The sequence below is a fragment of the Pollicipes pollicipes genome, unplaced genomic scaffold, assembly GCF_011947565.3.
Source record: "Pollicipes pollicipes isolate AB1234 unplaced genomic scaffold, Ppol_2.1 Scaffold_4295;HRSCAF=5057_pilon_pilon_pilon, whole genome shotgun sequence".
Taxonomy (NCBI): domain Eukaryota; kingdom Metazoa; phylum Arthropoda; class Thecostraca; order Pollicipedomorpha; family Pollicipedidae; genus Pollicipes; species Pollicipes pollicipes.
This window is the reverse complement of record NW_023596461.1, coordinates 4637495-4708993: the sequence shown is the minus strand read 5'-3', so window position 1 is coordinate 4708993 and position 71499 is coordinate 4637495. Positions and strand designations below refer to the sequence as shown.

General features: G+C 48.5%; 5 protein-coding genes across 6 annotated transcripts; 2 read left to right on the top strand and 3 right to left on the bottom strand.

Annotated features, from left to right (window-relative positions):
- Window positions 1-3470: 3470 nt before the first annotated feature.
- Window positions 3471-8135, bottom strand: LOC119096795 (peptidyl-prolyl cis-trans isomerase NIMA-interacting 4). 2 transcript variants are annotated; one of them, XM_037219734.1, is made up of 3 exons: window positions 8073-8135; window positions 5397-5588; window positions 3471-3889 (listed from the first exon to the last, which is right to left on the bottom strand). In XM_037219734.1, exons 2-3 carry the CDS (start codon window positions 5532-5534, stop codon window positions 3611-3613), a joined length of 417 nt encoding a protein of 138 aa, XP_037075629.1. In that variant the 5' UTR covers window positions 5535-5588; window positions 8073-8135; the 3' UTR covers window positions 3471-3610. The 2 variants fall into 2 exon arrangements, with proteins under 2 accessions (XP_037075629.1, XP_037075630.1); XM_037219735.1 differs by having other exon boundaries at window positions 5397-5573; window positions 8073-8116.
- An 18105-nt stretch (window positions 8136-26240) lies between these two features.
- On the top strand, window positions 26241-28258 carry LOC119097037 (ribose-phosphate pyrophosphokinase 1-like). Its single transcript, XM_037220057.1, is given in 2 exon segments — window positions 26241-26491; window positions 26494-28258. Coding segments are annotated over 2 exon segments (954 nt in total). The 5' UTR covers window positions 26241-26439; the 3' UTR covers window positions 27396-28258.
- Window positions 28259-33216: 4958 nt separating this feature from the next.
- LOC119096561 (TATA-binding protein-associated factor 2N) lies at window positions 33217-36527 on the bottom strand. The gene is made up of 5 exons (XM_037219466.1): window positions 36511-36527; window positions 35216-35881; window positions 34461-34510; window positions 33945-34010; window positions 33217-33438 (listed from the first exon to the last, which is right to left on the bottom strand). Exons 1-5 carry the CDS (start codon window positions 36525-36527, stop codon window positions 33422-33424), a joined length of 816 nt encoding a protein of 271 aa, XP_037075361.1. The 3' UTR covers window positions 33217-33421.
- A 2686-nt stretch (window positions 36528-39213) lies between these two features.
- LOC119096924 (60S ribosomal protein L27) lies at window positions 39214-44633 on the top strand. Its single transcript, XM_037219929.1, has 4 exons — window positions 39214-39301; window positions 42231-42453; window positions 42988-43130; window positions 44545-44633. Exons 1-4 carry the CDS (start codon window positions 39231-39233, stop codon window positions 44591-44593), a joined length of 486 nt encoding a protein of 161 aa, XP_037075824.1. The 5' UTR covers window positions 39214-39230; the 3' UTR covers window positions 44594-44633.
- A 16211-nt stretch (window positions 44634-60844) lies between these two features.
- Window positions 60845-62081, bottom strand: LOC119096558 (cuticle protein CP14.6-like). Its single transcript, XM_037219462.1, has 4 exons — window positions 62059-62081; window positions 61722-61846; window positions 61050-61196; window positions 60845-60860 (listed from the first exon to the last, which is right to left on the bottom strand). The coding sequence occupies exons 1-4, from the start codon at window positions 62065-62067 to the stop codon at window positions 60845-60847; spliced, it is 297 nt and encodes a 98-aa protein (XP_037075357.1). The 5' UTR covers window positions 62068-62081.
- Window positions 62082-71499: the final 9418 nt, after the last annotated feature.

The following is a 71499-nucleotide window of genomic DNA, read 5'->3' as shown; positions in this document are numbered from 1 at the left end:
ATGGTATCACTCAATGCTGGCGTACCGGCTGGAGGAGTGATTTACACAGATACGGCGTCCAATTTCAGATGTTTCTACTTGTGCATGGTAGGTGCAGCCTTGCCATCAAATAATGTCTGACGATGTACCGGCTGGAGGAGTGATTTACACAGATACGGCGTCCAATTTCAGATGTTTCTGCTTGTGCGTGGTAGGTGCAGCCTTGCCATCAAATAATGTCTGCCGATGTAAGATCCACATTGCCGGCGGATAGTACTCCCACAATAAAATCGTTACGGCTAGATTGCACCTTCTGCGCAAAGATAAACAAAGTTCAAATTGGATGCCGCACCTATGTAAATAACCCCTCCAGCCGACGCGCGATCATTGGGTTATACGCTATCGGGTGATAGTAAAAAATCTCGAAAAAAAAATCGGACGAGTGTGTCGTGCTAGCAGCTCATAATCCTATCAAATGCTCCAGTCCTATCGAATGCACCAGTCCTATAGAATGCCCCAGTTCTATCAAATGCACCACTCCTATTGAATGCACCAAGTCGCAATCTTTCAGGGTATTCATAGTTGTTCTCACGGGCCACTCTATTTTTGACACCACCCTCAGTTCGGACAGGCCGACGTTAGCATTGCCCTGTCAAAGGGTGATTGGAACACAAATGGCCGTCACTGCCGTTGCGACATTTACATTGCCAACCGAGAGTGCTCCCACAATGAAATCGCATGGCAAGGTTGCACCTTCCGCACACAAGTAGAAGTACGTCAAACTGGACCCGTATCTTTGCAAATGACCTCTCAAGCCGACCCTGCAGCATTCAGTGATACGCTGTCGCGGGATCGACCAAAAACAACCGAAAGAAAACTCGGCGGAGTGTGTTGTACTGACAGCTACTAGGCCGATACATATCCTTTTCAATGCAACAAGTCGCAATTTTCGAGTGTTATAATAATAACTTTTCCGGGCCGCCATATTACGGCCATTACTACACGTGCAAGGGGCCGGCATTAGTACTGCACTTTCAGGGGGTCATTTGAACGAAAAAGGCCATACCTGCCGATGCGAGATTTACATCACCGGCCGGTACTTCTCCCACAATAACATCATAATCGCAGGGTTGCGTGCTCCGTTCTTCCGTACATACGCACCTGCAGCTGATACGCACCTGCAACTGATGAACCAGCAACCTCCTCGCGGGAGATTGGGGAAGGCTGCAGCCCATCGACGTCTTTGGTGCAAGGGCTGTGACACTAGGCCTAGACTTGTCCGACCTGTTCCGACCCCCGGCAGGGCTACTTCTATTAGCACGGCAGGTCAGTACTGGCCTTTCTGTACGAGTTTGACGCCAACAGCAACTCCTCCAATAGTGCGTGGCCTTGGGCATAGCGGCTTTGAACATTGTACTGCGTGAGTTACCATCTCTATGTAGTATGGACAAAAAACTGGCTGATGCACAACGGGGCAGCAGGCTTTGCGAAGCCAGAGCCTAGCTGACGCCCTGTCAGAACCCAGCCATTGCCGTGCCAGGTCCCAGCTAACGCTCTTGTCGAGCTCATCATGTACCCTGCTCTGCCGCGCAGGCTTCTTGCTGGGCCCATCCCTGGCAAGGACCTGTGCCCAGCTGGCGTGGAGTATTTCTACAAGATGGGACCAGGCAGGACCCATCTGGAACCCAGCGTCCGTCCAGGCCACGCCCATATGCTGATATTTGCCCAGCACGTGCCCGGCGGGTGTCCAGTTAGGCCGCAGGCAGGCAGCCTGGCCGTGGCCCGGTCGAGGCCCGTCAGAAAAAAAATGTTACAAGGGCCGTCTGGGGCCCGCTGAGCAGCCTGCCACCGTCCTCTCAGTCTGCCCACCTAGGGCCCGGCCAGGGCCACGATAAAATACTGACTTGGAAATGAGCATGACGCTAAAAATAGTTTGTTTAGTCACCTAGTGTACCAGAAGTTCAAAGCAATTTGCTGTATTACATCGGCTCATCGTTTTTTTTTTTTTTGCTCACTGCATTCGGGGCGGGTGGCTCAGAAAATGAATGGGGGAATGAGAATGAGAGAAACGAAGAATGAGAAGTCAGCATTAGAGCACTCAGGCTACCCAAAGCTTATAAAGCCCTGCTCTTGCTTGTCTGAGCAACAGGAACAGAGAACACCATTGAACGGACAGCCGCCACCTGGACCGCCCAAAAGTGCAGCGTCGGTGAGCCACCTCTGGCTCTGCGCTCTGAGCGGATGAATGTGCTGACTGTGAGTACTGGACCAAATGTCAGCGGCCGCTAAACACTTGCGTAGTGTCACAGTCCTTGCACCACAGACGTCGATGGGCTGCAGCCCTCCCCAATCTCCCGCGAGGAGGTTGCTGGTTCATCACCAGACAAATGTTGATTTTCCAATTTTCCGCTCACTGCGGCCGAAAAGCCGCGTGCTTCCGTTAACGTACTCCATGTTCTGGACGCGGGTGAACGGCAGCCTTACCCAAGGCGGGCACATATCCGACAACAGCGGCATATGGATGGTGCGCCGCGTGTACGGCCGCCATCAGAACAGCGAGGGCCGTGAACCAGTTCTTCCCGGCCTGCAGCGGTAGACCAATGAGCAGATGTTCTGGCCAAGCTTGCCCAGCGACTGATGCTTCGTCTACGCGGAAGAGTGGATCCGGCTTATGCTGCTCACCAACATCCACGCACCGTCGTTCCTCGGCATAGAACACGAAACATTTCGCCCGCGACTGACAGAGCCCGGTCGGCTCGCGCAGAAGTCGTGCCGACCACTGCGACGTGTGGTGAGAGGCCGCGGCACTGCCAGCCTCCAGGACGCCGGTAGGCCGGTAGAGGGCTCTCCACGGCCATTCACCTGTCCGGTAGAGCAAAGGTATAGGGTGGGCGCATGAAGAGCAATGGAAGATATTGTTGCGCGCCCGGGACAGGAGAAAGAAGCCGCTACAACCTGTGAAACTTCTCGTTCGCGTTCAAGCTCGCGTGCTTATCCGTCATTTTTATGGTCCGTTGGCCGGTGCACAAGCAGAACGTTAATTTTGTGTCGCAAATCAGCCATCGAACGCGTTGCTTTGTTTTCAGCGTGTTGACAATCTTGGCAGATGCGCTGTCGCGAGAACGGCCGAAAACCCGAGACCAAAAACCAAAAACAACTGCGCAAAATTTGGTTTAAGGCATACAGAGCGCAAGCTGGGATGGGTGTGCTGCTCCTCGCGCTACGTTGATCGTAAACGAGTTTTGTGGGGGTTCGAACTCGAATCAGCTGGGGGTAGAGGAAGACGCGGAAACGTGCAAACCGCGCAAACGTGATTATGGACGGCTCTCTGAGGGCAACGGAAGAAATACAGCAGCAGTAATGCCTCATCACCACGTGAGTCGTGGGAAACAACGTTAGGTCTCGCCACAACCGACTCACAGACCATTCAACATGTGAACAGAAAGCGCGCAGCGAACAAAGCGTGCAGCAGCAGGCGCGGACCAACAAAAGACTGTTTCGAAAACGTGTATTAAAATCAAACCCCCCTTCCCCAAAGCGAACCGGACAAACACTTAACAGGCAACACGCCGCTGCATCCACTGTCTGCGCCATCGGCGCCCCGACACAGCGCACAGCCGGCTGTCGGCCGTCACTTCTTGCCCTCGATCATGATGATGTGGTAGCCGAACTTGGTCTTGACGGGCGGGTCGGTGTAGCGCGGGCTGGCCGTGGTGGACGGCGTCAGCGCGAACGCCGCCTCCTGGAACGGGCCGACCATGGAGCCGCGCTGCATCCAGCCGAGGTCGCCGCCAGAGCGCGCCTTGTCCTCGCTGTACGTGGCGGCCACCTCGTTGAACTTGGCGCCGGCCCGCAGCTTCTCCAGCGCCTCCAGTGCCTTGGACTGCTTTTCGCAGAGGATATGCCGCACCTGGTGAATACGATACTGAAGTCGAGCAGCGATAACCAACGCGCAGCATACGGCATTGTACGGAAGGGATAAGTGCTCGGCTGACTTAACTTTTGGGCGAAAGTCCATAATTTCAGGTCTTAGAGCATTGGCGATCTAGCAATGTTTTTCATGCACGAAAAGTATAATTACATTTCATTTCCCGACTATTCAGAACAGATGCGTACTCATCACACCTAGGTTTCCAGTTCAAATATATATATATATATATATATATATATATATATATATATATATATATATATATCCGATTGACGAGTTTCCTTTCCGTTCTTTCTCTATCCCAAAATGTCGGTGTTTCCGTTTTCCACGATTTAGAGCTGGACTACATCTTTGACCATTACATACTGAACCTAGCTCATTCACTCTGAACATTCCTAGTTATCTTACTTGGAAGACATACTTTTTTACCTGCCTTCCTGCCTAGTTCAGCTGCATTTATCGGCAACGTAACGATGACTTATAAAACGTTTTAATTTCCTTCACGAAGCCTGATAGGTACCATTAACTTATCGATTTAATTCTACGGTTGTTTCTCGAAACACCATGTCCGGAACCCTGCACCAGCACCGGTTTGAAGTAAATGCATATCGCAAACAAAACACCCAATTCTAACAACCAATGTGCTGATTTCAGAGTACAAAATGCACTAAAAAAACATCACACGGTTCCAACCGAAGGGGGCAGCCCTACCGTGAAATGATAGCTATAAAAGGTACATGGATTATTTTGCTTTTAACGATACATATTTGAGCAGGAGATTTACATAACTGTTAATGTCAACAATTATAGCTGTCACCTGAAAACTAACAGAGTTTGACAGCATTGGAGGTGTTCGTAGAACCACGGAACACTGCCGTTTTAATGTCGCATGTGAATGAGACTGAAACAGGCTGAGGAAACTGATCGTTGCGCAGCTGTCTTGATTTTATTGCATGTACACTGATAGACTTGCGGAATAAAGTCACTTGTTTTCTTCTTCATTTACTTCTGTGTTGAATTTGTTAACGTAACTTACGAAGATCACGTTATTTTGAAAAGAATACAGCCATTCAAGTTGCCCAAATATAACTTACTTTTCACAACTTGGCTAAAAGCGTGTGAAACAGTGAGATGAGCATTTTTGTACGAGTTACACTGCAGCTTATTTGGCAAATGACAACGGCAATATAAACATTTACACTCTTCGTGACTCGAAAACTATTGAAATTGGCTGGCTCAGGTGATTTGCGCTTTAGGGATTTGACGAGACGATTGACAGGATTAACGACCGACGTCGTAGGACGATTTGTACCAACACCGACCATCCGCCATCGATCGGTCGTGAGTACAAATTTATTTCCAAACGACCAAAAGCCGTTTGAAACAGCGTAAAACGCTATCCGTTTGAGTTCTAGGAGTTTCCCACGCGCGATTCTGGAACCTGCGAGGCTATGCTATATACGCAGAATTTACATACAATACTCACTTTAACTTGAGATGTGCCTCCACCCTTTTTGTCTTTTGCTGACGACCCATCTGCACTGCTGTCGCCTCCAGCCTTGCCTTTGGCACCTTTACCGCCAGCAGCTCCTTTTCCTCCCGCCGCTGGCTTCTTCGGACCCATTTCTTCAGGCTTTGATAGCTTGATGTGCTAAATCATGACCTGTCAATACAACACCTGCATGGGGTTAAAAGTTGCATCAATTAGTATGCGATGTGTGACACAAATTGTTCTCATATCCTGTCTGAGCGTCTTGAGGAATGATCTTCCCACGATACACTCGTCAGACATGTGCTGGGTCTTGCTCAAGCTGGATTGGGCTCTTCCCTGACTCATGATACCATTGTTTGAATCTGACTGTGACTCTAAGGAACTCAACGTAATTTTCAGTCACATCTAATTCTACCTTAAGGACATAGTGAACTACAGATGCCAAATCATAACCATACTTAAGACAGGTCATAAATGTCTAAAAATATTGGCTATACATGTTGTCATATGTGTAATGGAATAATCCATTTATGGTATTCAGTAGCATCTATCCTCGCCAAGGTAAAATGTGATTGCTGATAATCCAGGCAACTAATTGAGCATAAATGAGGATGCGTGATGAGCATAGTTATGGTTCATTGAGCATTGGACGCTTGTTGAGGATGTTAACTGTCAATTCTTAACTCGATTGGTGTTCTGAATCACTTACATAACTATGCTATGTTTTGCTTTTCAAGGTGTCCATTTTGACATGGGAGGATCCTGAAAGGTGACCCCTCTGAATGGATCCATTTCTGGGATCAGAGCTCACATTAAGCAGTACTTGACCTGTCAGTCCTTACCCCTACCATCAATTGTAGGTTTGATGTTTACCAATGCCACATTTACCGCAGAAATTTGGGATGAAAGTTTCCTAATGTCCCACAATGCTCAGCACTGCCCATTTTGCCCTCTGACGTCACCTAACCTCTAGCATGGCTGCTGCCACTGGCCACAGGCCATACCTGTCAAAGCCTAATAATAGAGCACCAAAAGCAACTCAAACTCATCCCATAATAGGTGGATGGATCAGAAGGGATAAAAAATTGCGTTAACCAGCTGAGCCATCAGGATGGGATATCATAAGAAGCTTCTCTATATTCTTACACTGTCACAGCAGCACACAAACAGTTATCTTGCATATTGTGTGATAAGTGATGCAGGCAGATGTTGATGTAAAGATATTGTGTTTTGATTTTCTTGTCATACAGTATCATATCTAGCCAACCTAATCCTGACTGGTGGTCCAAATAAACTATGTGACTGCAATGCTATACCTTTTCATTCATATGCTACGATACAGGACGACCCAGAGATGCAGCTCAGAGGGCAGTAAAAGATCAAGAATATTTTGAATGTTCTTCCATAGTACACAAGCATACAATGAGCAATTACCAATGTTGTTCAAACTGGGACATGAGATCATAACCAGAGCATTACAGGTGAGGGGGACAGAAAAATACACAGGTTTTGTGAAGTGATTTTTACCCTGCACCGCCACAAAATTACAAATCTTTTATTTATCCATGACCTATCTCTAAAATCATTTTTGCAACATATTGCTCAACATATTGCTTTAACCTCTTTTTGTCCTGCCATACATGAAACACCAATCAGCTACTCATTCGGCCCAACATCTGCACCTTTTTTGCTGTTATTAGGGTTTGACAATGAAATCAGATGTTAAAGCTCTCTGGAGTCTCCTATCTCTCATCATGGAGGAAACACATCCACCACAGGGTGTCTAAAGCCTGCACATCTGGTTTCTCAGAAGTGCATCTTGACTCTCATCTGACTGACTCTCAGAAGTGCATCTTGACTATCATCATACTGGTATTTGTTGGTACCAGGGGCTTCTACTTTTATGTTCATGGTCCAGTTCCTGCATTAAAAATATTCAGAGAAAATTGCCCATTCTTCCATACCATTATATAGGTTAGTAACAAATCAGTAGGCTACGCTTGCTGTTTTGCTCCCTAGAACTCCTCCCAAGAAATTTGTTGATTTGATAGATGCTAGTGCACATCTGGTGCACACACTACTTAACTGCCAATGATATGCAAGTCAGCATATGTAGGCATCTCACTGAGAGGTCGTGTAGCTTAATGCAGCTGAATGTTTTCTTTAAAATTCAGGCAGAACATACAAAAAGGATGCTTACAATGATCCCACAGTTGTATGCCAAATGACATTTTTTCAGAAATGACTAACACAAAGTAAATGAGTGGGAGATCAGTGACTGCCTGACAGGCCCCACAAAGAATTTGACATGTCCTACAAAACCCTGTAAAATATACATAGACATGAGATCACACAAATATATTCCAGGAACTTCTGTGACTAGAAAAACATGCCTGTGTCAAAATGCGCACATATGCCACATATCCTCTAATGACATTTCTATCATATCCCCTTTGTACCAAAGACCGCTTTCATGCGGTGCCATTTGTCAGACTAGTGCCTGGAATCCCGGACCCCAAGAGCAGATCCATGGCTATCTATGAAGAGCCGATCCAGGATCACAAGGGTTCTATGGAGGATCCTTGGATTTTGGGCGGCTCCAGGCAACTGTCTGATTGCATTACGCATTGCGAGTTATTGAGTTTATTACGCGCATGCTAATTTCTTTACCTGTAACGGCAGAACGAACACACCGCTGCCAATCTTAACATTCCTCACGCTCACCAAACCGGTGGTGCTGCGAGAGGCTGATAACTGTATCGGTTGCGCTGGAATCGTCTCTTTGAGAAAATAAGCTCAAATTTGCTGTCACCTTTTTCATTTTACGTCACGGGCATCTTGGGGTATAGGAAGTGACAACTGACAGATCAGTACATATGATAAAACTGACAAGGATAATGGGGTCATCCAAACCAACAGATGGGCCATAACTTTTCACTGAGTTCAGGACCTTCACGAGGAAATACAAATTGGCATTGCTGGACAAAACCCTGTCGAGATGCCTGTGTAAAATAGTGTAAAGGTCTCACGTTGATGGCAAGCGCTTCGCGCCAGTCCTCACTGAGAAATACTAAATTGCACTTAGTGGCCACATCCACGCATCGTTGTTCAGTCCTACGCACACTTGCTCCGCCTGCCACGCAGTATGGATGTGCGGGCCCAGGACAGCTCGTTTAGCGTTCACGGCAGAGCAACGCCGGCACAGCGCACCAGGAACTGAAAAGATATGCTCACTGCCCATCTATATAATAATCACTAGCCAAACTCGGAAGATTATCAAACTCAACACGTTACTTTCGAATGTGAAGCGCTAATGCACGACAAAGAACTCGCCTGATTAATAATCCGGTATCAACACACACGCTTTTCTCAAATCCAATTCCAGTGTACAAAGTTTGACAACACATGAGGAATCCCCCCCCCCCCCAAAGACCGCAAAGTCCCACCCTCTTTGACCCGTCCCCAAGAACGTACCCCGAGTGGTCACGATGCCGAATGCCCCGAGCGGCTGAACTCCACGGGTTACGTAGGGTAGGCGCCACAGTGATACCAGCCTTTCCATTGCACAAGCGCATCACCTTGCTATAGCACCTGCAACATCCGATTCGGAGTTTTTCATCGCTTGGCGGCCGGCCTCGGTTTCCCGCGCCAGCGCGGCCGCCACCTGCCATCTAGCGAGAGTTCTTCGAACCAGCTGAACTTTGGTGCCGCTTACAGCCGGGGCCCGCGCCGTACGCAAAACGGTGCCCGTGTACCGTTCCGAGCGCCCGCACCATGTCGGCTGCGGAACGGTGACGTGACCGCCGCACCGCCACGGGTTAAAATATTTACAATAGCCAATAGACTTGATTCTTACGATAGCACTACAAGCGTGTTGCATTACCAGTGACCTTTCAGGAGTCATGACCTCTCCTTGCCAAAATCGTGCTGGTGAATTGGCACTACAAAACAGGGTCTTTTTGTGAAGAAACAATTGGGGGCGATATAGACTTTCGAATTGCGAGCATGCTAAAAATAAAATCTGCGTATTTTACCGACCTTGCTGTTCTGTTCGCAACTGCACATACTCTCGTTTTCGTTTGTTCGATTAAAAAGTAGCTCACCAAGAAACAGGTGGCATGTTCTTATATATTCGTGAATTAACGTTTCGAATCACGGGTGTCAATTTGTACCCTTTAGGATGATCTACTGCTCCCCCCCCCCCCGCCCGCACGCCTTGTTAAGACGAAGAACATTATGATGATACGATCCAGGCTAATTCAAGAAATATGATACGCCTTGCTCTGTTTTTAACGAGTCGGTGATCTGTGATCATTAGGTCCTAGGTCCATAGCTGGAGCGTGTGATGTGCTGTAGGTGAGTATGCCCACAACAGGACAGCGTACAAATGCTAACGGCGGTTATGACATGTACGCTGCCCAATTGCTGCTTTAACACGCGCTCGGGTGGGGCTGGGGGCTAAATTGATCCCCCCGAAGATTTTCCAGAATAGTTTCCGAGCGGCGCGGCGCAGCCGCGCCAAATTTTGCAGAGCTGTAGGCAATTGAATAGCAGATCGTTTGGTATCAAAAAATTTAGTTGTACATTGTAAGGTCACTGACCTACGGCAGGTCAAAGTGAGGCCATGGATTCTGCGAAGCCAATTTCTAGGGCATCGAGTAGTCTGCTGAAACAACGGAGTCTTAGACGAGACCGTACATCTCTACATCCGACCGTATATCGGAGATACTTTCTTAGGCAACGCAACAATTGAATGAAAGAATTCCATTGACCTAAGGTAGGTTTTGAAGGTCAGATCAAAAGTCAAATCCAATCTGTTTTACCACTCTAGGGATTGCTGTATGAGGTAGTTTCTGGTGCTCATTTCGAAAGTACTGATAAGAGAAACCGCATCATACAATTCACTGACCTAAAACGACCCAGGTCAACATTTCGGTTTTAGGAACATACTGCGTAGCGTCATCTTTGTTGCCGATTCAAATGCAAAACTCAAAGCACTGTAGTCTGATTTTGGTCACCATGACCTTCGAAAGGTCAAGCAAGGTCACTAGCCTTAAATGATCATGTGACCTTTTGCTTAGAACAGGCATCTAGGTTCCGGGGGAACTTTGGAGGCCAGCCTGGAGATTGACCTTGTTCGACATTTATTTGACCCGAAGGTCATAACCTAGGATCCTCAAGCTTTGCCCTGAGGGAGTTCAGGCACAAACCAACCCATCCTGTAAATTTGGTGTATCTAACTTTCTCATTTCCTGAGATTTCAGGGGGTCAACTGACCCCTGACCCCACCCGCGTTAAGGGTATCCAACCAGCCGCCCCGGTGCGTGTTAAAAAATAATAATCTTGTACCACGAGCGGCGCTGAAATGAGAATTGTTACAAAACGCTAAACGAGGTGGTCATGCGACGAAGTGGTCTCAGCTCTCAAAGTCCAAAATAATCAACCAATCTCGACAAGCACGGCACAAACGTAAACATTGACCCGCCATCCACGTAACCCAAGCCACGAAACAGGTTAATTGGTGTTGGACTTCTGGTTGGTGGTTTTTGATTGTCGGGTAAATACTTTCATAGCGCGGATTGTGAGGGCTTAGAAATCTATATTTTAAGAAGTATGAAAAATTATAATGCTTCATTTCAGACGCCGTAGCAATGAACATAGGCCATAGCTGTGTCTGTAACATTGCATCAATTATAAAATTACAATGACGTAGCATGTAGCATCGAAAAGAGTGTACAATCTGATCGCAAAGCGACGTAGAGTGACTTTTTGTGGATGGACTAAGCCCTTCAAAACGAACGTGCTCATCGGGTTTAAGTCCGCTGCTCCGGCCACTTCTACACTAAGACATGCTGCTGTGACCTAATCGTTAGGACTTTTTGTATGGCCAGCAAATTGGCGGGCGGATGGCGGGACGCCGAGCCTGCCACCTGGCGGTGTGCCACCTCCATCGTCCTTCCTCTTAGAGTCACTGGTTGTCGGCACGCGGCCGTTTGTGCCAAGCGCGCCTTAAGTGTTTTTTGGTGGGACGCTATGAGAGACGAGGACACAATTTTTTACCGTAATAACTCATGGTTGATATTTCGAACAATGTATCCCTATATAGGCAACGCCTTGTGGCGGTGCCAAGAGACAAAGAGAGGAGATAATTCCAATGAGTGAGCTGTAGTGGAGTCGGGGACCAGGTTGGCTGTCAAAGTGCGCGTGTGGCTCTGGCAGTTGCGCTACAGCTGCAGAGGCAGGTGCAGCCCGGGCTCGCAGCAGTGTTGCGTCCCGTTCCATGAGTCCCGGCCCGAGTGGCCTCGGCGGTCCGGCCAGCGTCCCCCGGCAGGGGCAGGGGATGCCGGCCGGGTCATCTCGGCGGCCCGGCCAGCGTCCCGCGGCAGGGGCAGGGGATGCCGGCCGGGTGGCCTCGGCGGCCCGGCCAGCGTCCCCCGGCAGGGGCAGGGGATGCCGGCCGGGTCATCTCGGCGGCCCGGCCAGCGTCCCGCGGCAGGGGCAGGGGATGCCGGCCGGGTGGCCTCGGCGGTCCGGCCAGCGTCCCCCGGCAGGGGCAGGGGATGCCGGCCGGGTGGCCTCGGCGGCCGGCCAGCGTCCCCCGGCAGGGGCAGGGGATGCCGGCCGGGTCATCTCGGCGGCCCGGCCAGCGTCCCGCGGCAGGGGCAACCGGAGCTCGCCTTCCGGTCTCAGTGGCCGCTCTGCAGCCGCGGCGCAGTATTTAGTTCGTATAGAGGACGAGGTCGGGGCTGTCCCCACGCGTGTCTCGCATCTCTCGTCAGATTGGGGCATGTGCTACGGCCAAACTGCTGTGTAACCACTCTCGATCAACTATCAGCGTTACTTAATGCGGTTGTGTTTTTTTCCGCTGGTTTAGGATGTGTCCTTTCCTATAGCTACCTCTTTGTTTTATTTTTGCAGGAATGGGTCCGGCAGCACCCGCATAAAGATACAACTTTTGCAAACAAATTGTTGTACAAGATCGCATCCCGCTCAGGCAGTCTGAAATGCTGAGGAAGTGAGTGGAGACTCACCACTCGAACCGTTCCAATGCGTAAAGGCGTACTCCCGATTAACTGATCTCGTGGTCCATCGCGGAAGGGGCATTCCATTGGAGCGAAGCGTATGCCTTCGGACTCTGTCTGGTCGTGTTCCCAACCACCGCAGCACATCACTCCGAAGGTCTGGGGTCCCTTGGCCTTTTTGGCTAAAAACATCTGGTATATGCAAACTGTCTGACTTACGCTGGGTATCTGTATAGTAGGCGATTGGTAATGGATTCCAGGATCGGCTTTCAGCCAGCCCGGCCACTGATTAAGCGGCGTGGCCGGCTGTGTCACGTCATTGACCGCGTGACGTGGCCGGGGTCGCTTGTGCGGGCCAAGGTGGCTTTAGACTGAAGGTAGGGACGGCCGGGTGAGGCAGGGAGTTCAGTTTGTCCAGGAGAGCAACTGTAATACAAGTGGCCAAGTGAACCAGGGTCTACATTTGAAATGTGGATGATACAGGATCTTTAACTCTATCTTTAACTCTAACCCAGCGCAGCTGAATGGGGGAGTACATCGGAACCGGGAGCTTCCGTCAGCGCTTTGTCACCTTTGCTTGACCACTGGAATATGCTGAAAGTTGTTTCGCTGCTGCAACGCGTGTTCGGCTGTCGCAAGGCTGCTGGCGTGGATGCTCGTGAATGGCCCGTTACGGCTGATGCTGCGACAGAAGCGTCTCATCTCGGGGTGCGGGGGGGGGGGGATGGACGAATGTGACGCCGAAACGGTGGCGGGCGCCCTCGTCGCTGACCGGCGCCGGTCATGCTCAGTAGATTGCCAGGCTGCTGTCGGCGGGTGGGCTGGCACTGTTAGCTCTATCGCTCAGAATGTTACAGCCATGCAGCAGGACACAGTAAATTCATTATGGTGTGCAGAGGATGGGGTCGTGCGCATTTCTTGGCACTGTTAGTATCGAGACTGGCATCGTTCGATGGTGCTCAGCCGTCGGACGATATTTGTACAGTACCACCCCTGACAGCGTATTGCGAATGTGGCCGGTCGAGCAACGCATGTCTAGGCGAAATTGGGCAGTTTTTTTAAAGAACAGTGTAAATTATCTGTCAAGATTGGGAGCAAGCGCTTAATATCACGCGTTGAGTGTTATCTATTTGCACACAAAATCGCCCTCGTCCGGCGGCACATGCTTTGGAGTGGTGAGATCCGGTGAGGGCGTATTGCTGAAAACAGACGGCTGGCCGGTGCATGGTGTATTCGGGGTCACATCGCGGCTGGACCACTCCAAACACAACGGCGAACTGCCGCACACAACGCTGACAGGGAGACTCCCCACCACAAGCGCCCGAGCGGCACCACTTATACTGCTTCCAAGGCTCATACCCGCAACACGATCTGCGAGCGACTGGCCGGCGCCACCGTGACGCACCGCCCCAAGCCGTGACTGTTCTCCTCAATCAGACATGAGCTAGCGCCCCACTCGCCTTACATGCTGACACACTGTCCCGGGGCATGGTCCACCGCTACACATGGCCAAACGAAACTATGGCAGCGATTGCAACTTTGTATTACCGTGTGCGAGGAGTCGGAACCATACGCGTTACATTGCAATGCCCTAGAGCCAAAAACTGCCATCCTAATTTGGTGCTTGGCCGGTCGCATCTCTCTGCTCGATATCATCATTTGAAGCACACTTCTAAATGCTGGTGGCTGGCCGAAGCGCTGAGACGAAAGAACGGAAGAGTTCAGAAATATAACCGCCGGCCGAGAATGGGATTGTACGCATTTCATAGCATTTTCTGAGGCTGGGGCGTTACCACGGGGTTTCGGTACGGAGGGGGATGGGCGGTGACACCGATTTGTGATAAGGGACGGGGACGAAGTCGTAAAACCATCACGACACTTGAACAATAAAAATGTGAGAAATGATGTGCGTAGTAGCTGGCGTTCTCGTATATAATTATTGGTATGCAAATTCTTCATGTGCATGGCACCACAACGCCGTAAAACGGTAGGTGTGTGAACCGGTACCTCGAAGCATTGAGCACCGTCAATTGTATCGTTGTCCAGCACTACAACGCCGTTTAACCAGTACCTCGTGGTGTATGGAGGGTGGCTAACTCAGTATAAGAGCTTTTAACTCGTACAGCTGTTGAAAGCTTTTCTTTTTTATAATAAGTAAAAGTCTGCTAATGGAAAAATAACATCACAGAATAAACCTACCCATTTATTTCGATAAAAGCACCTCAGCAATATTCTACTTGAGGATCGCAGGGTTCACATACCCCCTCCAAGTCTGCTCCACTACCGTTTGCCGTGGGGCCCTGAGCACAGCCGCACGTTCTCTAGGGTGTTGCGTTTAGGCTCGCAAAAGGGACTGTAGCTCGAGCGGGATCCGCTCGGTCCGGGCAAAGGCGAAGCACCTGGCACACTTCTGTTGCGTTGGTCCTGCCCTACGTCACCATTAAGCAAGGCAAGTTTTCAGTCCTTGTCGCGAGCTGAGGCTGCATCCAGCTGTGGCTGAGGTAACGGGCAGGGTCGTGAGCAGATGATCAGGGTCGGCGACTTCGGGTATGGGTTCCCGCACATTCTGCCTCACATAGCGGAGAACGGACGGTGGGGAGGGGGGGGGGGGGGAGGTGTGAATTTATTTGCAGCATTGAAAAATGGCAAGGGGGTGGTTTTCCCTTGCCCTTGTGACGCCGCTGCCCGTAGGCGCCTCCGTATGATTAGTATACGCAGCCCCTACACCACCCGGGATGAAATGTTGCAAGTTTGAAAATAGGAGAGAAATGAATAAAAAGGGTTTCTTTAGATGATATGAGCGGCATGTTGCAACGTATTGGAGTTATTAGCATTTTATTTTACATGCTTTCACGTGTAATATGGGTTAACTACGTGCCCAACTAGTGATGGGTGGGGGGGGGGGGGGGGAGGGAGGGAGCATTTGTGATGCCCCCTAACAATTTTCCAGGGCACCGTGAAAATGAAACGGCGTAGTGCCCATTACATTTTTATACCACTTCCTCATGCACCTAACCAAAATCTCTCTCGCGGGGTCAAATATCAAGTTTGCTTCGCAATCCTGCCAATTTTGACCTAACTCCTGCATAATCTCTCAGTCCCTAGTGCAAACTTTTTGGTTCGGGGTCCGCGTTGCCCTTGGAGCCAAGCTTGTGTTTACGTCTCAGAATTGCTCTCGATGTTTTTTCACGCTGTCGGCAATTTTAAACGTCATTGTAGATCTGTTTATTGACTTAGTGTAGGTTGTGCAATATAACTCATGAAACCGATTGCTTATTACTTTAATTTATTAAGTTATAACTTATATCTTACTTAGCTCCTCTTATTTTGCCTCTTAGATTTACTTCTGCTATGAAGTTTCGACACCCTTGATTCCATTCCGTTTTAAGTTTTAAGACCGTAGAAGATGAAACAAACTAGTAAATGCACATGCAGCACTTAACGGGAAGCTACTGCAATGCTCACGAAAACTGCCAAAAACCCTAACAAGTTATGAGGGTTTCAATTTTGAAATCTCGACCTCGGTCAGAGCAATGACCATCTTGGCACCTTAAAACTGCCCTTCAGATACACAACAGATACATAAATCTGGCAAAACTTCCGCGTCGCTCCGCTCTTCTGTTTTTGTTTTTATTTGTGTGCTACGCCCATGAAACATTAAGGCCTAGGCACGTAACACAATGAATGCGCTCGGCAGTCGGGATCGAGACACACCGTTGGATGGTCGGTTTAAAAAAAATTCCCTTATCGGACAGACACATCAACTAGCAACAGTTAGCCCTATACCAACGCTTTCGAAAGTGCTTGGTCACACTCGCCGTGCACGACTATGCATTCTGACTGTGCCGCCACACACTGGCCATCACGCTACAGACCGGCCGGCCGTAGTTAGCAAATCGATGTCAGGGTTGACTCAAACAAAAACCTTACTGTCGGCGTGTGAGCGATTTACAGTGCTGACCGATAGTGATTTCATGATGGCATTGCGTTCACATGGTCCCGCCCGCCGTGCACGAATAAAGGTGTTTAAATTGCATGACGTAATTTGGGATATCAACGCTGCGGCCGGTCCTCCGGCATTGGTTAGAACTCTGCCCAGCGTCGCCCCAATGAAATTAATGTTTCAGTTTGGCAAGTGTGTTTACTAGCAGCTAATATCTCTGTAACAGAGCTATGGAATGTACGCACTCGCACTTTTTCGGTAGAGATATCAGGAGTTTTCCCAGGCTGCTGTATGCTGCCAATCATGATAAAGGCAAGCCGGGCGTAGTTAGCAATGAGCCGTAAAGAGGTGACTTGAGCAAAGAGGGTATTGTTGACCAATGAGCTATTTACCTTGACGGCCGTTAGTGGTACCTCTATGACATCGTGTGAGCAGGGTCGTAACCGCTGCACACGAACACAAATATTCCAATACGACGATGCAGTCGCAGTAAGCCGCAGTTTCAGCTATCATACCAGCATTGAGTGAGACACTCGGGAAGCCGACCAAATGAAATGGGTTTCATAATCGGCAAGTTCTGTTGCACTGGGAAGTGATAGCCCTATACCAGCGCTTTCGAATGCATACAGTCAGACTCGTCGCATGTGAGCGGTATTTTGCCAGGCCTCCGTATGCTGGGCACCACGCTACGAGATAAATGGACGCAGTTAAAAGAACGTCTTCAAAGGGCATTTTGAACTAAGAAGGCCATACCGTCGATGAGGTATTTGCTTCCGCGACTTAAAATACTCCCATAGTGACATCGTGTGTAAAAAGACGCACCTGATTCCCACGTCAAATAATATTTCAAATTCGACGATGTAATTTTAGAAATAGCTGCCTCCGGGAGCCCGTCAGCATCGATTGAGACGAAATCGGGGAAAGGACAGAACAAAATGGATATCTTAATCAGACAAGTGTGCTGCGCAGACCACATATAGCCCTTTACCAGCACTACTAGCCCTATTTTTTCATTGTTATCCTTATCAAATCTCTATGCTAGCACGCTCCATGTTGGTGAGCGCACTGGCTATATCGCACATACGTTACTGCTGTTCGGCTTATGGAAATAACACTCATAGAAATATTTCTAGGATCCAAAAAGTCATGAACTTTGCAGCAAAACTAATATTTGGGCTTAACAAGTTCGATCTCGTTTCGGATCTGCTGGACGAACTCGGATGACCTGACCTCTCTGCCTCTCTCTGACCTCTCTGCAGATGACCTCATCAAATACCGTACCTTGACGCCTCCTTACGAGGAGCTGCGTTCTGGTCAGCCATAACCAGAAGCGCTGGCCCGTGAAACCTGGGAGGTATCTCAAACCCAAGATTGGCACACAAGACAGGGTGAAGGTTTGCTCGTCCGTAGGTTAGGCACTGAGGTGGAAGGCAGGCTCTTGCGTTGCCAAGTTACCACTCAGGATAACTCTTCACCGTAATCACGTGATCACGTGATAACTCTTCACCGTGATCCTGATACTCCTCCCTAGAGCGAGGTTTGGCCGCGTACTAAGGCGCCATCTACATTAGCCGTGCGCTAGGGCGCAGCCTACCACTTCGACGTCCACCCTGACCGAGGAGTGGTCTGAGCCGCGTATGCATGCTCAAACGTGTGTATTTGTAAAAAAAAAACGAAACGTTGTTATGTCCATGCATAGTTGTGCGGCACTGTACTGAATGACGACACTCGTCGGCATAGAAGGCCAAATTCGGCTATGGTATTTTTCTATCGGGTAATATAGAAACGGACAGTTTAGATCTACCAGGAATTATTATACCAGATTTACCACACAACTCTTCAACCATTGAACGCCATGTTCGCCTGATATTATGAACTTTGGATGTCACGATTTGGGATGCTGTGAGCTTCATTGTTGTAATCTTCCCCTTTTAAGGGACAGGGACGATGCTCAAGGACATTGGGCGTTTCAATCGGACCCTTGTTGTTGGTCCTAAAGGGCCCATCGGACCCCTTTCCGAGTCCCTCGAACACTGCCCATGGCCGACTCGGGGACTCCTTCCGTCACAGAACCCCCTGTTGGACACTCTGAGGGCCTGGTCGTCAAAAGACCACTCATTGTTTTAGGGACTCCGACCAATGCAAATCACGGACCTCGATCTCGTTCCTGCTAGGGAAATGGGGCCCCAGGCGTCAGAAGAACACGGAGTCAATTATTCGGTGTAGTGGTCTCCGGCCGAAATAGGTGCCCGCACTGTCCCAGGGGTCCACAATCGGCGAAAGAGGCATATTGGCTGACATTTGGGATCACAGCCGTGCGGGCCAGGATGACCTGCAGCCTTTCGACCCTTACGGCCATTCAGTCTTCCCATCGGCTCGTTTATCGTCAGTCTTGAAGAGCACATCGGTCCCTCTTCAGGCACCCTCGTACACTCCCTGACCAACTCGGGGGCCCTTGTCAACACCGGACCTCCGGCTAGGCGCTGTGTGCCCCTGGCCGACACGGGGGCCCCTCATTGGCTCGGGGTGCACTTACCAATGTAAATCACGGGTTCTGACCTTGTCCCTGCTAGGGAAATGGGCTCCCAGGCCCAGGCCGGGGCCCAGTGAATGCAACGGGCCCTCTGGCAGGTATTTGAGGATCCGACCCGCGCCCCCTCTAATGACCTTTGGCCAGCCCTTCGGGTCCCATATCGACTTACGGTGCTCCCATTTGAGATTTCGTCGTGGTCACCTGGATGACACTTCAGGCCTATAATCAATCACTTTCTCCCCGCGACAGTCCGACATCAAGGGCAAACTGAGTTCGGGGAGGGGCAAAAAGTGGAAAATAACAAAAGTATCCCCCAAAACGTACGGTAACAAGCAGGAGTGGGTCCAGTGATGGAGGCCACGGGACATGCCCCCCTCCCCCCCCTGGGCCTCGAAAGGGCCCATTGGCTCCGAGGGCCCATAGCCGGCCGAACAGGTGCAGTTTTTTAACACAAAACGCAACAAAACTGGGTATCTCTGGACTTTCAAGCCACGAAGAACAGTTGTAAGCAAAAGTGAAGGGCCTATGAGAAGTCCCAAAATTACTCAATGATTCAAAAGTTGTGAACTGGAAATTTTAAGCTCCATTACACCGTCTAGGGTCCCATGCTGTTTCCGTGGGACCTATATGCCCCTCGCAGGTTCATTTCGGTCGTTTAGGAGCATTTCAGGTCATTTCGGTCGTTTAGGAGCATTCCGCGTTGTCCTTCATTTCTTTGCATTTACTCAGAGGGCTCTGCGCTGATGTTGGGACACTTCCTGTTAGCGTGCCGGGGAACTCTTGTCAATCACGGGCCGTTCCATGGATTATTTCCACTCGCCAGGCAGGCTCTGTGGGCGGTAGCCAGAGTCCCACACCTTAACCTGCCGGGGTACTCTCGGTTGCTTAGGGGCCCTTTACGTGGGTATCGGTTAACCTACCGACACACTTGCGACATGCCCATGGGTCCTCTACAATGGTCTAGGGCGTTTCCAATTCTCTGCCACTTCCTTAGGGCCCTACATTCCCGTCGGGGGCCCATCTAATGGCCTGCTTGGGCACACTCAGTCGTTCGGGGACCGTTTACATTGGGCTTTTGGTGCTTCTTTTTCTGAATGGGGAGTCTTCGCCTCTGTGGAGGGGGGGGGGGGGGGGGCTATCTGATAAACCTGCTCGGGCACATTCGATCGTTCGGGGTGCCCTCTATATTGGGCCATAGGCACGTGCTATTTGAGTGGGGCCCTACGTACTTGTCGGGGACGCCCTCTGTTCGCCTCCTCGGCCACACTGGATTACTGGTGGGCCCTGCACATTGGTTCTCGTTGTTTGAATCTAGGGACCTCTGCCCGTATCGGGGTCATCTGATAACCTATTTGGGTACACTCCATCTTTCGGGGCCCTCCGCATGGGGTTTTAGGTACTTCTTACTTTAATAGAGGGCCTTAAGCTCCTGTCGGGGCCCCATCTGATAAGATGCTCGGACCCCTTCGATCGTGGGGGACCTCTACGTCTGGTTTTGGGTACTTTCTGTTCTAATGGAGTCCCCTTCGCTCTTTTCGGGGCCCTATCTGGTAACGTGCTCTGGCGCACTCGGTTATTCGGGGCCTTCTACATCGTGCCGTGGGTAATTCATATTAAAACGGAATGCCCTACGCTCTTGCCGGAGCCACATCTGTTAACTTGCTCGGGTACACTGGAATATCAGGGGGCCCTCCACACTGTGTCTTGGGTACTTCCTATCTGAATGAAGGGACCTACGCACTTGTCGGGGACCCCATCTATTCGCCGCTTCGGCCACATTGGTTTGTTCGGGAGCCCTATGTATTGGGTCTTGGTGTTTGAATTTAGAGCCCTATACTCCTGTCTGGGTCACATTATAATTTGCTCCGGTATACTCAACCTTTCGGGGGCCCTCCACACTGGGTTTTGAGTACTTTGAGTGAAGGGCCCTGCGCTCTTGTCGGACTCGTTCCGATACGCTACTCGGGCACATTACATCCTTCTGGGGTCATTTACTTAGGGTCTTCAGTGCTTCCCATTCGAATGGAGGCCCTCACGCTCTTGTTGGGAGCCCTATTTGTTAACCTGCTCGGGCACACTCAGATCATTCGGGGACCCTCTACATTGGTATTGGGTGTTTCCTATTTGAATGGAGGGCCCCACGCTTTTGACCGGGCCCTGTATGTTTACTTTGTCTGATACACTGGATCATTCGAGGGCCCTCAGCATTGGGTCTTGAATAATTCCTATTGGAATGGAGGGTCATACGCTCTTTTTGGGAGCCTTATCTGTTGACTTGCTCGGGCACACTCGATTATTCGGGGGCCCTTTACATTGGGTCTTGAATACTTCCCATTTGAATGGAGGGCCCCATGCTCTTGACGGGGGCCCTACATGCTAACCTGTTCTGGTGCATTCGATCGTTCAAAGCCCTACACATTGTGTCGTGAGTATTTCTTATTTGAATAGATGGCCCTATGTTCTTAGCGGGCCCCATTTATTCAGCTGCTCGGGCCGGTGTCGGGTGCAGAGGGTGGGGGGAAGGCACAGGACCATGTCCCATGGACCATTCCGAGGGAACCTTAATGCTCCGAAGGGGCCCATAACCGGCTGGACGGACGCAGTTTCCTTACAACAAAAGCATAACAAAGTTGGATGCATTTGGGCCTACAGATGACCAAGAACCATTGCTAGCAAAAGTAATGAGTTCCTAAGCAAACGAAGTTCATTCTTCGCTGATTGAGAGAGAGTGTTCCTTGGGGAAAATTTTGGGGGTCATTACGCTGCCTAGAGACATTACGCTGCTGGCTGTTTGTCCCTATATGTCCACTTGCTGCGTCAACCTGATCGCTAAGGAGCTTTCCAAATTCCCCTTAATCTCTTCCCATTTTTTCGTAGGGCCCAATGTGCTGTTGGAACGTACTCTGCCTCCATGTTTGAGCACTGTTGATCAATCGGGTTTCCTCCACGGATTTTTCCCATTCGCCCGAAAGACTACATACACTTTTTCCGGGGCCTGCATATGCCAGAGTACACTCAGTTGCTCACGTGTCCTTCATATGATTCTCAGGTACTTTCTACTTGCTTGAAGGGTCTTGTGCCCTTGCCAGGGCTCTTATAAGGTAAGGCACGGAGACGCTCGATGCTCAGGGGCCCTCTACTTTGATCGATGGCTCTCTCCCTTTGGTCTCATTTGCGGCTGACTTTTCACTCCTATCGAGACCCGTGTTGTTAACCTGCCCGTGCACTCTTGATTGCGCAGGAGTATTAATTTATAATCTTTAATAATTTCCCTTTGCTCGGAGGGTCCTGTGCTATGACCTGGGCTTCATAGGTCAGCCTGTCGAGGCACTGCCGATCGTTTAGGGGCCCACCACGTGGGTCCACGACATTGGCCCACCACGTAAGTTCTTTTCGCTTGCTCTGTGGACCCCTATACTTGTTGACGGGAGTCACTGTGTTGGTCTCCTGCGGCGCCCATGGCCGCTCAGGTTCCGTACCTATTGGCCTTGGTGCCTTCGCCTTTGAGCAGCAGTCCAATATGCGCCGATGAATTTTTATGCGCAATTCCCGAACGTAATTACACATGCCTCCGCCGTAGTATGCGTCATTTCCGATCGGCTATTCAGTGTGTCACACTCATTTAGATGTACGTTCAACCTTCACGGGATCCCATAGGCGTAGAAATGTTTCAAAAAGTGTGGTGGGGGGGGGGGCAAGCTCAGGGTGTACTTCAGGAACTTTTTCTGGAAAGCGAGCCCGTTAACGGGGGGGAGGGGTGTAGAGATGTAGGTTGTTACCGCTCCTTACTCAAATGTCATGGCTGCTATGCTAGATATGCATCTGGAGCTGTTTCTCACTGTCGCACAATCTTGCCTGCTCGACTCATCTGTCATTTGGCAAATAGGGCTATCCAGCTTCCCTAGATTATTCGTTCATTTTAACATTGTCTTTCCTGGGGAGACGAAATTCCACGAGTGGGTAGGCACTTTGGGTCACTGGGGAAGCATCTGCCTCCACAGTGTAGATGTTAAAATACGGCCTGGAGATAGGCTGGCGAGAATTTTGAAAACGGATCGATGGCTCACAGTGCGACGGATTTTTCATGCGCCTTCATTTCGCTGGCTGCTTTTCGAGAGGTACGACTTACCTTAGCACTTAAGGCGGAAACAATTCTGGACTTGAAACTGCTAGAAACAATGACAAAAGCCATCACACTGGAGGTCCTCTTTTAAGAATCAAGCCCCATAATAATGCCCATCTGTCATATGTTCGTTATCTGGGCGCTGCTCCTGTTCGCCGTCGGTGGCCACTGTCCTGGCCCGGACGCCTCCTGCATGACTGAGGGGACATAACAACGGTTAACAAGTGACACGGTTTTCTTCGTTTTGTTGTTATTCTTACCTTGTGACCAGAACAGAAACCAAGAGCTACCGTGAGCTCAATTCTGATTGTATTTTGAGGTCAGCAAACTACAGAAATCAGTTGCTGAACGACTGAAAGGTATCAATCACCGGCGCTGTTAATTTACAATGGTTAGTTGACGCTTTCTAATTCGATAGAATTTAAAACTGTGTCAAAATTGTGATCTGGGTTCTATCGACATTGAGGACATTGTGAAGTTAGATTGTAGATCGATGTGATTGATCCAAATTTTAAGATGAATATTTGATTGCAGGTCGAGTGATCAACAATGTATTTGAACATGGCCAAACCATTTTGTCTGCAAATGCTCACCATTCAGTCAGAATCGATTAGTGGTACAATTTATGCAACGTGGTTTTTAACACGCGCACTCGCAAACCTTAGCAACAAAAACCTCGACACCAGGCGTTGCAGTTTCCATAGTCCGCGGAGCGTTAGCCCAGTAGCTAATACTTAGTCGTGGCCCACCAGTGGACGAAAATGATGACGCTTCTGAAATGATTATATTTAAACACCGTAATCGACTAGTAACACAAGTTATGTGATGTAATTTTGAGCATACGCACTCGAAAATCTTAGAAACACTAGTCCCGACCCCAGGCGTCGCAGTCTCCGTAGGCTGCACAGCGTCGGCCTGGCAGCTAATATTAAGTTGTGGCCAACGTGTGGACGAAAATGATGACGCTTCTGAAAAAGTATCCTTGAACTCTTCATGACATCAGGACTTACATTTAGAAGGCGGTCTGAACGCATATTTCACGTGTGCAATTTTAGACCGATGAAAAGAACGGATTGGCCCTTAAAGCACCGCGAAGTGGGGCTCGAATTTGTTGGTTGAACTGGAAGGGTGAAAGTAAAATCTCTATTTTTGGTGTTTTTTGCAGCTATTTATCTATCCAGAAGACAGGTTAACATGGCACCCGCCATCTGGTGGCACATGCAATGGTCAAAACGTATCAGTTTTACGGAGGTTGCAGCCCAGACCATCCTTGTCCTTGCTCCCGAGGTTGCGGGCGGCCATGTTCAAGCCTTTTGATGCATTTTGTTTTTAATACATTCTGAAAGATGAACGTTCTCAGGCGAACGTGGCATGACCTTGCTTGTTTTTTAAACTCGTTTCGTTCCATCCTATTCAACAATAATGAGACACCCATTTACTCAACAATAATGGGACCCATTATTTCCTTCCGGGCAAGGGGCCTCTTGAGTAGAACTCCAGAGGTACGTTACCGTTTCCGGTCAAGGGCTGAAGGGCCATTACGTCCCATCGCAAAGTGTCCTCAGGCTATCATTCTGGTGGCACGGGGCGGGATTTTCTGGTCGATCCGGATGCCATTAAAAACATATATCATATCACGTTGTTCCCATCCGTGACACAGGAGGCCTTCTGACCCGCGCAGTTAGCCCCGGATCAGCACAGTAACCCTCATTGATGCAATAACATCCTTGCTCACTGCAGGTAGTCTGATGGTTGTCACATAGACTCCAGTTCCGTGTTTTTCTGTGTTTTTTTCAGAGATATTGATTTCTCCCGACTGTAAATGGTAGATGAAATGAGGTTCTTAAGTTGAACCAACGTGGCTAACCCATGTTCGTCTTAAAATACTCAAGATCATGTCAGAACTGATTACTGATAAGAAAATGGTCTTGAACATGCGAGCTCGCAAGTCATAGCAGTAAAAGCCTCGACGCCCGGCGTTGCAGTCTCCAGGCCGTGCGGCGCCGGTATTGTGGCTGAACACTAAGCGATGGCCAATGAGCAAACGAAAAAGATAACGCATCTTGAGGGAGATGGCTGGTGAACTCGGTAACTCGGCATGTGTGTTTATTGTAGAGCAAAAGTAAGTCAAATGCAACGTTAATCTGAAAAGTGGGGGCCGGTTAACATTGCTGTCCCCCACCTTGAAAAGTGGGAAGGGGGTATGGCCCCCTGGCCCCCCTGTTCCTACGCCCATGTGGGATCCTCAATATCTCTGTAGGGCGTCGACTGCCTCCTCCTAGCATTTGAAACCACGGTGCCGCTCGCTATGAAAAGCCCTTTTTAGAATTCATTCCGCTTAGAAGTGAAGCGAGCTGGCATCATCACGCCACGCCGATAGACCATTAAGCCACACCCTTAACAGCGGCCGTCGTCGAAATTCGAACCCGAGTTTACCGCGTGCGAGGCCAGCACGCTATCCTTCCATCCACTGGAAATGCGGGCCCGGCGGCCGAAAATTCGTGATTAGAATAGAAATGGTTCAGAGTGAGTTGGTGGATTTCGTGACCGTTCGATGTCTATCACGCATAAAACCGACTTTTCGCACGGGGTTCTGCATTTTGCACCTTTTCCCCTACAGGACTGCCAATCCGCGTATGCTTGACACGTACAACCACCTGAAAGATTTTTGGACGGTGTATAAGTCCGCTGCGTAACCAGCCTCTGTTTTGGAGGGTGTATGAGCCCGATGCGTAACCACCCTCCGTTTTGGAGGATGTATACGCACCGCCTTCTGCAAAATGAGTGCTCTCGGTTCCGGATGTTTTTGGGTGTTTTTTTAAGCTTACCCAAGGTCACCACGTTTCAGGGATGTTGAGTTTGTGATCATAGGTCATCAGTTGGGAAAGGTTTCGTGCGTTCAGCCCTAACGGCTTGGAACATATGTACCCATATGTTTAGATGTTCTGCAGACTACTCCCGGTGATTTTGGCACTTTTATTGATCTTTGACGCTAGGGATATTTTGAACACGATCCAAGGTCACTGCGTTTCGGCTGTAATTAGTTGTAGGTTATGGCGTGTCGATTGGTAAGCATTTTGTGCTGATCATCCCCGTGGGCTCAGAGTTTGGGGTTGTCAATAAGTTTTGTCTATCGTTTAGTCCCTCTCGTTTACAACAGCGTTGGGGCGGCACTGCGCCACGTTTTGGACCTCACTTTATTGGTGCCTGGCGGGACCGTGTGCCTGGTGCGTGGTCCGCGGTTGGGCTGTCCGGGACCGATAAAAGCTGGGAGGCATTGTGTGTGGGATATTGCCAGCTTCGAGCGTTAGTTTTTGCAGTTTACGGCATAACTGCGGTGACGGTTGGCATTTGGGTGCTCATACGTGAGTCAAAGCTGCTTTGCAAATATTGAGGACTCGGAACAACATAGAATAATGCCGAACATCAAGGTCTTTTCGGGAAGCTCTCATCCTGACTTCGCCGCTAAGTGGTGGATCGCCTAGGCATAGAGCTTGGTCGGGTGGTCACCAAGAAGTTCAGCAATTTGGAGACTTGTGTGGAAATTGGGGAGTCTGTCCGTGGTGAAGATGTGTACATTGTGCAAAGTGGCTGTGGAGAGATAAATGACAACCTGATGGAACTTTTGATCATGATAAATGCATGCAAGATAGCATCTGCTGCCCGGGTTACAGCTGTGATCCCCTGCTTTCCATATGCCAGGCAGGACAAGAAAGATAAGTCAAGAGCCCCAGTGTCAGCAAAGCTTGTGGCAAACATGTTGACTGTTGCTGGCATGGATCATATCATCACCATGGATCTGCATGCCTCTCAGATTCAGGGCTTCTTTGATCTGCCTGTGGACAATCTGTATGCTGAGCCAGCAGTGCTGAAGTGGATCAAAGAAAATATCGCAGACTGGAAGACAAGCATCATTGTTTCACCAGATGCAGGGGGAGCCAAGCGTGTGACCTCCATTGCAGACAGCCTGAAGGTGGACTTTGCACTCATTCACAAGGAGAGGAAGAAGGCCAATGAAGTGTCTGACATGGTCCTTGTTGGCAATGTCACTGACAGGGTTGCCATCCTGGTGGACGACATGGCTGACACCTGTGGAACTGTAGTCAAGGCAGCAGACAAACTGAAGGAAGCAGGTGCTACTAAAGTTTATGCTATCCTGACACATGGTATTTTCTCAGGTCCAGCCATATCCAGAATCAATGGTGCATGCTTTGAGGCAGTGGTTGCCACCAACACCATTCCCCAGGATGAGCACATGATCCAGTGTGACAAGATCAGGTGCATTGACGTTGCAATGATATTTGCTGAGGCCCTGAGGAGAACCCACAATGGCGAGTCAGTCTCCTACCTCTTTGCAAATGTTCCATATTAGGCCAGTTGTCTTGATTACCTCATGAGAGAGGAGACAGAGTTAGATGGCTATGGGCAAGGATTATGGGGCATTTGGCTGCATGTTGCTGTAAGAAAGAGAATGTTTGTTTTGTTAGTGTTTTGTCCAAAGCACAAAGTGCATGACAAACACTCATTTATTCTGAACCTGTTTGCAAACATTGCACTAGGATTGATCAGTTCAAGTTGACTGACATGATTATTCTAGAGCATCCTGTGCCATCATTGTGCAATATGTGAGCCATCTGCAGAAATGATAAAATCATTCCAATGCGGTTATATAGCGTCATTTGTGTTATTTTGAACACATAACTTAGTCTGGTAATCACCCAGTCTGGTAATCACCCAAACCCCTGAAGCACCTGCTGGATGGTGGCAGTTTGAAAACATAATCTGGTCTGATAATCAGCAAAACCCTGAAGACACCAAATGTAGGATGTGGAGTTTGGGCTGCCAGTGGGCTTATGGTAGCTATTTAGTTAAAAAGCCATGGCAAAGGTTATCTCATATGTTGGCTCTTGATGCATGTTGATGTGCATGGTTCTGCTGACTGACTCAGCAAGTCAGCAGTAATACTCAACACTATGGTATGCATTTGTAACAGGAACAAGCAAGTATGCTTTGCTCAAGTGAATTCAATATTATTTTGCAGGCATGTTTATCATGTGGCAGTATAATAGGAACAGTGTAGTTTTGAAGAAGGTTATCAAATATGTTCAGTGGTCACCCAGAACTTTCTTTATTTCTGTGTTGCCCTGAGGATCATGCTATCTTATTGGTTGAAAGGCTGGCCTTTTTGTAGAATTTTTGTTGTGCCTGGTTGTGTATGTGGATGATTATGGTGCTTGACCGGTCAATATATTGATTACCTACATATTGGGTTTCAAGTTCTGACCAGGCCTGAAAAGCGCGATGATTAGACTGCGTGTCTGAGATCAGGCTGCGCGTCTGGGATCAGGCTGCGCGTCTGAGATCGTGCTGCGCGTTTGAGATCAGGTGACGTGGTCGAGCCGCTGGTGCCTGTTGCATAACGCGAAGTTGCCACGTTTTCGCTGGCCTTAGCGTTTGAAATAGCGTGATTCAGTGGCCACTATGTATGATAAGCTCCTTTGCAGGTAAGTGACGGTGTGGCACAGTTATGGTCACGGCTCTGGAAACCAGTGCGACCACAGGTGGATGCAACGCAAGATCTTTTTGAACCGTTTAACCATTTCAAGCCGGATGCCGCCAGATGGATTCGACGGTGCCGTGTATTGCGAATAGATATGCTACATATATATATATATATATATATGTATATATATATATATATATATATATATAATATTATATACAGTGCCTCATTACCAATAGATAAACATGGAGCGACCATTTCAGCAAAAATCAAACCGAAGAGTTTTAAACGTGTCCGGATCGGACTCGCCTGATCTAGACACGGTCGCTGCCATAAGGGGATCGTGCCGTTTGACGGAGGAGAGGACGAGAACTTCACTGGCAAAAAACTACGCCGATGTGTGCTGCCGGCAACGCGCACTCAAGCACATACCATGAATCCACCCGCTTGTTGAACGTTTCGAAGTGTGTGGCCGATCTCGACAACCGAGCAGGGAAGACGCGGTGTCGGCCGCACGGCGTTTGGGTCTGTTCTGAAAATTCGTTGCGACCTGAATGCCGTCCAGCCATAACTGCGCCGTTGTTTGGCGCTGGCGCGACCTCAGCCACCCATTTCGATCGCGGCGCGATGGAGCAGACTTGTGAATTGGTGCGGGAACGAACCATGGGTGAACTTCTGCCAACTGAACCCTGAAAACTGACACTCCGATGCGTAACGCTGGTTTGCGCGGACTTCCAAACGCGACTGGCTGTACCAGCTCAGGTGTTCCACCGGAGCATGTGCCCGACGACCACGCCAGCCAACTAAAACAGCACATGACCTCGCCTAACATCTAAACCAACCTCGCTCCCCCCAGGCCGCACGAGGCGTTCCGCCTGCTGCGGTGCCTGTATTGCGAACCATACGTCCTCTTTTCGGCGGTGCTTCGTAATGCAAGCGGACCAGCGGTGTGAGTAGCAATGGCCGTCGCATATGCCCTTCAAGGCAAACTATCCTGTAGCCCGCCTCTTAGCAGCCAACGAGCCGGCTGCGCTGGTGGCCGGTGGCCGGGAGCCGACAGGAAGTATCCAGTTGCATCCCCATGCAGCGGCAGCGGCCGGTCGTACCAGCTGACCGCTGGGCTCGGTCAGCTCCTGCGCCGCCGCTGAGGAAGTGGCGCCCCCGGCGCCGGACGCCAGGCTGGCACGTCTCCAACGGACCCAGCGGGTGTCCCGGGTAGCAACCGCCCACGCTGCAAGGTGCCGTTATTCGCCGCCAAGGTTGGCGCTGTTTGTGGCGCTCCAGGACATTTAGTGGCGGCGAACATGACTGGAAACTCAGGGGGAGAGAATCGCACATGCCACCACGAATTTCAGGTCAAGCGATTTTCGACCAGGGATATGAGATGGCAGTGTCGCAGTAGATCAGTGACGTCACGCGAGGCTTGAGCCTCCCGACCCCCTCCAAATAAAAGTAGCATGAGGAACATTAGACATGCGACATACGGTAGGCATCTATAACAGCTACACCCCGGCCGGGGCCTTCTCGCACGTGCGCCACTGTCCCGCGGACTGGGGTACAGATGATCTCGGAAGGGGGGGGGGACAAGCCGAACTGGGGGGGGGGGGGACTTGTCTTGTGGTGGAATTAACCAGACTTTGAAAAGCCAATTACCTTGCCGCCATTGGAGAAGTTTAAAATCAGCTTTTTGGCAAATTGAGGACGCTGCTCCGTGAGTCCACTCAGCCGCTCAGCCTCCTCGCGGAGGGGGCCAAGTGCGCACGCCTCTGCGTCCCTGTGCAGGTGCCATCAGCCCCTGGGGAATCCCATCGCTATCATGGGTGGTTCTCTCCTTGAGGCGCGCTCGTGCAACTGAAGGTGGGGCGGCCCATGTCCGATATCGGGCACGGTGTGGGCGGGGACACAGCTTCAGTCTTGTCATGTAGCATCATAGCAGTCACATTTCCCCCCGTTTAGGGCGACCGCTCGAGTTATGATTGTGGTGAGAGCCGCAAGCATCCCAAGCAGTGTCGAATAAGGCAAATGCCGTTTATTCGTTCTCCAGAGAACTGCCAACCATCGCTGCTTACCAGTGTTTTTGCTTCTCCAACCAAACATAGCACGCGCCATCTTGCAAGCCCAATGAGCGTCTCTGGTGTTGCGACACCAGAGCCCTACGACGGGTCTGGTCGTGACGTCACTCCTCAGGCTCCCGAGCAGATACGAAACACCGCAGTGATTCTTCCGTTCCCGTAAACACTACACGTCCCACTCATGCCTTTGTCTTGCAAGGGTTGCATTGCATGTCTTGTTACTTAAACATGAGGATGATGATGACGATGGTGATAAACCTAACGACATTACAGCTACTGGCTTGGCTAGATATGAACACGACACGAAAGTTCAACCAGTCCTCACAACCGCCTACTGCAAACTCCGTCGGACGTCATCGGTTTATTGTGACCAATCATGACTGATTGCGGCCAATCGCACGGCAGGCCACACGGCCGGTTCGCGGCTGTCACGTGCCGCGTCGGCCGCCGGCCGTCCGCGCCGCTGGGCTGGGCCGTCGGCCGAGGTCGACGCGCTCCTGCCGGCCGCAGAGCAGAGCCGCGCGCAGCCGGAGCCCATCGGCGGGCCGGCACGGACTCAGTGGACTCGGCTGTCGGGGGAGAGTCCGGTCAGCGCTCTGACACGCCGCGCGCGCGCCGAGCGGGGCGCCGACGAGTGCGTCACTTCAGGCATTCCGAGCACGAGCGACGCCCCAGGGTCGTTCCCCGTCCGTGCAGTGCGACACCGTACACCTGGACGGTACGCGTCCGACGAGCTACGACACGGCGGTGGGGAGGCGTTCCCCGGCGCAGGGGTTTGACTCACCCGCTCAGCGACCTCTGTGGCGCGCAGTGGAGCGACCGCCGCTCCGGCGCGCGGCGCGCGGTGGACGGAAGTGGCCTCCTAGGTCAGGCTGGCGCCGCTCTAGCCGCCATCAGCCTGGTCCACAGACCGGCGGGTCAACCAGGGGTGGCCAGGAGGCTGTCGAAGCTGGGTTTGCCGCGGTGGCGCGGCTGGGACAGAAACAATGGGGGAAAACTGGCGACGGTCCCGTCGAGTCGCCAAAAAACAAAATGAACGTTATGGCGCGATCGCGGATCGAGCGAGGAGATAAACAGCATGGCGACCAGTCAGAAATATACAGCATAATCACAAGTAAGCGAAGACGATTATCACCATTGTTACAAATCACAGGACGTGCAGGGGAGCGCGAGCACATGTCCCACGGAGCGCGGAAACACAAACACCGGCCAGAACGCGGGCGTAGTCCCAGTATAAAATATATAACAAAAAAAAACCCACAAGGCAGGACCCGAGAAACGTCCGTCCAAACCGGCAACTGACGTCTCACCACACGAGCAAACCGAACCAGAGATGCAACGCTCCCATTTTCCCATTCCCCTCAGGACGCTCCGCCCGGCGCGGCTGCACCCACGGTCACGCTTACGAGAGCCATCCAGCGTTACGTGACGGCGACCGAGAGCGGGTGACGTGGGCATGGCAGCGTCTGGCGCGGGGCAACTCACCCTCAGCCCAGCCCGCACCGTCTCCTACCTGACGAGGTCTCAGCGCGCTAGCCTGGCGCCGGCGCTGACCATCGCGGTCGGCAGGTCTGACCTGACCTGACCTCTCATCACTAATGCACAGATGCTCGCAGGCCGGCCTCGGTGCCGTCTGGCCCGGCCCCGCCTACTCTCCAGCCGGCCGCGCGCCGCTCACAGCGACTTCCCTCCCGGCGAGCGGAGCACGCCGGGAGCACGCACTGCCCGCGAGCCTATCTCGAGCGTCCGGCGGCTACTCACGGGTCACGAGGCCGCGGCCGACCGCTGCTCCGCACTCGCCCGTCTCCACACCGCGTTACAAAAGGTCAAGGCTCCAGCCAGCCGCGGGCTGTTGAGACATTTGCTCTTAAACGCTAAGACAACCACCGACAACCGCCACGCTTCATGCTCATGCTGCTCGCCTAATGACGCCGGCTTCGTGGACATGGTCCGCGTCTGCCCAACGGTCTCGCTCCTACAGGGCCGAACAGCATTTCGGGCGACTCTTCCACCCTCCGCATCACACAAAGCTACTGGGCGTCTGGCCACATCTCTCGCTCGATACAAATGCCGCAGATTTCGAAACCTTTATTACACAATGAAGGTATGACTTGCGGCGACCGAACGCATCTGAAGTACAGCACTTCTCCGCTGGGAGAATCGCACCGGGGTATGTGCGGGATCGCGTCCTCCGAAGGCGGCGTGAAAACACGATTTGTCTTATCAACAGAGATCTCTTCACTCTGTCCATGCCCAGATCTGCCGGCGCCAGCGCGAGGACGCCATACGGCCACGCGGCCACTGATCGGTCCCCAGCATCGGTAGACGTTACCGACTGCCGCCCGCCCCTTACGGCCACGAGGCGCTACACCAGGGCTGCTCTGTCATCATCAAGAGCACGGCGCGACGGAACGCTCAACAGTCCGCTCCAGCGCTTCCAAAATCAATGACAAAAGACATTAACACACGACAATGATGCGATGAAAGCAAGTGAAGTAATACCCTAATGAACTCCATGCGTAAAACACTACTCGGTCTTAAGGAACTGGAAACGCTGCCGCACGCTCTCTAAGCGCCAATGCGTCCACATGGCCGGCCATCATTGTTCGGTTGCCCTGCTTTATCGTCCACGCTCCGTCCATCCTCTGTCCTCCTTCCCTCTCTTTCAGTCTCTCATTCTTCCTACATCCGTCGTTCCTCCTGTCGCCAGACACCCCTCACCAGGCCGCCAAGGCCCCGCCGCTCCCTCCCCACCATCTGTCCTCAGCCACTCCGGCTTCGGGTGCACGCTACTACGGCTCTGACCACGAGCTGACACGCAAACTATTGCCAACCTCCACCTAGAACAGACGAGGGCACACGTCGTCAGATACGGTACTTTCTCGGCGGCAGTCTGGCCCGCTTCTCCAGTAGCAACCTCGGCAAATTTGGTCATCAAACCTGACATTATCGCGGGCGACGTGCGGCCCCAAAATACGAACGCCCACAAAAACCGTGAGCAAGCAACATCCCGCATGTGCGGATTTAGCACTTACTACGTACTCAGTAATTCAAACGTTACCACTCACACCTCTTTCATCACGTTGCATCGACAGAGTTAGCACACCTAATGGCCGGCGGACCTGGGCCCCATTAACACGCGCCCGCACCTGGCTCAATCCGAGCGCCATCGTGCTTTCTCTTTCTCTCTTTTTCTCTTTCTCGCGCCCCGTTGCACTATAGCATGCCTTCCAGCTCTCCTTTCAAAGTCTGACCACACCGTGACCGCGATGTGCCGGCAACCACCACGATTCCGCGTCCATTTCCGTGCAGCCGGATTGATGCCAGCGTAGAGGGCGATACATACCTGTCTCGTAGCCGTAGCCATTCGAATAGCCGTTGCCTGCGTAGCCGGCGTCGTACGATCTGTCGTCTGGTGGTACCGCCAGAGCCGTGTGTTAAAATCGCTACGGTAAAGGGCGCCGTCCATACCGAAATGCATTCGCCACAGTCCCGGACACAGAAATCAGCGAGAAACGCATTGCATACGTAAGTGAAAAACTGAAATCACGCTAACATATCCAAAAACCGGGGGATGTCAAACCGCCCATCCAACGCTTCCCACTAACATACTGAGTTTCGACAACACGCATCGCAGCACCATGAAGGTGCTTACATCGCGGCGTTCAGACGCACAACCCATCGTTTCGCACACCGGCGAATGAGCAAAGCCATGAAGTGTTATCAAAGGCCGACTTGAGCCTTGTTCATGTGACATAGCGGTGAGAACACGGGATCAGAAGGCCCGGCCTAGCGGGGACTTTGGCTGCGCGACTGCATCGGGTTCATATTCTGCAAGCACACACTGAAGTGAATGACTCACCGTAGCCATTGCCGTAGTGCTGGCCGTCTCCGTAAGAATCGTCGCGGCCGCTGGAACATGACATGTCGAGGCTTTACACATGGCCCGGGACAAAACCGTCAGACGAAACGACAACCAACCGAGGCGACGACAAGAGGCAATAGAAAAACAGCAGCAGGCTAAACAAAACAGCGGCAAACAATTTGCCATCATACAGTGTGGTACAGGGCACCACCGGGGCCAGGGCATTAACTCAGGTAATAACAACTTGGCAAACATATACACGCTATATGCATTATCACCACTTTAAGTGTTAAATGTCAAAGCCAATCATTTGGAGAAATGCATTCACACGATGGCCCCATGGTTCTAGCTTGATGGTAATTGACATCTTCTTGGTGCATTGAGAGGAATGTAGATCACTCACTAAGGCCGCTTGCCATAACCAGGCTCCATTGGTTCTGAATCGTATGTAGAATAACTACAAAAGAATAAAAGAAAAGAAAGGCGTTAGTCAAAACAAACAACGCTACGCCAAGCACACAAAGGAGACCATAAATCAAACGGAAGTATACCAAATGCTTATAACCGCAATAGCTTAAGCTCCAAAATGGGCACTGATGCGCCCAACTCAAACGTCAAGCAACTGCATACCGCATGTCACATACAGATCTACAGCAAAAGAAAAAGGTGTTGTTGCGCGAACGTACGACAACTCACAATCCACCAACATTCACACCAGATGACAGTGGACTCTGCATTGCGGGGTAACTCACCCCGCGTCATGGCCGCGATCTCCTCCGTAGCCGCGATCTCCGCCATAGCCGCGCTCTCCACCGTAGCCGCGCTCTCCACCGTAGCCGCGCTCATCATAGCCGCCACGCTCTCCGCCGTAGCCGCCCCAGTCACCGCCGCCCACGAAGCGGCCGCGCTTGGCCGGCGGTGCGTCCGCGTAGGGCGCGCGCTCCTCTTCGTAGTGGCTGCTGCGACCACGGCCACGACCCTCGAAGCCGCCACGTCCGCGCGGCATGTAGCCACCGCGGGGCTCGTAGCCGCCGCGGCCCCGCGGACCGCCGCCCCTGGGCCCGAAGCCACGCCGCGGCTCGTAGCCACCGCGTGACTCGTAGCCGCCACGCGGCTCAGCGCCGCCCCTGGGCTCATAGTCGCCGCGCGGCTCATAGCCGCCGCGGCCGCGGCTCGGGTACCCGCCGCGGGGGTCGTAGCCCCCGCGGCCGCGCGGGCCGTAGCCCTCGCGCGGCTCGAAGCCGCCGCGCGGCGCGTAGCCGCCGCGGTAGCAGCCCGGGTCCCCGAAACCGCCGCGGCCCCCGCGCTCCAGACCGCCGCGACCGCGGAAGCCGCGGAAACCGCGCTCGCCACGGCCGCGGTAGCCGCCGCGCTCCAGCTCGGGGCCGCCGCGGAACCCGCCGCGCTCGTAGCCGCCCCTGCCAACCGAGCGACAGGGTGAGACGGCCGCCCACAGAGCCGGGAGGAGGCACTGCCGGCGGCTAATGGCCCCACACAGACGGGGCTGATATCTAGCAGTGCATGTACAACAGGACCTCAACAATGATGTGGACATGTTAGGGTCACAGTGATTGCTACTGTGGATCTAGGTGACAGAGCTCATATGAAGAGGACAGGTTTGGTTATGGTCCATTTGCAACAGAGGGCTAATAAGGTCAATGACACTAATGCAGGTAGCAGTTGCAAACAAGCATAGCACAGCCACAAATTCAGGAAAGTGGGAATTTAGGTAACTGGCAATGTTGGCAGACATGGACACAAAAAACACAGCACCTAAGAATGCATGACATAGCCTTCTTCAGCCTATCAACACAAATCTGGGTCAACATTTCACATGCTGTGAGCCACAAAGGTGATGCTAACCTATCCTGAAAGCTTGTTTTTACTTTAGCCTAGCAGCACTCTAGGTGACACAGATACAGAAAAAGACCCTATCAGCTTTGCTCATTTATTCCGAGCACCTGACTTGAATATATGCACAATATGTCAGACTGTCGCTAATACACACTCCAACTAGTTAATGTCACAGACTGAACAGCAGCCCTACCTGCCACGCCCACGCATCATGCCTCGGCCTCGGAAGTCGCCCCTGCCATGGGGCACATATCCAAAGTCATCCCCAATGTCCATTGAGACAAATCTGTTGGGAAGAAACATATTTATATGTAAGCAAAACCACCCATGTGTACATGCTTGAATAAAGACTGAATCTCAAATAACCAACATGTGATGTCATGATGAACTAAATGCAAGGTAGCTTGAAAAACAGACAACTAGATGTAATCAATCCAGACAGAAACAGCATTAATAGCCCAAAATATTGGTTGACAATTTTTACAAATGGGTTGGACTTCCAAAGCAGGCTGCAAAATGTACATTTTACATTGTCATACCCAACCAGTGTAGCATTTCCTGAGTTGGTTGATGCATGAAAATCAATTTCAATGCACAGAATGCCAATACTTCCAGAATATATGATGCTGTGGAGGTGGTCCATAACATAAATGCTTTGACAATTTGACACAACTTATTCAATATTCAATTCAATTAGGCCTAGCCTTAGATTGACACATAAGATTCAACAACCCAATGCTGTGTGGGCACCCCACAAGTTGGATCAACTTTATGTGGACTAATAATTACCTGAGCAGAAAAGTGCAGTATTAGCACCTTAACAGGTCAGGGCATACATTGCTACCTCATGTTAAGAAAGAGCATTGTACATCAATCCTCATTTTTAGGGTGGAACATATCATAATTAATCTAAAACAGGTTGTCTAAGCTCTTACCTTGGAACTTAAGTAACTACGATAGTGAAGATAGCGAACAACATCCGAGGGCAAACGCAGCAACCACTACCCGGGTGCCATTTCTACGCGTGATCGCAACATTACTGCGTGACCTGCGTGACCACAGCATTACTGCGCATCAAGAACTATAAAACTGTATGAGGCCAAGGTTACAAGAATTCAATATTATGTGTTTCCCAAGGAGTCTTTCATATTGTTTGTAGATTGGTCAACATGGTGGGGAAATATGACATTTCTGTGTGGGAATGAAAGCAAATGAAAATATGGCAGCAAAACAAAACTTCTTAATATGGTACATATATATGGCATGGAACATGGATGCCAATGGGACACTGGGTTGAAGGGGATAGGGTGGGGGTTAGGTTAGGTTAGGTTAGGTTAGGTTAGGTTAGGTTAGGTTAGGTTAGGTTAGGTTAGATTAGATTATGTTATGTTAGGTTATGTTGTTTGGCTGGCTAGGCTACATTACATTACATTAGGTTAGGTTGGGTTGGGTTAGGTAAGGTTGGGTTGGGTTGGGTTGGGTTAGGTTAGGTTAGGCCAGGCTAGTTTAGTTTAGGCTATGTTCTGGACTATTCTGGCCTGTCCATTTCATAAATGTACCTAGACCCGATAAGCAAAGTTTTTGGTCAGGGTGTACTTTCCTACCTAACGTTAGAAAAAATTATTGTACACCATTCGTCGTGTTTAAGGCATGACATATCGTAAATAATCTCAAAACAGGTATAATCATGCTCCTACCTTTGAATTTCAATACCTTCGATGGCGGGCCCCGAGCGCCGCGCGCACCGCACCGCCTGGACTCCCCAGCGCCGTTTCCACGTTGCCGTTGCGTAAATACAATATTTCTGCGCACCAAGAACTGCACAAAATGTACGGGACCAAAGTAAACCATTCGTCATGTTTAAGGCAGGACAACCATAACCTAACTGTGAACCATAAAAATATTTACTAAACATAAACCATATTTAGCATAATCATATTTACCATATAAACCATATTAACTGCATTGAAATTCGAAGGTAGGGGCATGATTCTACCCGTTTTGAGATGATTTACGATATGTGCCGCCTTGAACACGACAAATGGTGTGCAATGATTCTTTCTAACATTAGGTAGGAAAGTACACCTGCACCAAGTTTTTCATTGCATTTTTATTGTTACCTTGGCCCCATACATTTTTTATGGTTCTTGACAAGCAGAAATATTGTAATTACGCAACAGCAACACAGAAACAGCACTGGGGAGCAGCGGCGGTGGGGTGCGTGCGGTGCTCAGGAGCTCGCTATTGTAAACATTAAAATTTGAAGGAAAGAGCATGAATCTACCTGTTTTGAGATTATTTATGATATGCTCTGCATGAAGCATGACAAATGGTGTACGATTTTTTCTAACATTAAGTAGCAATGTATGCCTACACCCCTTAACATCATTACACCCAAAATAAAAATAAGACCAAGGGTGTGTTTTGTGTTCCATATCAGGTACACACAGAGTGGGAAGTTCAGTCATGATTCACACGTTAACATATATGGCCAAAATACGTATGCCATAACTTCGCTGGCGGCGTTTGCAGGCAAGCAAGAAGATACACCTACCTACCCATTGATGCACTTACCCGTCCGTGATTGGTTCTCGGTTACTTTACGCACAATTGTCAGTCCCCGAATTCCCAGTCCTTTAAAGAAGTCAACGGAAGCTGAACTAAAAATACGCGCCACCTCCTAACGGGCCCCAACCCAGCCAGCAACCATTTGATGTAGCGCCGGTAACCGCCGCACGATCACAGTTCTCACAAATGCATCAAATAGGTGCTGATAATATGGCGCATAAACAAAAAAACGTATGCTTTCCTGTTTCAAATACACGAAAGGGTCCAGCAGTTTAAAGTGTATGTCGGACCTTCGCGGTTCCGATTAGAAATAAAATATGTACGAAGTCTATTTAATTCTTTCAAATGAAAATGAAAACTGATATTATATTATGGGATGAGGCAGCGTTCCTTTTCCGGCGTCAACACAAGCCGATGTGAGTGTACGCTTACTACCGGCACCGTTTAGTTACCTAGGTTTTGCTGGTATTGTTAAAAAATGATATAGCGACATGATTGTTTGTTTCTTTGTGGAAGATAGTTGATTTCATTTCGTGGGTGGTCCTTGTCTGTGAATATTGGAGTTTCGCTTTGTTGATCCATTTATTGCGCACTAGTTCCGAAGTTGGGGAGAATAGATGCCTTTTTCTTGCGCCTGCACGCCATCAGAAAGGGAGTGTACCTGTGCTGCGGAAAGGCTTAAAATGCACATTGCTTTGAGTGTGTCTGGTGTAGTAGTAACAACATTTTATGCTTGAGTATGCCTGCAATTCTAGTGTCCCCAGCTTGGTGTGCAGCTTCCTTTAATATCACTGCACGAGGGTTGGTTTTTCAAGGAATTATGGCATTTTAATAGTGCCTTACTTGGTTCTTAATCATGAAATAAATATTGATCAAGCAAACAGGTTGAAAACAGCCTATTTAGTTTGCAGTGTCCGGTCCACTTTCACCAGCAATTGCTTACCAATTTAATGCATGGTGCAGTGGATGAACTTTTTGCAGACTTAACTCCACACCAGGTGCATACATCCTCCAGAATGGAGTGTAAATATGTAGTGATCAAACATTTGAAAGCTGACTCATATGTATTGGCATGCCATCACTCAGTTGAAAGGATTGGAACATTTATATTTACATGTTAGACTCCCATATGGGGGCCCAGGTTGGAGCCCTGATTTTGCTGTGAGTCCTGACTCCTGGCACTTAAATAATCAACAGATGCACATTTCATGGATACTAGTGGTGCCCCTCTTCATACTGACAGCATTTGCCAGTTGTGTGTCTCATGCTTATGGCTCGTGATCTACCTCACAGAGAAGATGCAATGTCTTCAATGGTTCATGTGTGCATTCCAAGAGGGGTCTAGGATGGCCCAAACCTAAGTCATGCAATAACATATTAGTTGTAATGTGACCTCTGGTTACTGACCAGAGTTTGTTGAGTGTATATGTCATCAGGCTGTCCAAGACATGTGATGTGTGCCTGTTTGAGAATTAGCTGAAATATAAACATGTGGATGGGAGCTGCGATATTAACTGGTGCTGCCTTGTTACATCTTATGGTTTTCCATGTTGTGACCCAAGTAGCATGAAGATAGGACCATGAGTTATGCATGTATGGAGTGTTGATTTACCTTTCCAGTTATGTGGTTGTAAGGTTGTTTGGCATGCTGACTTGTACTGGATTGGTGCAAGCCTGTGATTAAGCAAGGTATTGCCCAGCTTTTCTGTGATTCAAGCATGATCAAAACCTGCAATTCTGAGACATCTGATTGCCACTGTCATTATTGTTCATCTGTCATGTGATCTGGTCACCAGTCACCAATGCAACTTCTGCAATCAATTGGCTGCTGTTTATACTCCTCTTTAGATTGGAGTGATGTTCTATGTGCAACTTTGATGTCAAACATGAGTCCCACCATTTGTACCCAGTTGAACACACTGAGGTGGGGGTTGCTGTGCCAATCAGTCTGCCGATTGTTTTTGACACAGTCTGATGAGGGGCATATTAAGGTTTCCATACTGCTGACTGATTGTTTCTAACATTGTCTGGTGAGAGGCACATCAAGTTTTCCATACTGCTGACCTCTCATCCAGTTTGAAGTACCATGGTAACTTCATTTATTTAATATGTAGTTGTGTTTAATGGCATGTCAGTTGCTGGGGTCATTTTGCTCCCAGCTGTAACAAATGCAAGGCACAGTGATGCTCTGGTGCGCCAATCAGAAATGGCTTTGGGCACTAGTCAACACAGTGCTGCCCAGTGATCACCAGTGTCACTGTTTATAATAGTACAAAGCAAGCAGAACATTATTATGCAAGTTGTAATGTGCAGCTGCAAGGAATACTTTGCATGTAGATGAGGCAGTAGCATAGCCTTATTCATTGTACAAAGGTCAGGGAATGGAGAGAGATTCATTGATCTTTTGATAACATGCCTTTTTTGAAAGAATATCTTTAGTGATATGATGGTGATATTTGTAGGCTATTACTACTGCCTTGTACCTAGAAACTTGTTTTTCAGGAAGGCTCAGTTAGACCCAAGAAAGTAGAAGAACTAAAGCATTGTTGTTTTTTTTCTTTAGCCATGATGCTGGATGAAAATGCTGTGGAGATGATCAGACCACTGACCCTGGCCTCCAGAGAGTCCATTGCCTGGTGCTGGGAGCCATAATTGAGCAGAATTGTTACAGTTTGCTATGAATGCAATATAGAAGTTATTAAAAAGTAATAGATACCTTTTTAAAGTAATATTCCCCCAAAGTTGGTTTTATTGAATACTGTCTGAATACTATTGGAAGTCTGAAATGTTTTTGAGGTGTGCCAAAATCAAGGTTTAGTTGCCAACTGCAACTGATGGGTTTTTGTGGGCTTAAATGGGTACCAGCATGTTTCTGATCACTCTGGATGTATTCCTCCATCGTCATTGCTAGTTTGGCTTCAATTCCACTCACAGTGGCATTGTCATCAGTGTGTAGCCCCATCCCGGCTGGACGACAGGCGCTGGTGCGATTTGACCCTGACTACGGTCCAATATCGGGGTGCCGGTAGTGTAGTGGTTCACGCGTCTGCGTTAACCACTGCACGTCTGGGAACCCAGAGGTACGGGGTTCGGTTCCCCGCGGTGCCCGCCCTTCCTGCCAGGGTGAGAGGCAGACGACGCCACATAGCCTCAGCAGCTGAGTGCGTCGTAAAGCCCCAATCACACACACACACAGTCCAATATCAAATAAAAAGAAATGGGACCATGAATATGTCTGAACTAGCAGCCTGACGACCAGTCCGCAAATGTGTTGTGATTACGCCAGCAGATGTAGCTGAAAGAAACGAGGAATATTTTGAGATGTGACAATGCCATCTCTTCCAGAGCCATGGGCAAGATTATGAAAAGTGGGAAGGTGGTGATCCTCCTCGGAGGTCGCTTTGCCGGACGGAAGGGAATCATCATCAAGAGCAACGACGAAGGCACCACAGACCGTCCCTATGGTCACTGTCTGGTAGCTGGCGTGGACCGCTACCCCCGGCAGGTCAAGAAGGGCATGAGCAAAAAGAAGATTGCCAGGCGCACTCGCATCAAGCCTTTCGTCAGGGTATGGGCTTATGATAAGATGATGTCAGTCATACAAACATTGATGTAATGTTTGCTAAGTTGATTGGTAGTCAGGTATGTTTGTATGTCTTCATGGTGGAGAATATTCAACAGAGCGTAAGGTGGTTACTACTGACATTAGATAATATGTCTGATTCCATTATTTTGCCCATGATTTGGGTATGTAGTATTCACAAACAGTGTGTGCCATTTGTGACCTGTTGCAAAAAAAACACGCTCCCTGGTGTCATCTGTGGGCTAGTTCCATGGCCATTGTGCAAAAAATGTCAGCCAATGACCTAGGTGCTCATTACCTGCCCTGTTATGACAGGTGTTGAGTTGTAGGCCTCATCCTGTCTGGATTGGTCTGTTTTGTGCTTGCTTTTGATCATTCTACTTCCTTTGGTTATGGCGTAATTCAAGACATGTTCGTTTTGGGCACGAAGCCATTGCTTCAATATCATCTCACTGATTCACACTGAGTGTTAGAAGATGTTCTGGGCTGCCCACGTCATGATATTATCACATTTTTCAGGTTGTGAACCTGAACCACATGATGCCGACCCGCTACACGGTGGACATTGGTTTCGAGAAGGATCGTGTGAACAAGGAAACCATCAAGAACCCCGTGAAGCGCAGGAAGGCCAAGCTGCACATCAAGCAGATGCTGGAGGAGCGGTAAGAACGACTTTGAATTCAATGTGTGCATGTTTTACCTAATTGTCTGGCAAATTCCAGATGCGTTGTCATTTGATGGTCGACCTCTTCGACAATCACCATTTTAAAGCTTTTTCACACCTCAACACCTTGGTGCGCTAATGAGTCAATGCCTCGTTATGGAAGGTCCGAGTGACGATCGTGCTCAGCGCTGAGCTGCCAAAAGCGGGCTACCTCTGCGCGACGCGGTGTGTCGCTGGATCGCAGGCTGCCGGCGCAGCACCCATCTGGTCGAATTGTTTTCGTTCGCTGCAGTGTGATTGCCTGCTTGCTGTACGACCTCTGAACAATGTGGACTCGTCTGGGGATGGTTTCTCAGCCATCTCCTGAGGTCTTAAACGCTGACTGGCCGATCGAATCGCAGTTGGTGTCCGCGTCGCTCTTCCCTGGCATTCCCCTGTCATCGGGATATTAATCGTGTGCGTCATGGCGCATTATCTGGAGGCATCACTTCAAATATTTTAGCTTCATACTTTTGTATATGTGGTCTGTTGCAAGTTGGCAGCGGTATCGTAAGATGAATTAGATTCGTCGAGAACACCCCTCCCCCTTCCCAAGTCGTGGGAAGCTGCACATGGGTCTTGATTTTCTATGGAGGAGGTAAATAGACTGGTTAAGAAAGTTGTATTCCAGGCTTATATTAACGGCTCTGAAGCAACAGCCAGAAAAGCTGAAGAAATGTTCTCTCTGTCCCCCCCCCCCCCCCCCACCACACGCGAATGGGGTTCAGTGGTCGTGGTTCCCGCAAGGGCGAGTTAGAGCTGTTAGCCCTATGCATTGTTCGCTCTATCCAGTGAAAACTTTGTTCTGAGCTGACCCGAATTGCGGTCTTCAGATATGTCGGTGCGCTGTTTTCTCATAGCTTGAAACGTTGCGGACGTGGGGACGCCCTGACACCACAGTCATAATGATGAGAACGTAAGGGATGTGACGGCGCATGGAGCGCGTGATCGCCCCGTTCCGTCTGGAGTAGGTCCTGTCGTACATATATGTGCGGCACGACGGGGGTTGGGGAGGGCTCTGGGATCAGTATTTTTACGCCAAATGGTTAGGGATACTTTTGCAAGTCCTAAACTTGTATTTCGATCGTCTATTTATCGTCGGTTTGTGACTAGGCAGCGATATAGTTTCCTATTCAATGGGAGGGGGAGGGGGCTGTAGACCCTCCAAACGTTGGGAAGAAATTGGGCCGAGTCCAGGGAGAAAGTTTTGGAGCGTATTCTGGGGGGTAGTTCTAGCAATGTTTCCCCGCTTATCTCCCGACACTTATCTCCCAAAACTGCAACGCTGCCTTGAGGGCGGGTCAACTACCATGGTAGTTTATTAGGTTTGCTTGCATGTTACTCACCTTGCTAATTACCTTGTTTGTTTTCAGGTACAAGACGGGCAAGAACAGGTGGTTCTTCCAGAAGCTGAAATTCTAAGATCCCTGTGTATGTCGGCTGATGAAATAAATTAAAAAAACAACCCACTATCTCTGCTCTACTCCAACCGTGCGGCACGAAACTGCTCTTGAAAGGAACGTAGCATTCACGCACATATCGTAACCATGGAGATGAGTGGGGACGAGTGCAGTGAACTGTTGGAGCTGACTGGCATTAGCGGTGCTGCGGTGCTGAGTTTGGCGGACTGGTTAGCGTGGTAATGTAGTGTCGCGAGAAAGCGCACCATCGTAAAAACCGGCGATGCACGCGAGGGTAGTTTAACAGGCGTGGGTCGCAGGCATATGCTGATTTCATTCGTCGAGGAGAATCTAACCCATCTCAGCAGACTGCTAGTTTCCAAAGTAACGCGTCGGCTTGGACAAGTAACAGAGCCCGACACGAGGCGTGACAGTAACGCTGAGACTTGGCCGTTTGCCTGCTGCGCGGCTTCAGTTGCGCAGTCCGTAAAGTGCAGACAGTTGTCATATAGCTGCATCGAGTGAAAGGATTGCAAACGTGAAAACCTCTTGGAACAGCGTGGCAACAACTGGAGTGGATTCCTAGTTCGAATCAAAACACAGGTAGGCCGAGCGGCAAGTATCGAAAAACAAAAGAGGAAAAGTACAATATTTGTTTTGAATGCCGTGTATGAAATTTGAACGTTCTCCGATAAGAACCATGTAAGAATCCATGGTTTTATACCGGTAAGGTTCCACGTCCGTTAAGCTAGCGACGCATTCGTTTTCAAATTCAGCGTCGAATATCAATTCCACCTAAATGTGTTCCTAGCCCAAACACAGCCCGCTTTTACCGAAAATGCGGTCCATTTCGCTCTTCCGCAAGAGGCATGATCTCCAGAGGTTATTTCACCAGGTCTGGCAGTGACAAGGATGCTTTGGAGCTCCCGGCATACGAAAGGTTTCAGATGAAAGCCACGCATACGTACTAGGCAATGACGAAAACTCCAAGGTCAACTTTCAAGGTTGCGTTCAACGTTCAAGGGCGGGATAGTGTCGCACCACCGCTGTATGGTTCTCAGTTCTTCTACAGCAGCCTTCTACAGTCTACTTGTCTACTTCCACCTATAGCGGCTGTTGAGGGAGCTCGATGTGTGACTGGTGCCGGGGTGGTTCACGGGACGCCTCTCAAAGTGGCTGTAGTGGCAGGACGTGAGCTGCCTGTCGCCCGGTGCGGGCCTTCCAGTGCAGCGTCGCTGGGATGACGACAGCGGCAGCTGCCAGCCTCAGCTCTGAGTAGCGGATCCGAATGACCTGGCTGCCAGCGCTCGGAATGGGACGGTATTGTGCGACGCAGGAAGTCGCAAAAAGTGGTCGCCAAACCACGCAAAGTAATGTTAGGTCCCCGTTTACGGCCAACACTGCTCTTTCCGGTATGTGTTCTGGGTCGACGATTTTTGTTTGAAGTAATTTTATGATTTAGAGTTGTCAATTTCAGCTCCTAAAACATCCGTCAATGTCGTGCTGTCTGTGATTAGATGTCTGGATCATGGAAGGTCGGTAGTGTTGTTGCTTGCGAACAGAAATGGAACCCATGATGTAGGAAGAGTGCGCATAATTTGTGTCTGGCCACCCACTTTATTGCCAATTACTGAAACCTTTGTCGATGCATAGATGTCCTAGTTCGTTTGCACGCTTGCAACAGCATGTTATGCCCTTTGTAGGTGACTCACGCTCGGTGTAGGGTTGTGGCGGACACATCTGGGTGGCAAAACCAAGCACCTAGCTTCGGAACATGACTAAGTATCTGGTGAACAACGACGTACCGAAGTGGTTCTATATAAAGCAAAACACCACATACGCCATTGTGTCAAGAAACACACTATAGTCTCTGAAGTCTCCGAAATCTCTCCCGGAGCATACGCAAAAGATAATAGCCCGTTATGGCAAGGACTATGCACTGGGTTTATCCCGAAGCTGTGCTTTTGGCGATGAGTGGCAATCATGCAGATGAATGGAGGAACTGAAAAACTGACAGTTTAAGGCGCCGAAGCGTACGTGTGAATGGAAGTGGGCTAGGTTTTGTTGTACAGTTGTTATTAATGACCGAATATCTGGCGGTCAATAACGCGCAATGTCCTAATTTGGCGTTGTAAGAGTTTTAACATCCTCAAAACACATTCTGATTCTGGTGCTATATTTTTGCATCATAACTTACACAAGCATCCTCGTCACTGATAACAGACACATGAATGGCGTAGTCACTGATGAACAGCTAATCGCCCTTTTATAAAAACACAGTATTGACGACGATACGACACACAAATGACGACATTGTACAAAAGATAGGGGTGAAACTTGTAACAGGGAACACATCCATGTGGATATCGTTTCAGACATATGTACCTATCTACATTTATATATATATATATATATATATATATATATATATATATATATATATATATACATGGGTAGGTAGAGATGTAAGTTAAGGATGTCCAAAAAATGTTACTAGTTGTAGCGAGGCCTGTAGCCGACAATCACACGCTCATACTGAGGCTCGTAGGAAGCACGGACCTCCTCCTCATCTTCCTCATCCTCCTCCTCATCTTCCTCATCCTCCTCCTCCTCCTCCTCAGCGGGAGCTTCATATGTCTCCTCGTCGTCGTCGTCATCAGACACCTCAGGGGTGGGGTACTCGGTGGGCACGGGGGTGGGCAGGTGGTCGCCCTGCGGCTGGAAGCCGCCCTCGCCGGCCGAGTACACCACGGTGTAGGTGACGCCGTCGGGGGCCACGTAGCTGAACTGGCCGCTCACACTGTAGCTGTCGTCATCTTCCGTCTGCCCAGACTCCGACACCGAGATGCCGTTCTCAGTCTCGAAACTGCAATCATGACGAAACAGCTAATTGACGCGAGTAATAAGCGATGAGTACGTATTCAGTGTGCCGCATAAGCATTTTTGAGAGTTGTGTAGATAATTGAATGACATAAGTAAAGAATCGCGGCGATATTGGTTTGGTGAAACCAAACATATGCGGAACACCGACACGAGCGGGTCTAAAAAGACAATCGGCAAGGGCAGGTGCCGGCAGTCAGTGCGATTCCATTGTGACCTGTGTTCATGTTCGTATGCTTAACTGATCTTTAGCCTTCCGTGTATTTGCCACTTTATTTTAATAGCCTCAGACACGAGCACAGGACAAACGGTGCGATGCATGAATGGCTCTAATCAAAAATGAAATCAATGGCATGGTCTTCAAATACACCAAATTCATTTTCAACCTTGCTTTGGCCCGCCATTTGTGACTTTCCCGAGCTGGTATCTGACCATGAATATATCGGATCAATTTTGATGTTATAGTGATGGTGTAATACGGGCAGCGCCAAAGTCTTCCTTATTGACTTACGACTGTTGGTAAGAGTGGTCGTCGTTGTGGTCGATGTTCTGTCTGAGGATCTCGATGATGTCCTCTTCATAAGTAGAATCAGACGGAGCGGCGGCTGCCACGGCCAGAACGGCGGCGAACACGAACTGAAACGAAATGGACGTTAGATGTATGCCTCGCACTATTTAAGAGGTTCATTTCTGTCAGGAAATGGGCAACGCTGTGCCGTGAGAAGCGTATAAAGGTCACCACACATTTTTTTACTGTGGTATTCAAATTCAATCGTGTGTCTTGTGGGATGGTGTGAAAACTTTCAAACTTTACTCGCGTGTCATTGTTTTAATGACGCCAGTACTCACCAGCTTCATGCTGAGTAGATGCAGTTCGTCAGTAGTGGACTGATATCCTTACCGCCCGTCGCTGTGTCTTTTATACTGTCAGCTGTTATTGGGCCATCGCAGACAGGGACGCCGTCGAGGTCACCAGAGACTGGTGAGTGGGGCCGGTGGGGCGAGTTTGCCCGATATTTCACATCTTAGACGACCAACCAATGACGGAGCTTACTACAGGGGTGATGAGAGCATACATCCCTCAGTTTTCAACACCCTTTGACAGCCAACCTGCCCCCGCGCGACACTAAGGCGCCCTTACTAGCATCTCTAGTAGTACATCAAGTTTGACTGACTATATATGATCTGGCTGCCCCTGATTCTTGCAAACGTCCACCAAATACTGATCTAGTTTTATGGACACCACATGATAGTCTGGTCCCCGTATGTTGGTTTCCATGTGTGCATAAAAGCTTTGTGATATGCAAGGGCAACCATGCATTTTCTGAGACTCTTTGTGCTTGCAGGGGTATTTCAACATCCTTCGTTGTTTTCGGGAAGCCATAGATAAGTTCGCATGCATTCATTTACTTTATTTTAAGCTAGATAACGTTTATTAACGTTGCAAGAAATTCGTTTGTCATTTTCAACGTAGTGTAGATCAGTCGGACCGAAAACATTCAAATATGGCGAAATACGAGACGTGCTCAACAATATATAATTAAACGTGTATCATCAGTTAAAACATTATGCATCTGAGGATGAGGTCTAAGTACCAAACACATACGGACATACGCACAATCCATTTCCAATCATTTTGACACCAAAGCAAGCTCAAGAAATTGAATCAACCTGTCATTGGTCACTGAATAGGTCTTCAGTGATACATGGCCTAAGCTGTGACGGCTTATAGTCCCGTAATGCATTTTGGAAAGTACATTAGACGTACAGTTTTGCCCTCATCGGAGATTTTCGTATGTAACATTTTTATTAGGTTTGGCGCGGACAGCACGAAGGCTTGAGCCGTCACTGCGAACGTGATGTCCTTTTCGGTCAAATAATTTGATTAAAAGCTTGCTCCTCAGATTGCTGAACGTGTGAATGTCATCTAGCTGATGGTTCTAAGATGCCATTTTAGGACGACTTTTGATCACGCATTTATTAAAGAGCTCGGATATTTTCCCCACGACTATTACCGTAGGCGGCTTTGTAACTGAAACTTAATGACAGCTTATAAACGTGAAAGCTTTGCTTTCATTGGTATAACATATATGGAGTAATAGGAAGACAGGCTCATGTCGGACCGCATGCTTAACGTCACCTGGCCTGCGGTCTAGCTCACAGGTGAATCAGGGATCACCAAGCCGACTTTCTTCAACTGGCTGCTGAGAAGACGGTGTCTTGTCACGGCTGGTTGAGTCATAGAAATGAATAGAAGGCGAGAGATCACCGATTGACAGCTTTGTAAATAGGACAGTACTTATAGCCTTGTTCGTCGTAGAATGGGCACAAGACTGGAAAGAGAGATGAACTGATATCTCGGCTACATGTCAGATTTTGTCATCGCTTTTATTTTGTCAACCCCAAAAGCGCATCACTACATTGCCTGTGGACCCAGCGGAGCAGTGATTTGCAAAGATGAGGCGTCCAATTTTACTCTGTTTTGCACGGATTTTGCTTTTGTTTTATTCTTGTGCACATAATGGGATTGTCGGGGCACCAAATCCGCCAATGTAAATATGTCACTGGGGGCTAACTCAGGCCGGTCTGCACGTATACTGATGGCCATAATGGCCATAATGACTCATTCCCCCTCGGATAGCTTATCACCGCTGCTGCCGGGAGGGCGGAACTGTCGATTCACACAAACACGGCATACGATTTGTAACCATTTACATTTGCGGACGGAAAGTTTAACCTTGCGTAAACGATGTTATTCTCAGAGCACCCTCGGCCGGCAATGCAATTTTTTTATCGGCTGACGTGGCCGCTGTTGTTCAAATTACCCTATCACAGCGCACAACTAACTGTGACGGACCACAATACGGATTGATGTCTATAAAACCTCGGCTCTTGAAAACAAAGCATAATTCAACCGCGAGATTGGAATTCTGCGCACTCAATGCCACCCTTATGGTGGTATTGGGTGCCAGCGCAACACACTTGTCATATTTTATTTTCGTATTTAATTCTGTCAACATCCCCAATGCGTATCACTCGATGGTTGATGGACCACCGGAGAGTTGATTTGCAAAGATATGACCTGCAATTTCTTATATTTTTACTTTCACGCTGCAGGTGCTACCTAGCGCACACGATGTCGGAGCACTATCGCCGGGAATCTAAACTTCTGATGGGCTGACAGGACATTGTTAGTCAAATCACCATTTGACAGCACGCAACTAACGTTACGCACGCATGCAACAGCATGTTATGCCCTTTGTAGGTGACTCACGCTCGGTGTAGGCTTGTGGCGGACACATTTGGGTGGAGGAGCCAAGCACCTAACTTTAGAACATGGCTGGATATCTGGTTAACAGCGACGTACCGAAGTGGTTCTATATGAAACAAACACCACATGCGTCATTGTGTCAAGAAACACTCTATAGTCTCTGATTTCTCAAAATCTCTCCCGGAGCATACGCAAAAGATAATAGTCCGTTATGGCACGGAATATGTACTGAATTCATCCCGAAGCAGTGCTTTTGGCGATGAGCGGCAATCATGCAGATGAATGGAGGAACTGAAAAGACTGACAATTTAAGTCGTCGAAGCGTACGTTTGAATAGAAGTGGGTTAGGTTTGTTGTACAGCTGTTGTTAATGACCGAATATCTGGCGGTCAATAACGCGCAATGTTTTAATTTGGCGTTGTAAGGGATTCAGCATCCTCAAAACACATTCCGATTCCGGTGGCTATATTTTTGCGTCATAACTTACACTAATATCCTCGTCGCTGATAACAAAAACATGAATGGCGTAGTCACTGATGAACAGCTAATCGCCCTTTTATAGAAACACAGAGTATTGACGACGATACGACACACAAATGACAAAGTTGTACATAAGATAAGGGTGAAACTTGTAACAGGGAGCACATCCATGTGCATATCGTTTATCGCACATCGCATATTTATTATATATATATATATATAGCAATATATATGCATATATATAATATATATATATATATATATATATATATATATATATATATATATATATATATATGTTGTGTGTGTGTGTGTGTGTGTGTGCGTGTGTGTGTGTGGTGTGTGTGTGTGTGTGTGTGTGTGTGTGTGCGTGTGTGTGTGTACGTGGGTGAATGTGCGTAGGTATGCGTGTAGGTATACGCATCCTACTCTCACCACAAATAACGCATGGCGTCAACAGGGCGGTTAAGGATGGCCAAAAAATGCTACTAGTTGTAGCGAGGCCTGTAGCCGACAATCACGCGCTCATACTGAGGCTCGTAGGAAGCGCGCACCTCCTCCTCATCTTCTTCCTCCTCCTCCTCCTCCTCCTCCTCCTCCTCCTCCTCAGCGGGAGCTTCGTACGCCTCCTCGTCGTCGTCGTCATCAGACACCTCAGGGGTGGGGTACTCGGTGGGCACGGGGGTGGGCAGGTGGTCGCCCTGCGGCTGGAAGCCGCCCTCGCCGGCCGAGTACACCACGGTGTAGGTGACGCCGTCGGGGGCCACGTAGCTGAACTGGCCGCTCACACTGTAGCTGTCGTCATCTTCCGTCTCGCCAGACTCCGACACCGAGATGCCGTTCTCAGTTTCAAAACTGCAATAATGACGAAATAGCTAAATGATGTGAGCAATAAGCGATGAGTACGTACTCAGTGTGCCGTGTAAGCATTTTAGAGAGCTATGTAGATAAATGAATGGCATAAGCAGGGAACAGTGGCGATATTGGTTTGGTGAAACAAAGCATATGCGGAGCACCGATACGAGCGGGTCTAAAAAGACAATCGGCAAGGGCATGTGCCGGCAGTCAGTGTGACTCCATTGTGACATGCGTTCATGTTTGTATGCTTAACTGATCTTTAGCCTTCCGTGTATTTGCCACTTTATTTTAATAGTCTCAGACGCGAGCACAGGATAAACGGTGCGATGCATGAATGGCTCTAATCAAAAATGAACTTAATGGCATGGTCTTCAAATACACCAAATTCATTTTCAACCTTGCTTTGGCCCGCCATTTGTGACTTTCCCGAGTTGGTATCTGACCATGAATATATCGGATTAATTTTGATGTCATAGTGATGATGCAATACGGGCAGCTTCAAAGTCTTCCTCATTGACTTACGACTGTTGGTAAGAGTGGTCGTCGTTGTGGTCGATGTTCTGTCTGAGAATCTCGATGATGTCCTCTTCGTAAGCAGAATCAGACGGAGCGGCGGCTGCCACGGCCAGAACGGCGGCGAACACGAACTGAAACGAAATGGGCGTTAGAAGTATGCCTCGCACTATTTAAGAGGCTCATTTCTGTCAGGAAATAGGTAATGCTGTGCCGTGAGAAGTGTATATAGGTCACCATACATTTTTTGCCGCGGTAATCAAATTCAATCGTGCGTCTTGCGGGATGGTGTGAAAACTTTCAAACCTTACCCGCGTGTCACTGTTTTAACGACGCCAGTACTCACCAGCTTCATGCTGAGTAGGTGAGTTCGTCAGAAGTCGACTGATATCCTTACCGCCCGTCGCTGTGTCTTTTATACTGTCAGCTGCTATTGGGCCATCGCAGACAAGGTCGTCGTCGAGGTCACCAGAGACTGGCGCGTGGGGCCGGTGAGGCGGGTTTACTCGATATTTCACATCTGAAGGGACCAACCAATGGCGGTGCTAACTACAGGGGTGATGAGAGTATGCACCCCTCAATTTGCAACACCCTTTGACAACCGACTTACCCCCGCACGACACTAAGGCCGCCCCTACCAGCATCTCTAGTAGTACATCAAGTTTGACTGACTATATATGATCTGGCTGCTCCTGATTCTTGCGAACTTCCACCAGATGCTGATCTAGTTTTATGGACACCACATGGTAGTCTAGTCCCCGTATGCCGGTTTCCATGTGTGCATTAAAGCTTTGTGATATGCAAGGGCAACCATGCATTTTCTGAGACTTTTTGTGCTTGCAGGGTTGTTTGAATATCCTTCGTTTTTTTGGGAAGCCATAGATAAGTTCGCATGCATTTATTTGCTTTATTTCAAGCTAGATAACGTAATGTAACGTTGAAAGAAATTCGTTTGTCATTTTCAACGCAGTGTAGATCAGTCGGACCAAAAACATTCAAATATGGCGAAATACGAGACGTGCTCAACAATATATAATTAAATGTGCACCATCAGTTAAAACATTATGCATCTGAGGATGAGGTTTAAGTACCAAACACACACCTACATACGCGCAATCCATTTCCAATCATTTTGACACCATAGCAAGCTCAAGACATTGAATCAACCTGTCATTGGTGACTGAATACGTCTTCAGTGATACATGGCCTAAGCTGTGACGACTTATAGCCCCGTAATGCATTTGGAAGGTACACTAGACGTACAGTATTGCCCTCAGCGGAGATTATGGCATGTAACATTTTTATTAAATTTGGCGCTGACAGCACGAATGCTTGAGCCGTAACTGTGGACGTTATGTCCTTTTCGTTCAAATAATTTCATTAAAAGCTTCGTCCTCAGATTGCTGAATGATGTTCCTAAGATGCATTTTTAGGAGGACTTTTGATCACGCGTTATTAAACAGCTCGGATATTTTCTCCACGGCGACAAACGTAGGCGGCTTTGTAACTGAAACTTAATGACAGCGTATAAACGTGAAAGTTTCGCTTTCATTGGTATGACATATATGGAGTAATAGGAAGACAGGCTCATGTGGGACCACATACTTAACGTCACCTGGCCTGCGGTCGAGTTCACAGGTGAATCAGGGATCACCAAGCCGAATTTCTTCAACTGGCTGCTGAAAAGACGGTGTCTGGTCGCGGCTGGTTGCGTCATAGAAATCAATGGAAGGCGAGAGATCACAGATTGACAGCTTTGTAGATATGACAGTACTAATAGCCTTGTTCGTCGTAGAATAAGCACTAGAATGGAGACATATTAATGGATATCTCGGCCACATGCCAGATTTTGTCATGGCTTTTATTTTGTCAACCCCAAAAGCGTATCACTCATTGGCTGGGGACCCAGCGGAGAGGTGATTTGCAAAGATCAGGCGTCCAATTTTACTCTGTCTTGCACGGATTTTGCTCTTGTTTTATTCTTGCGCACAAAACGGGATTGTCGAAGCACTAAAATCCGCCAATGTAACTCTATCACTGGGGCTAACTCGGGCCGGACTGCACGTAAACTGATGGCCATAATACGGCGATCCAAAAAAACACTTAAATCCATACCCCAGATTTACTACCGTGTGCATTCGAGAGCACTGGCTTAGGACTATCAGATGCAAGTGAAACACACTCGTCGGAATTTCTTTTAGATTTTACTCAATTGACCCCTCCCCCCTCGGATAGCTTATCACCGCAGCTACCGGGCGGGCGGAACTGTCGATTCACACAAACACGGTATACGATTTGTAACCATTTACATTTGCGCACGGAAAGTCTAACCTTGCATAAACGATGTTATTCTCAGAGCACCCTCGGTCGGCGATGCAAATTTTGTATCGGCCGACGTGACCGCTTTTGTTCAAATTACCCTATCACAGCGCACAGCTAACGGTGACCGACCACCATGGAGATTGATGTCTACAAAGCATCGACTCTTGAAAACATAGCATAATTCAACCCAGAGATTGGAACTCTGTACACTCAATGCCACCCTTATGGTGGTATTGCGTGCCAGCGCAACACACTTGTCATATTTTATTTTCATATCTACTTCTGCCGACATCCCCAATGCGTATCACTCGATGGTTGATGGACCTCCGAAGAGTTGATTTGCAAAGATATGACCTGCAATTTCATATATTTTTACTTTCGGGCTGCGGGTGCTACCTAGCGCACACGATGTGGGAGCACTATCGCCGGGAATGTAAACTTCTGATCGGCTGACATGGCATTGTTAGTCAAATCACCCTTTGACAGCACGCACCTAACGTTACGCACGCATGCAACATGTTATGCCCTTTGTAGGTGACTCACGCTCGGTGTAGGGTTGTGGCGGACACATTTGGATGGAAAAACCAAACACCTAGCCTCGGAACATGACTGAGTATCTGGTGAACAGCAACGTACCGAAGTGGTTCTATATGAAGCAAAACACCACATGCGTCATTGTGTCAAGAAGCACTCTATAGTCTCTCAAGTCTCCGAAATCTCTCCCGGAGCATACGCAAAAGATAATAGTCATCTATGGCGAGGTATATGCACTGGGTTCATCCCGAAGCTGTGCTTTTGGCGATGAGTGGCAATCATGCAGATGAATGGAGGAACTGAAAGGACTGATAATTTAAGGCGTCGAAGCGTACGTTTGAATAGAAGTGGGTTAGGTTTGTTCTACAGTTGTTGTCAATGACCGAATGTCTGGCGGCCAAGAACGCGCAATGTCCTTATTTGGCGTTGTAAGGGTTTTAAAATCCTCGAAACACATTCTGATTCTGGCGCTATTTTTTTTCATCATAACTTACACGAACATCCTCGTCGCTGATAACAGAAACATGAATGGCGTAGTCACTGATGAACAGCTAATCGCCCTTTTATAACAAAACACAGAGTATTGACGACGATGCGACACACAAATGACAACATTGTACATAAGATAAGGGTGAAACTTGTAACAGGGAAGACATCCATGTGCATGTCGTTTAAGACATATGTACCTATCTACCTAGATAGGTACATATGTCTTATATGGGTAGATAGGTATGTTAAGGATGGCCAAAAAATGTTACTTGTTGTAGCGAGGCCTGTAGCCGACAATCACACGCTCATACTGAGGCTCGTAAGAAGCACGGACCTCCTCATCTTCCTCCTCCTCCTCCTCCTCCTCCTCAGCGGGAGCTTCATATGTCTCCTCGTCGTCGTCGTCATCAGACACCTCAGGGGTGGGGTACTCGGTGGGCACGGGGGTGGGCAGGTGGTCGCCCTGCGGCTGGAAGCCGCCCTCGCCGGCCGAGTACACCACGGTGTAGGTGACGCCGTCGGGGGCCACGTAGCTGAACTGGCCGCTCACACTGTAGCTGTCGTCATCCTCCGTCTCGCCAAACTCAGACACCGAGATGCCGTTCTCAGTTTCAAAACTGCAATCATGAAGAAACAGCTAAATGATGCGAGTGATGAGCGATGAGTACGTGCCCAGTGTGCCGCGTTAGCATTTTTGAGAGTTATGTGGATAATTGATCGGCGTACGTAAAGAATAGCGGCGATATTGGTTTGGCGAAACCAAACAAATGCGAAACACCGACACGAGCGGGTCTACAAAGACAATCGGCAAGGGCGTGTGCCGGCAGCCAGTGTGATTCCGTTGTGACCTGTGTTCATGTTTGTATGCTTAACTGATCTTTAGCCTTCCGTGCATTTGCCACTTTATTTTAATAGCTTCAGACAGGAGCACAGAACAAACGGTGCGATGCATGAATGGCTCTAATCAAAAATAAACTTGATGGCATGGTCTTCAAAGACACCAAATTCATTTTCAACATTGCTTTGGCCCGCCATTTGTGACTTTCCCGAGTTGGTATCTGATCATGAATATATCGGATGAATTTTGATGTCATAATTATGGTGTAATACGAGCAGCTTCAAAGTCTTCCTCATTGACTCACGACTGTTGGTAAGAGTGGTCGTCGTTGTGGTCGATGTTCTGTCTGAGGATCTCGATGATGTCCTCTTCGTAAGCAGAGTCAGACGGAGCGGCAGCTACCACGGCCAGAACGGCGGCGAACACGAACTGGAACGAAGTGGACGTTAGATGTATGCCTCGCACTATTTAAGAGGTTCATTTCTGTCAGGAAATAGGCAACGCTGTGCCGTGAGAAGTGTATGAAGGTCACCATACATTTTTTACTGTGGTATTCAATTCAATCATGTGTCTTGCGGAGTGGCGTGAAACCTTTCAAACTTTACTCGCGTGTCATTGTTTTAATGACGCCAGTACTCACCAGCTTCATGCTGAGTTGATGCAGTCCGTCAGTAGTAGACTGATATCTTTACCGCCCGTCGCTGTATCTTTTGTACTGTCAGCTGTCACCGGGCCATCGCAGACAAGGACGCCGTCGAGGTCACCAGAGACTGGCGCGCGGCGCCGGTGAGGCGGGTTTGCCCGATATTTCACATCTTAGAGGACCAACCAATGACGGTGCTAACTACAGGAGTGATGAGAGCATGCATCCCTCAGTTTTCAACACCCTTGGACAGCCAACCTGCTCCCGCGCGACACTAAGGTGCCCTTACTAGCATCTCTAGTAGTACATCAAGTTTGACTGACTATATATGATCTGGCTGCCCCTGATTCTTGCAAACGTCCACCAAATACTGATCTAGTTTTATGGACACCACATGATAGTCTGGTCCCCGTATGTTGGTTTCCATGTGTGCATAAACGCTTTGTGATATGCAAGGGCAACCATACATTTTCTGAGACTCTTTGTGCTTGCAGGGTTGTTTCAATATCCTTCGTTGTTTTCGGGAAGTCATAGATAAGTTCGCATGCATTCATTTACTTTATTTTAAGCTACATAACGTTTATCAACGTTGCAAGAAATTCGTTTGTCCTTTTCAACGCAGTGTAGATCAGACGGACCAAAAACATTCAAATGTGGCGAAATACGAGGCGTGCTCAACAATATATAATTAAACGTGTATCATCAGTTAAAACATTATGCATCTGAGGACGAGGTCTAAGCACCAAACACATACGGACATACGCACAATCCATTTCCAATCATTTTGACACCAAAGCAAGCTCAAGAAATTGAATCAACCTGTCATTGGTCACTGAATAGGTCTTCAGTGATACATGGCCTAAGCTGTGATGACGTATAACCCCGTAATGCATTTTGGAAAGGACGCTAGACGTCCATTGTTGCTCTCAGCGGAGATTATGGTATGTAACATTTTATTAAGTTTGGCGCGGACGGCACGAATGCCTTAGCCGTAACCGCTAGCGTTATATCCTTTTCGGTCAAACAATTTCATTAAAAGCTTCTTCCTCAGGCTGCTGAACGTGTGAATTTGATCTAGCTGATGTTCCTAAGATGCATTTTTAAGAGGACTTTTGATCACGCGTTTATTAAAGAGCTCGGATATTTTCCCCACGGCGACTACCGTAGGCGGCTTTGTAACTGAATCTTAATGACAGCGTATAAACGTGAAAGTTTCGCTTTCATGGGTATGACATATATGGAGTAATAGGAAGACAGGCTCATGTGGGACCACATACTTAACGTCACCTGGCCTGCGGTCGAGATCATAGGTGAATCAGGGATCACCAAGCCGAATTTCTTCAACTGGCTGCTGAGAAGACGGGGTCTGGTCACGGCTGGTTGCGTCATAGAAATGAAAAGAAGGCGAGAGATCACCGATTGACAGCTTCGTAGATAGCACAGTACTAATAGCATTGTTCGTCGTAGAATAAGCACTAGAATGGAAAGAGAGATGGATTGATATTTCGGCTCCATGCCAGATTTTGTCTTCGCTTTTATTTTGTCAACCCCAAAAGCGTATCACTGATTGCTTGGGGACCCAGCGGAGCGGTGATTTGCAAAGATCAGGCGTCTAATTTTACTCTGTCTTGCACGGATTTTGCTCTTGTTTTATTCTTGCGCACATATTGGGATTGTCGGAGCACTAAAATCCGCCAATGTAAATCTATCACTGGGCGCTAACTCGGGCCGGACTGCACGTAAACTGATGGCCATAATACGGCGATCCAAAAAACACTTAAATCCATACCCCAGAATTTACTACCGTGTGCATTCGACAGCACTGGCTTAGGACTATCAGATGCAAGCTGAAACACACTCATCGGAATTTCTTTAAGATTTTACTCAGTTGACCCCCCCCTCCCCTCGAATAGCTTATCACCGCTGCTGCCGGGCGGGCGGAACTGTCGATTCACACAAGCACGGCATACGATTTGTAACCATTTACATTTGCGCACGGAAAGTTTAACCTTGCGTAAACAATGTTATTCTCAGAGCACCCTCGGTCGGCAATGGAATTTTTTTTTATTGGCTGACGTGACCGCTTTTGTTCAAATTACCCTGTCACAGCGCACAGCTACCGGTGACCGACCACCATGCGGATTGATGTCTATAAAACCTCGTCTCTTGAAAACAAAGCATAATTCAACCGAGAGATTGGAATTCTGCGCACTCAATGCCACTCTTATGGTGGTATTGGGTGCCAGCGCAACACACTTGTCATATTTTATTTTCGTAATTAATTCTGTCTACATTCCCAATGCGCATCACTTTATGGCTGATGGACCACCGAAGTGTTGATTTGCAAAGATACGACCTGCAATTTCTTATATTTTTACTTTCGCGCTGCAGGTGTTACCTAGCGCACACGATGTCGGAGCACTACCGCCGGGAATGTAAACTTCTGATCGGCTGACATGGCATTGTTAGTCAAATCACCCTTTGACAGCACGCACCTAACGATACGCACGCATGCAACAGCATGTTATGCCCTTTGTAGATGACTCACGCTCGGTGTAGGCTTGTGGCGGACACATTTGGGTGGAGGAGCCAAGCACCTAACTTTAGAACATGGCTGGGTATCTGGTGAACAGCGACGTACCGAAGTGGTTCTATATGAACAAACACCACATGCGTCATTGTGTCAAGAAACACTCTATAGTCTCTGAAGTCTCCGAAATCTCTCCCGGGGCATACGCAAAAGATAATAGTCCGTTATGGCACTGAATATGTACTGAATTCATCCCGAAGCAGTGCTTTTGGCGATGAGTGGCAATCATGCAGATGAATGGAGGAACTGAAAAGACTGACAATTTAAGTCGTCGAAGCGTACGCTTGAATAGAAGTGGGTTAGGTTTGTTGTACAGCTGTTGTTAATGACCGAATATCTGGCGGTCAATAACGCGCGATGTTTTAATTTGGCGTTGCAAGGGATTCAGCATCCTGAAAACACATTCCGATTCCGGTGCTATTTTTTTGCATCATAACTTACACTAATATCCTCGTCGCTGATAACAAAAACATGAATGGCGTAGTCACTGATGAACAGCTAATCGCCCTTTTATAGAAACACAGAGTATTGACGACGATACGACACACAAATGACAACGTTGTACATAAGATAAGGGTGAAACTTGTAACAGGGAACACATCCATGTGCATATCGTTTATCGCACATCGCATATTTATTATATATATAGCAATATATATATATATATATATATATATATATATGTGTGTGTGTGTGTGTGTGTGTGTGTGTGTGTGTGTGTGTGTGTGTGTGTGCGTGTGTGTGTGTGTACGTGGGTGAATGTGTGTATGTATGCGTGTAGGTATACGCATCATACTCTCACCACAAATAACGCATGGCGTCAACAGGGCGGTTAAGGATGGCCAGAAAATGTTACTAGTTGTAGCGAGGCCTGTAGCCGACAATCACACGCTCATACTGAGGCTCGTAGGAAGCACGGACCTCCTCCCCTTCCTCCTCCTCCTCCTCCTCCTCCTCCTCAGCGGGAGCTTCATATGTCTCCTCGTCGTCGTCGTCATCAGACACCTCAGGGGTGGGGTACTCGGTGGGCACGGGGGTGGGCAGGTGGTCGCCCTGCGGCTGGAAGCCGCCCTCGCCCGCCGAGTACACCACGGTGTAGGTGACGCCGTCGGGGGCCACGTAGCTGAACTGGCCGCTCACACTGTAGCTGTCGTCATCCTCCGTCTGACCAAACTCCGACACCGAGATGCCGTTCTCAGTTTCAAAACTGCAATCATGACGAAACAGCTAAATGATGCGAGCAATAAGCGATGAGTACGTACTCAGTGTGCCGTGTAAGCATTTTAGAGAGCTATGTAGATAAATGAATGGCATAAGCAGGGAACAGTGGCGATATTGGTTTGGTGAAACCAAGCATATGCGGAGCACCGACACGAGCGGGTCTAAAAAGACAATCGGCAAGGGCATGTGCCGGCAGTCAGTGCGATTCCATTGTGAACCGTGTTCATGTCTGCATGCTTAACTGATCTTAAGCCTTCCGTGTATTTGCCACTTTATTTTAATGGCTTCAGACACGAGCACAGGACAAACGGTGCGATGCATGAATGGCTCTAATCAAAAATGAAATCAATGGCATGGTCTTCAAATACACCAAATTCATTTTCAACCTTGCTTTGGCCCGCCATTTGTGACTTTCCCGAGCTGGTATCTGACCATGAATATATCGGATCAATTTTGATGTTATAGTGATGGTGTAATACGGGCAGCGCCAAAGTCTTCCTTATTGACTTACGACTGTTGGTAAGAGTGGTCGTCGTTGTGGTCGATGTTCTGTCTGAGGATCTCGATGACGTCCTCTTCGTAAGCAGAATCAGACGGAGCGGCGGCTGCCACGGCCAGAACGGCGGCGAACACGAACTGAAACGAAATGGGCGTTAGATGTATGCCTCGCACTATTTAAGAGGCTCATTTCTGTCAGGAAATAGGTAATGCTGTGCCGTGAGAAGTGTATAAAGGTCACCATACATTTTTTGCCGCGGTATTCAAATTCAATCGTGCGTCCTGAGGGATGGTGTGAAAACTTTCAAACCTTACCCGCGTGTCACTGTTTTAACGACGCCAGTACTCACCAGCTTCATGCTGAGTAGGTGAGTTCGTCAGAAGTCGACTGATATCCTTACCGCCCGTCGCTGTGTCTTTTATACTGTCAGCTGCTATTGGGCCATCGCAGACAAGGTCGTCGTCGAGGTCACCAGAGACTGGCGCGTGGGGCCGGTGAGGCGGGTTTACTCGATATTTCACATCTGAGGGGACCAACCAATGGCGGTGCTAACTACAGGGGTGATGAGAGTATGCACCCCTCAATTTGCAACACCCTTTGACAACCGACTTGCCCCCGCACGACACTAAGGCGCCCCTACTAGCATCTCTGGTAGTACATCAAGTTTGACTGACTATATATGATCTGGCTGCTCCTGATTCTTGCAAACTTCCACCAGATGCTGATCTAGTTTTATGGACACCACATGGTAGTCTGGTCCCCGTATGCCGGTTTCCATGTGTGCATTAAAGCTTTGTGATATGCAAGGGCAACCATGCATTTTCTGAGACTTTTTGTGCTTGCAGGGTTATTTGAATATCCTTCGTTGTTTTTGGGAAGCCATAGATAAGTTCGCATGCATTTATTTGCTTTATTTCAAGCTAGATAACGTAAAGTAACGTTGCAAGAAATTCGTTTGTCATTTTCAACGCAGTGTAGATCAGTCGGACCAAAAACATTCAAATATGGCGAAATACGAGACGTGCTCAACAATATATAATTAAATGTGCACCATCAGTTAAAACATTATGCATCTGAGGATGAAGTTTAAGTACCAAACACACACCTACATACGCGCAATCCATTTCCAATCATTTTGACACCATAGCAAGCTCAAGACATTGAATCAACCTGTCATTGGTGACTGAATACGTCTTCAGTGGTACATGGCCTAAGCTGTGACGACTTATAGCCCCGTCATGCATTTGGAAGGTACACTAGACCTACAGTATTGCCCTCAGCGGAGATTATGGCATGTAACATTTTTATTAAATTTGGCGCTGACAGCACGAATGCTTAAGCCGTAACTGCGGACGTTATGTCTTTTTCGTTCAAATAATTTCATTAAAAGCTTCGTCCTCAGATTGCTGAATGATGTTCCTAAGATGCATTTTTAGGAGGACTTTTGATCTCGCGTTTATTAAACAGCTCGGATATTTTCTCCACGGCGACAAACGTAGGCGGCTTTGTAACTGAAACTTAATGACAGCGTATAAACGTGAAAGTTTCGCTTTCATTGGTATAACATATGTGGAGTAACAGGAAGACAGGCTCATGTCGGACGACATATTAACGTCACCTGGCCTGCGGTCGAGATCACAGGTAAATCAGGGATCACCAAGCCGAATTTCTTCAACTGGCTGCTGAGAAGACGGTGTCTGGTCACGGCTGGTTGCGTCATAGAAATGAATAGAAGGCGAAAGATCACCGATTGACAGCTTTGTAGATATGACAGTACTAATAGCCTTGCTCGTCGTAGAATAAGCACTATAATGGAAAGACAGATGAATTGATATCTCGGCTACATGCCGGATTTTGTTATGGCTTTTATTTTGTCAACCCCAAAAGCGTATCACTCATTGGCTGGGGACCCAACGGAGCGGTGATTTGCAAAGATCAGGCGTCCAATTTTACTCTGTCTTGCACGGATTTTGCTCTTGTTTTATTCTTGCACACATAATGGGATTGTCGGAGCACTAAAATCCGCCAATGTAACTCTATCACTGGGGCTAACTCGGGCCGGCCCGCACGTAAACTGATGGCCATAATACGGCGATCCAAAAAAAAAAACACTTAAATTCATACCCCAGATTCACTACCGTGTGCATTCGACAGCATTGGCTTAGGACTATCAGATGCAAGTGAAACACACTCGTCGGAATTTCGTTTAGATTTTACTCAGTTGACTCCCCCCCCCCTCGGATAGCTTATCACCGCTGCTGCCGGGCGGGCGGAACTGTCGATTCACACAAACACGGCATACGATTTGTAGCCATTTATATTTGCGCACGGAAGGTTTAACCTTGCGTAAGCGATGCTATTCTCAGAGCACCCTCGGTCGGCGATGCAATTTTTTTATCGGCTATCACAGCGCACAACTAAATGTGACGGACCACAATGCAGATTGATGTCTATAAAACCTCGACTCCTGAAAACATAGCATAATAAAACCGAGAGATTGGAATTCTGCGCACTCAATGCCACCCTTATGGTGGTATTGGGTGCCAGCGCAACACACTTGTCATATTTTATTTTCGTAATTAATTCTGTCGTCATCCCCAATGCGTATCACTCGATAGCTGATGTACCACCGGAGTGTTGATTTGCAAAGATATGACCTGCATTTTCACATATTTTTATTTTCGCGCTGCAGGTGCTACCTAGCGCACACGATGTTGGAGCACTACTGCCGGGAATGTAAACTTCTAATCGGCTGACATGACATTGTTAGTCAAATCACCCTTTGACAGCACGCAACTAACGTTACGCACGCATGCAACAGCATGTTATGCCCTTTGTAGGTGACTCACGCTCGGTGTAGGTTTGTGGCGGACACATTTGGGTGGAAAAACCAAGCACCTAGCTTCGGAACATGACTGAGTCTGGTGAACAGCGACGTACCGAAGTGGTTCTATATGAAGCAAAACACCACATGCGTCATTGTGTCAAGAAGCACTCTATAGTCTTCGAAGTCTCCGAAATCTCTCCCGGAGCATACGCAAAAGATAATATTCCGCTATGGCACGGAAAATGCACTGGGTTCATCCCGAAGCTGTGCTTTTGGCGATGAGTGGCAATCATGCAGATGAATGGAGGAACTGAAAAGACTGATGATTTAAGGCGTCGAAGCGTACGTTTGAATAGAAGTGGGTTAGGCTTGTTGTACAGTTGTTGTTAATGACCGAATATCTGGCGGTCAATAACGCGCAATGTCCTAATTTGGCGTTGTAAGGGTTTTAACATCCTCGAAACACATTCTGATTCTGGTGCTATATTCTTTCATCATAACTTACACGAAACTCCTCATCGCTGATAACAGAGACATGAGTGGCGTAGTCACTGATGAACAGCTAATCGCCCTTTCATAGAAACACAGAGTATTGACGACGATACGGCACACAAATGAAAACATTGCGCATCAGATAAGGGTGAAACTTGTAACAGGGAACACATCCATGCGCATATCGTTTAAGATATATAGACCTATCCACCTATATATATATATATATATATATATATATATATATATGGGTAGGTAGATATAAATGTTAACGATGGCAAAAAAATGTCACTAGTTGTAGCGAGGCCTGTAGCCGACAATCACACGCTCATACTGAGGCTCGTAGGGAGCACGGACCTCCTCCTCTTCCTCCTCCTCCTCCTCATCCTCCTCAGCGGGAGCTTCATACGTCTCCTCGTCGTCGTCGTCATCAGACACTTCAGGGGTGGGGTACTCGGTGGGCACGGGGGTGGGCAGGTGGTCGCCCTGCGGCTGGAAGCCGCCCTCGCCCGCCGAGTACACCACGGTGTAGGTGACGCCGTCGGGGGCCACGTAACTGAACTGGCCGCTCACACTGTAGCTGTCGTCATCCTCCGTCTGGCCAGACTCCGACACCGAGATGCCATTCTCGGTTTCAAAACTGCAATCATGACGAAACAGCTTAATGATGCGAGTAGTAAGCGATGAGTACGTATTCAGTGTGCCGCATAAACATTTTTGAGAGTTATGTGGATAATTGAATGACATAAGTAAAGAATAGCGGCGATATTGGTTTGGTGAAACCAAACATATGCGGAACACCGACACGAGCGGGTCTAAAAGACAATCGGCAAGGGCATGTGCCGGCAGTCAGTGCGATTCCATGGTGACCTGTGTTCATGTTTGTGTGCTTAACTGATCTTTAGCCTTCCGTGTATTTACCACTTTATTTTAATAGCCTCAGACACGAGCACAGGACAAATGGTGCGATGCATGAATGGCTCTAATCAGAAATAAACTAAATGGCATGGTCTTCAAAGATACCAAATTCATTGTCAACTTTGCTTTGGCCCGCCATTTGTGACTTTCCCTGAGTTGGTATCTGACTATGAATATATCGGATTGATTTTGATGTAATAATGGTGTAATACGGGCAGCTTCAAAGTCTTCTTCATTGACTTACGATTGTTGGTAAGAGTGGTCGTCGTTGTGGTCGATATTCTGTCTGAGGATCTCGATGATGTCCTCTTCGTAAGCAGAACCAGACGGAGCGGCGGCTGCCACGGCCAGAACGGCGGCGAACACGAACTGAAACGAAATGGACGTTAGATGTATGCCTCGCACTATTTAAGAGGCTCATTTCTGTCAGGAAATGGGCAACGCTGTGCCGTGAGAAGCGTATAGAGGTCACCACACATTTTTTTACTGTGGTATTCAAATTCAATCGTGTGTCTTGTGGGATGGTGTGAAAACTTTCAAACTTTACTCGCGTGTCATTGTTTTAACGACGCCAGTACTCACCAGCTTCATGCTGAGTAGATGCAGTTCGTCAGTAGTGGACTGATATCCTTACCGCCCGCCGCTGTGTCTTTTATACTGGCAGCTGTTACTGGGTCATCGCACACAAGGACGCCGTCGAGGTCACCAGAGACTGGTGAGTGGGGCCGGTGGGGCGAGTTTGCCCTATATGTCACTTTTTAGACGACCAACCAATGACGGTGCTAACTACAGGGGTAATAAGAGCATGTATCCCTCAGTTTTCAACACCCTTTGGCAACCGACTTGCCCCTGCGCGACACTAAGGCGCCCTTACTAGCATCTCTAGTAGTACATAAAGTTTGACTGCCTATATATGATCTGGCTGCTCCTGCTTCTTGCAAACGTCCACCAGATACTGATCTAGTTTTATGGACATCACATGATAGTCTGGTCCCCGTATGCCGGTTTCCATGTGTGCATGAAAGCTTTGTGATATGCAAAGGCAACCATACATATTCTCATATTTGCTTTGTGTGCTTGCTGGATTTTTTCAATATCCTTCGTTGTTTCTGGGAAGTCATAAATAAGTTCGCCTGCATCTATTCAGTTGATTTTAAGCTAGATAACTTAAAGTAATGTTGCAAGAAAATTGTTTGTCATTTTCAACGCAGTGTGGAGCAGTCGGACCGAAAACATGCAAATCTGTGCGAAATACGAGACGTGCTCAACAAGACAAACGTGTATCATCAGTTAAAACATTTATGTATCCGAGGATGAGGTCTATGTATAGTACCAAACACATACGGACATCCGCACAATCCATTTCCAATCATTTTGACACCATAGCAAGCTCAAGACGTTGAATCAACCTGTCATTGGTGACTGAATAGGTCTTCATTGATACATGGCATAAGCTGTGATGATTTATAACCCCGTCATGCATTTTGGAAAGTACATTAGACGTGCAGTTTTGCTCTCTGTGGAAATTATCGTATGTTATATTTTTATTAAGTTTGGCGCGGACAGCATGAAGGCTCAAACCGTAACTGCGAACGTTATGTCGTTTGCGGACAGATAATTTCATTAAGAGCTTCCTCCTCAGATTGCTGAACGTGTGAATTTGATCTATCTGATGTTCCTAAGATGACTTTTTTGGACGACTTTTGATCACGCGTTTGTTAAACAGCTCGGATATTTTCTCCACGACTGTTACCGTAGGCAGCTTTTTAGCTGAAACTCAATAACAGCGTATAAACGTGAAAGTTTCGCATTCATTGGTATAACATATGTGGAGTAACAGGAAGACAGGCTCATGTTGGACGACATATTAACGTCACCTGGCCTGCGGTCGAGTTCACAGGTAAATCAGGGATCATCAAGCCGAATTTCTTCAACTGGCTGCTGGGAAGACGGTGTCTGGTCACAGCTGGTTGCGTCATAGAAATGAATAGAAGACGAGAGATCACCGATTGACAGCTTTGTAGATAGGACAGTACTTATAGCCTTGTTCGTCGTGGAATAAGCACTAGAATGGAAAGAGAGATGGCTTGATATTTCGGCTACATGTCAGATCTTGTCATCGCTTTTATTTGGTCAACCCCAAAAGCGTATCACTCATTACCTGGGGACCCAGCGGAGAGGTGATTTGCAAAGATCAGGCGTCCGATTTTACTCTTGTTTTACTCTTGTACACATAATGGGATTGTCGGGGCGTCAAATTCGCCAATGTAACTATATCACTGGGGGCTAACTCGGGCCGGCCTGCACGTATACTGATGGCAATAATACGGCGATCCAGAAAAACACGTAAATTCCTACCCCAGATTTCCAACCTGCGCATTCGACAGCACTGGCTTAGGACTATCAGATGCAAGTGAAACACACTCGTCGGAATTTCTATTAGATTTTACTCAGTTGACCCCCCCCCCCCCCCCCTCGGATAGCTTATCACCGCTGCTGGCGGCCGTGCGGAGTCGTGGATTCACACAAACAGGGCATACGATTTGTAACCATTTATATTTGCGCACGGAAAATTAAACCCTGCGTAAACGATGTTATTCTCAGAGCACCCTCCGTCGGCAATGCAATTTTTTTAATAGGCCGGCGTGACCGCCTTTGTTCAAATTACCCTATCACAGCGCACAACTAACGGTGACCGACCACCAATCAGATTGATGTCTATAAACCATCGACTCTTGAAAACAAAGCATAATTAAACCCAGAGATTGGAACTCTGTACACTCAATGCCACTCTTATAGTGGTATTAGGTGCCAGTGCAACACATTTGTCATATTTTATTTTCGTATTTAATTCTGTCGGCATCCCCAGCGCGTATCACTCGCTGGTTGATGGTCCACCGGAGTGTTGATTTGCAAAGATGTGACCTGCAATTTCTTATATTTTTATTTTCGCGCTGCAGGTGCTACCTAGCACACACGATGTGGGAGCGCTCTCGCCAGGAGTGTAAACTTCTCATCGGCTGACATGACATTGTTTATCAAATCACCCTTTGACAGCGCGCAACTTACGTTACGCACGCATGCAACAGCATGTTGTGCCCTTTGTAGATGACTCATGCTCGGTGTAGGTTTGTGGCGGACACATTTGAGTGGAAAAACAAAGCACCTAGCTTCGGACCATGACTGAGCATCTGGTGAACAGCGACGTACCGAAGTGGTTCTATATGATGCAAAACACCACATGCGTCATTATGTCAAGAAGCACTCTATAGTCTCTGAAGTCTCCGAAATCTCTCCCGGGGCATACGCAAAAGATAATAGCCCGTTATGGCAAGGAATAGGCACTGGGTTCATCCCGAAGCTGTGCTTTTGGCGATGAGTGGCAATCATGCAGATGAATGGAGGAACTGAAAAGACTGATGATTTAAGGTGTCGAAGCACACGTTTGAATAGAAGTGGGTTAGGTCTGTTGCACCGTTGTTATTAATGACCGAATATCTGGCGGTCAATAACGCGCAATGTCGTAATTTGGCGTTGTAAGGGTTTTACCATCCTCGAAACACATTCTGATTCTGGTGCTATATTTTTGCATCATAACTTACACGAGTATCCTCGTCACTGATAACAGAAACATGAATGGCGTAGTCACTGATGAACAGCTAATCGCCCTTTTATAGAAACACAGAGTATTGACGACGATACGACACACAAATGACAACATTGTACATAAGATAAGGGTGAAACTTGTAACAGGGAACGCATCCATGTGCATATCGTTTAAGATATATGGACCAATCCTCCTATATATATATATATATATATATATATATATATATATATATATATATATATGGGTAGGTAGATATAAATGTTGAGGATGGCCAAAAAATGTTACTAGTTGTAGCGAGGCCTGTAGCCGACAATCACACGCTCATACTGAGGCTCGTAGGAAGCGCGGACCTCCTCCTCTTCCTCCTCCTCCTCCTCATCCTCCTCGTCCTCAGCGGGAGCTTCATATGTCTCCTCGTCGTCGTCGTCATCAGACACCTCAGGGGTGGGGTACTCGGTGGGCACGGGGGTGGGCAGGTGGTCGCCCTGCGGCTGGAAGCCGCCCTCGCCGGCCGAGTACACCACGGTGTAGGTGACGCCGTCGGGGGCCACGTAGCTGAACTGGCCGCTCACACTGTAGCTGTCGTCATCCTCCGTCTGCCCAGACTCCGACACCGAGATGCCGTTCTCAGTTTCAAAACTGCAATCATGACGAAACAGCTTAATGATGCGAGTAATAAGCGATGAGTACGTTTTCAGTGTGCCGCATAAACATTTTTGAGAGTTATGTGGATAATTGAATGACATAAGTAAAGAATAGTGGCGATATTGGTTTGATGAAGCCAAACATATGCGGAACACCGACACGAGCGTGTCTAAAAGACAATTGGCAAGGGCATGTGCCGGCAGTCAGTGCGATTCCATTGTGGCCTGTGTTCATGTTTGTATGCTTAACTGATCTTTAGCCTTCCGTGAATTTGCCACTTTATTTTAATGGCTTCAGACACGAGCACAGGACAAACGGTGCGATGCATGAATGGCTCTAATCAGAAATAAACTAAATGGCATGGTTTTCAAAGATACCAAATTCATTGTCAACTTTGCTTTGGCCCGCCATTTGTGACTTTCCCGAGTTGGTGTCTGACTCTGAATATATCGGATTAATTTTGATGTCATGATAATGGTGTAATACGGGCAGCTTCAAAGTCTTCCTCATTGACTTACGACTGTTGGTAAGAGTGGTCGTCGTTGTGGTCGATGTTCTGTCTGAGGATCTCGATGATGTCCTCTTCGTAAGCAGAATCAGACGGAGCGGCGGCTGCCACGGCCAGAACGGCGGCGAACACGAACTGGAACGAAATGGACGTTAGATGTATGCCTCGCACTATTTAAGAGGTTCATTTCTGTCAGGAAATGGGCAACGCTGCGCCGTGAAAAGCGTACAAAGGTCACTACACATTTTTTACCGTGGTATTCAAATTCAATCGTGTGTCTTGCGGAATTGTGTGAAAACTTTCAAACTTTACTCGCGTGTCATTGTTTTAACGACGCCAGTACGCACTAGCTTCATGCTGAGTAGATGCAGTTCGTCAGAAGTGGACTGATAGCTTTACCGCCCGTCGCGGTGTCCTTTATACTGGCAGCTGTTACTGGGTCATGGCAGACAAGGACGCCGTCGAGGTCACCAGAGACTGGCGCGTGGGGCCGGTGAGGTGGGTTTGCTCGATATTTCACATCTTAGAGGACCAACCAATGACGGTGCTAACTACCGGGGTGATGAGAGCATGCATCCCTCACTTTTCGACACCCTTTGACAACCAGTTTGTCCCTTCACAACACTAAGGCGCCCTTACTAGCATCTCTAGTAGCACGTCAAGTTTAACTGACTATATATGATCTAGCTGCTCCATCTTGATTCTTGCAAACGTCCACGAGATACTGATCTAGGTTTATGGACACCTCATGATAGTCTCGTTCCCGTATGCTGGTTTCCATGTGTGCATC

Coding starts and splice junctions, on each gene's coding strand:
- LOC119096924 (XM_037219929.1), top strand. CDS start 39,231: ATGAAAATGAAAACTGATATTATATTATGGGATGAGGCAGCGTTCCTT. Junction 39,302..42,230: donor CGGCGTCAACACAAGCCGAT/GTGAGTGTACGC, acceptor CATCTCTTCCAG/AGCCATGGGCAAGATTATGA. Junction 43,131..44,544: donor AAGCAGATGCTGGAGGAGCG/GTAAGAACGACT, acceptor GTTTGTTTTCAG/GTACAAGACGGGCAAGAACA.
- LOC119096795 (XM_037219734.1), bottom strand. CDS start 5,534: ATGGGTCCGAAGAAGCCAGCGGCGGGAGGAAAAGGAGCTGCTGGCGGT. Junction 3,890..5,396: donor GAGGCACATCTCAAGTTAAA/GTGAGTATTGTA, acceptor CGTATTCACCAG/GTGCGGCATATCCTCTGCGA.
- LOC119096561 (XM_037219466.1), bottom strand. Junction 34,511..35,215: donor GATCGCGGCCATGACGCGGG/GTGAGTTACCCC, acceptor GTCATGTTCCAG/CGGCCGCGACGATTCTTACG. Junction 34,011..34,460: donor GCACTACGGCAATGGCTACG/GTGAGTCATTCA, acceptor CGGTACCACCAG/ACGACAGATCGTACGACGCC.
- LOC119096558 (XM_037219462.1), bottom strand. Junction 61,197..61,721: donor GACCACTCTTACCAACAGTC/GTAAGTCAATAA, acceptor TCATGATTGCAG/TTTTGAAACTGAGAACGGCA.